Source organism: Haliotis rufescens, unplaced genomic scaffold (genome assembly GCF_023055435.1).
Source record: "Haliotis rufescens isolate VD_foot unplaced genomic scaffold, xgHalRufe1.0.p SCAF_12, whole genome shotgun sequence".
Lineage (NCBI taxonomy): Eukaryota > Metazoa > Mollusca > Gastropoda > Lepetellida > Haliotidae > Haliotis > Haliotis rufescens.
Window position 1 is genome coordinate 39,573,756 of NW_025963802.1, and position 66,311 is coordinate 39,640,066.

The window sequence follows — 66,311 nt, forward strand, 5'->3', positions numbered from 1 at the left end:
TAAATTCAAATTTATATCACGTACACTAATGCACATCACAGTTTCACAGCGTTATTTACTCTGTGTTTAGAAATCTAAACATCGGATATTTACTCAAAGAATTGAATTTCAAAAGCAGCATATTAGTGACCACAGGCATCTGTTTTTCATCGAATCACCAATGATAATTCTGAACGTCGCCCATAAGCCTAGAATCGTTTAGAATGTTTTGGAAAATTCCGCCATATTGGATAATGTTTTTTGAACCAAATGACAAATGGTCTTTGTCACCAATACAAATTACCTGGATGAAATCAAGTGATTTAGGTTGCACTGTGTAGCATTTTTTACTATTTTCTGAGATCCATTCGTTGCATTGGACCACGTGTTTGAGAATATTCATGGGAAGAGTATCGCAGCACGAGTTATGGAATTATGAATATATATATTATAATTACAATGATCAGGTTACTTCTACAGGGATCGTTACAGATTCCGTCCTGTGTGACGCTATGACTGAGGCAAATTCTGGCTAAAACGGCACCTCAGCAAAACGTCACCGATTTCCCTGGCGAAAACGTCACCTCTATTTTTAATAACGATGTATTTAGTCATATATGCTTTATTCACAGTTATTCTTTATCTAGCATTGTATTGTTTCTTTTCACAAATATCATTCATCGTGACAATTTGTCATCTTAATGTCTCATAGCATTTCAAAATTGCTGCGTGTGGCGTTAAACAACAAACAAACAATCATAGCATTTCACAACGCTGGTCCATAAAGAGTGAGTGAGTGAGTGAGTAATGTTTTACGCCGCTTTTAGCAATATTCCAGCAATATCACGGCCGGGGACACCAGAAATGGGCTTCCAGGTCCATAAAGAACAGAGCACTGTGTCAGGGAGAGGCCATTATCTCTTAAGTCTTTGTCACATGTACACGTCGTAAATCTCATCCTGTCGTGATGTGACTGACTTCCTCACATAGACCCTGAGTCGACCCTCTTGTATCAACCTTGTCTTGAGTGGCCACCTCCTCCTTGGTCTAATGGTAGAGCGTGCTCCCGGAGAGATGAAGGTCTGGGGTTCGATCCCCGGCCGCGTCATACCAAAAGACGTAAAAAGATGGTACTTGTTGTTACCCTGTCTGGCGCTCGGCATTAAGGGGCTAAAACAAGGACTGGTAGGCTCGGAGTCAGTATACTGTATCTGAGTGGGGTATTCATGTTAAACTATGGCATGGTATCTCAGTGTGCTAGCACTATAAATCGGCATCAGTCCGGACTAGTACAATCAGCCACAGCTATATAAGTGCAATAATCTTCGCCGCGACGTTAAACCCCATTTCACCTCACTTGTCTTGAGTGGAAGGAGAATGGCCTCTCGGAAAAGATCCAGGATGATCCTGAGTCGGGTCTGCTCACCCACCTTGTTGTTGCCTCGCCTGTACCAACCTGCAACGAAAGAAAACAAAGTTTGAAATCAATGTATAATAAATACATCAACATTATATTTTTTTTATTACGTGTATTTGTATTTGTTATATTTGTATTAATATTACCTTCGACCCGTGAAGATTCCGGGGTAGAATAGGTCTTCAGCAACCCATACTTGCTGTAAAAGGCGACTATGCTTGTCGTAAAAGGCGACTAACGGGATCGGGTGGTCAAGCTCGCTGACTTGGTTGATACATGTCATCGGTCCCAATTGCGTAGATCGATGCTCATTGCTGTCAATCACTGGATTGTCTGGTCCAAACTCGATTATTTTACAGACCGCCGTCATATAGCTGGAATATTGCTGAGTGCGGCGTTAAACAACAAACAAACAAACAGACAAATAATATTACCTTATGTTGTTGTTGGTCCTGAAGTAAACATTATTGTACATATTTGGTAATTTCTTTGAGGAGAAAATTATGAACTCTGCATCCAGCGGGTTCTTTGATCTTATCTAGTTTGTATGATTATCATCGCCTTGACAATCCCCAGGTGGTGGAAACGTTTTCTGTGTAGGGTCACGTTATTTATGAATAGTAAACAGTACGTAATAATGTGCCACTGCGATCATGAGAATAGACAAAGTGCTAAAAAGGTGCAATTTTAGGTGAGGTGAGGTGAAATGGGGTTTAACGTCGCGTCCAAGATTATTCCACTTATATAGCGACGTGCATGCACGTGCGTGTGTGTGGCTGCTTGTACTAGTCCGGACTGATGCTGATTTATAGTGCTAGCTCACTGAGATACCATGCTGCAGTTTAACATGAATACCCCACTCAGACACAGTATACTGACTCCGTGCCGACCAGTCCTTGTCTTAGCCCCTTAATGTCGAGCGCCAGACAGGGCAACAACAAGTACCATTGTTTAACGTCTTTTGGTATGACGCGGCCGGGGATCCAATCCCGGGCCTTCCGCTCTTCGCGCGGACGCTCTATTTGCGGTCTGCAAATTTAGGGTGTGTAAGAAACAGATAACTGCACTCGTGCCTGTCAGATACCATTTAACTCACAACTCGTTGCTTCAAAGCGTCTTGAAACAACTCGTTGTAAGTTAAATGGTATCTCTGTAAGGCGCCGTTTTACTAGTTATTCCTTAGTTTATGACATCAATAATTTATTGATACCAAAGAATGAATTTATATCACCAATTTGATTTTATCATATCATGAAATATTAATTGATATCGCTTTTTATACATATCAATAAATAGAGATTACTACACGAGTGTCTGTCAGATACCATTGATCTTACAACGAGTTGTTTCAAAACGTATCTAACGAGCGAAAGCGAGTTAGATACGATTTGTAACAACGAGTTGTAAGATCAATGGTATCTGACAGGCACGAGTGCAGTAATCTGTTTCTTACACACTCTAAAATCGCACCTTTTTAGCATCGAACCGATGAATTTTGTCTATTCTCATGATTGTAGTAGCGCATTAATACATAACACCACTGTCATAAGTGACGTCATCCTATGTACTGCTTACTACTCATAAATAATGTGACCCTACAAAAAAAGGTTTCCGTCTTATCTGTGGAATATCAAGGCGATGATGAAAATGCAAACTAGACAAAAACAAAGAACACGCTGGGTGCCAAGTTGAAAGTTGACACCTCAAAGAAATTTCCAAATATGTACAACAGTGTTTACTTCCGTATGACATCACTACCGGTGACCGACGTTCACAATATGACGTGTTCACTGACAACAGTACGTGGGATTTCCAGAGGAGGATTTTCGTTGATTGTGGGATCGTATACACATAAATGTTTCACGTAAGTAATCAGAAACATTCTGACAATCTGCGTACTGTTATTTGTTTACCATGTTTTCCAATGTAACAAGGAGAATTAGTCAGAAAATCAGATAACTACCGTCGTCGTTGTGCGTGATTTAGCGTCAGTCGTGGCGTCACACAGGACGGAAAAGTTTACGGCTCCTGTTGAATTTACCACAAGATTGTAATGTGTATATGTTTATTACCATAGTTAGTGCAACGATACTCTTCCCATGAATATTCTCAAACGCGTGATCGAGCCAATGTATGCACCAATTAGACGAAGGTACCTCTACAAATGCTACACAGTGTAAAATCTGAATTTTGCTTTGTTTACATTTACAAGTACAGTTTTCCGAGCACAGTTTTCGTTTCCATACCTAATTTATTTCGTATGATTTCATCTAGATAATTTGCATTGGTGACAAAGACCATCTATCCATTGTTTCGAAAATGTATGAGGAATTCAGGGATGCATGTATAGCAGCTGAGTTTGAAATATACCTGATCGAATAGGCGTCTTATAATTTTGTAAACACAATCCAATCCAATATGGCGGAACGTACACTTCGGCGTTCGTGTATGCGTATTTTCCAAAACATTCTAAACGATTCTGGGCTTATCAGCGACGTTTCAGAATTATCAGTAGTGATTTGATACCCGTGATCGCTAATATGCTAGTTTTCTACTTTAATTATTCGAGTAAATATCCGATATTTAGATTTCTAAACACACAATATATATTTATATAACGCCGTGAATTGTGATTTGGCGAGGTTTACAATGTATCTAATTTTCAGAAGTCACTTTCAGTAATTTTGAATTGCCTAAAATGACAGTAAATGATAAACAGAAGGGGGAATTCAAAACTGTGCATATGAAGTGTATTAGTCTGCGTGATGTATTTTGAATTTTATTCGATTTCGAAGTGAGGGTTGAAGAGGAGGGACATATGTGTCGCTGTGGTATCCAGGGGGGTTACACTCTGAAAAAAAAACGATAATGATGACATAACAACAGATAATGTAACTGATAATAATACCAAACAAACTCGCAGACGAGGACGAGTTTGTTTATTTTTATAATCAATTACACGGTCCTGTGGTTCAATACAGACGTAGGTGAACATTCGACTGAAGCACGAGCAACTTATGAATGACTTACACTCAGGAAAGTAGTCCGTCGTCATCTGACCTCAGGTCATCACCATGGAGTAGCCAATCATGGGCCTGGAATTCGATCTCACACATATGTTTGATACCAGTTATCTCAAATGGGTTTCTCACCCACAGGTGTGTAAGAAATGCATTTATTATATCAACTAATGTATTTTATTATATAAAAATGTCTACTTCTGGGCATGTGGAACATAAGCTTTAGTACGACAGATGTATCTTATCCTTTACCATCTTACTACATAATTTACCTTGGGCACGCCAGAAACCTATGATTGTGGGTTCGAATCCCGGTTCGTCCCAATTATGTTTCTAGGTTTGTCAGCACCATACCCGTGCTCGTGGGTTTCACCGAAGTGGTAAACGTCTTAGACCTGCATCACTTCGGGATTTCCTCCCACATTAAGCTGACACCCCGCGATATAGCTGGAATAATGTTAAACGCGGCGTTAAACCCAACTCACTCACTCACATAATTTACATGAGACGTTTTATATTTAAATGCCACCACAATTGTTGCTTGTAAACTCAACACACTTGACAAATATTCTAAAACACATGATAGTAAACTATTAATGTACGTTGAATTGTTTTTTTGTTAATGCCAAAATAATGTTTTAGGATCGAGTGGAAGATATATTAACAGTAGCGCTTGGAGTTTATTCAACAGACCCGCGAAGACATCACTACTTTATCCCTTTTTACTGACGCGGTCAAAGCTCAAGTTTTACTTCTCCTGGCGGCCATTATGCAATGGTCATCTTATACAGAACCCAGCGCTCACGTCTGCTGGTCGTTTCATGTGGTACGACAGTTAGTAGAACACCCTCCCTCAAATGTATCCTCCATAATATAACCTACTCTCATTAATTAAATGCTGCTCTTTTCCAGCGTCACGACTATGAAGCTGAGACAAAGAGATCCACTCCATCAAATCGTAATTAGCGTGCACTAAACACAATGCCAAGCCAAACTTCAAAAACATGATCACTGGAAGTCGCACTAAAGACGTTTAATGTCAAATCACACAAACTTGTACTCTCTTGACACCATCGCAAAACATCATGTAGAAGCCAATGGTCGTATAAATAAGATGGATCTGATTGATCACAACAGTACTCATATTTTCCTACAAAATTACATCTAAAAAGGAGCCATATCATAATGTGTTTTAACATTTTCGTCAGGACATCAAACACTGCTCTCCTTATTACAACCTCAAATTTCAGCTTAATATGGGTCCTCCTTGGTCAAAAGTTGGTTGCCTACGAAATGCGTGTGTCACGTACAGGTTGCACACAAGTGGCGAAGGGGGTGAACACCGGCGTTCAACTGACAGACTTTATGTTGACTCAGGCCATATTTGGCCTCTGGCCATGTACAAAAGATACATTGAATGTTTTCTGTAGTTGACATAATTATATTACGATACATTATTGTTTGTACAGAATAAAATTCAGAACTTTGTCGAGGATAATTAATAAATATTTAACTTAATTGTTTTAATTAATTCACAGACACAACCCATTTCGGTAAATACTATCAAATGCTTTTTGATAATCTATGAATGCACAAAATAATTTACCTTTATATTTAAATATGTGTTCTGTACAAAATTTCAAAATAAGAACGCGTTGCCCGCGGGTGTCACACACGTGGTGGACGGGTTCCACACGAGTGAGCAACAGGATGCACACGCAGCGCGTCACGCGTTGCCCATGCGTGTACGGGGAATGAAGTTCAAGGCAGCAGCGTAAATTTGTGTCACTTTCACCTCTTCATCCTGTCATTTGGGTTAGAATAGGTCCCCAGTAGCCTTTCCCTGTCGCAAGAGGCGATGACAGTGGATTGGTTGGTCAACTTCTCAAGCTCGGACTCGATTATTTACAAATAAAGCTTGAATGTTACTGAAAGTGGCGTACATTCAAAAAGTAATGCTGGAGAATGATTAATCCCCAGTAACAGTCGAAACATTCCACAGAGCGTGAAAGGCACAATAATGATGAAAACTGCACGATTGGATGACTGAAAATAAGTGATGGCGCCAGGCATTCGAGAAAGGCATTCGCGAAAGGGGTAAACAGCAGCCTCTGACTTAATGTTCATTGAGAAACTAAACACCGGTGAATTAGGAATTCATTCTGAGGCCCTTGACTGAATAATTCTGAACATCGTCAGAGTGGAATCTCATTGAAGTCCTAAAAACAATACGTGTGACTTGTCGAGGTAATTTTCAAATTTGACGTATCAGTGACAAACATGATGTTCCCGCTTTGTTTTCATTTGAACAGGGGAGGTCGGGTAGCCTAGTGGTTAAAGCGTTCGCACGTCACGCCGAAGACCCGGGTTCGATTCCCGACATGGGTACAATGTGTGAAGCCCATTTCTTGTGTCCCCCGCCGTGATATTGCTGGAATATTGCTAAAAGCGGCGTATAACTATATTCACTTACTCACTCCATTTGAACAAATGACTTGCCTTTGCATGTGTTTGTGACGGGTGCTCCGGTGGGGCAGTATACAATCACCGTCTTGCGAACAACTGGTATCATCACTATTTGATAGTGATTCATAAACACAAGATATAGTAGAAATCGTACACAGCTTTGAGTAGATGATTCTTATGATCATTGAAATGTTTTGTTGCTTCTATTTACATTGCTCATTCTCATAGTGATTGATAAGTTCATTTCTCATTAACGATACATCACATTTTGAGACTTGAAAATATGACCAGACAGAAGATGTTTTGGTGCCGCCTTTCAATCAGGCCTCGACAAGGAAGTTTGTGATATAGGTGATATTTGGGATTTGTTATAATTTGCTGTCATGATTTCATTATATTTAAATCTATTTCCAATTCGTTATTATACATTTCACCATCGATTCCTTAGTTGGAAGAAATCTCATTTAGTTACAAAGATCGATACAGTTTTATTGTCAATGTTTTAAGAATTCAATCTATGGTGTATGGCCACCATTTGAATCATGAAATCCTGATACTGCCCTCCTATGGAATCTACCGTGCATTCTGAGGGATCTTCTATTCCACTTAGTTCTCATGACCAACAAGTCGTATGATGTCGGAGGCTCAGAGTTATCAATTTCGTCCAACAGTTGGGTTCAGATTTGCGTGATCTGGATGGCCACTGAAGAACAGGAACATTGTTCTGTGCGAGGTAACAGTTGTGAATCAAACTGTAGTAGGGTATTGATATGTTGACAATCGACCCTATGAATGATGTGTAGCCAAATGGTGTCTGGTCCAGATTCGATTATGTACAGACCGCCGTCATATAGCTGGAATACTGCTGAGCGCAGCGTTAAACAACCAACCAACCGGGAAAATATATTGCTTATACTCTTGAAAACAACAACTGAAATGTCATCCGCAATTGGATCTCCTAACACAACTTGTAGGTTCTAGTGCACCAAAACAAGTGTGTCTAATTATTAGGGTCTTGTATCGCTCAGCTGCATTAAACCTATTGCATAACAACTCCACTGAAAAGAGTTTAAAAACACCTGAAGTACTTACAATAATTTGTTGTAGGTTCTTATATTATTTCCAGTAATTATAACTGTGTTTGAAAAAAACCACAGATCTAGACAGGCTTTCAAGCTCTTTGCAGTGACAAATATAGTCATTCAAATAAAGTAATTCAAACACCTGCAAGATAAAAGGCAACATGAGGGCTTTCATTTCATAGGCGTAGCTGGTGTGAAGACTGACAATGAGTTTATGAATGAGTTTCTCACATAATATAACCCTAAGCTATTTAGGCGCATTCAATCTTAAATTAGCATTTTAACGTATGCCATTCTCCATGATGAAAGAGCGCAACTCTAAAGTCTGTTTTAAAGTTACAAGCCGAAAACGTTTATTTTATTCATTTAATTAGATCTACAGGTCATGTCATGTCCGTGCATAAACTGGAATTAAAATTAGTATACATGTACACTGGGATTACTAATCGACATGGTACATGTAGTACTATTGGGTGTAAATGCAACAAGGAAAGTATGTGTGTCTATTAAAAACCGACTCTTCAATATCTAGTATCGTTTAACAAATACCAAACATGCTACAGAGCATTATCATCGTTGCTAACGTATAACAAAATCTGTAAATGCACAGTTAATATTTAAATACTTGATGCTTTCCTCTGTAATACTGCAATAGAAATCATGATGTTTTCGTCCAGCCAATTTGTTAAATTCCCTGGCTGGAAAACGTACTACCCTAATGTTTAATAATAACGCCTAATTTCCGCTTCCAGACAAAATTACACATCATATTTTTATATTAGTTTTGAAACATGTATAAACAGCGAAATATCCTCGGTTTTATGAGTCTATTTAAACATAAGTGACCTCTTTGTCTTAATTATACCAGGTGACAGAACAACCAATCACAACCACAAGGTGTCACGTTAACTATGCATACATGACAGCCATGACCTCGCACATCACTGGGAACTAACATGTTGTCTGCATACACTCACGTCTGGGTCATAAAAACACTGCTTCTTAAGACATTCACCACATGAGTTGTGTGAGGAAAATACTTTCAAAATGGCGAACGTCCAGAGACTTGGTACATCTGACTATGTTGTTCTTGGCTCCGTGCTGTCAATCTCGCTTGGAATTGGTGTATTTTTCGCTATCCGTGGTAACAACACTAAAGCTGGATATTTCCAGGGAAATAGACGAATGGGGATGTTTTCTGTGGCTGTTTCAATGTTTGTGACTCTGCAGTCGGCTATCAGCCTGCTAGGGGTGCCTGCCGATGTGTACACGTATGGGACAATGATACTTTACTTGTACATCGGTGTTGCCCTCACCTACGTATCTGGTCTGTTCACAAGCCTTCCACTACTGTACCCTCTCAGGATCACAAGTGTCTATGAGGTATGAAAATGGATGTGACCTTTTGTGTTCCATTTCCATGCTAATATGAACTTCACAGGATGAAAAGCGGGGCAGACAGTGGATTTGGTAGCTGGTGGTCCATAGCCCATATTAAATTGATATATAGGATAGGTTAGAAGGTCTTAGTATTGGGAATAGTTATTGTACTCTTAAATATATGCTGCTTTGCAAATAGTTTTACAGCATTTTACATTTAAGACATTTAATTTCGCTCGTTACTTTTTGGCTGAGATACCCGATGTGACGTTAAAGCTGCACCTTGTCATTGAGGGAGTGGCCTAGGCTGTGTGTGACTGTGGGGTCCCATAAAAAAATGGTAAGATGATAGATCACTGGGAGGAGCTTATGCACACTCGATGACCCCTGACGTCACAGGGCATTGTTTCGCCGGTGTGACTTGCAACAAAATATTACAAATTACGTCATAGGGTATTGTCACCTGTTTGAAAAGTTTGTGGTACTGTATTCTAGAGGTAGGCCAAAAAACAGGCTCTCGGACAGAGAAGCTGGGCTAAATTTAGAAAAACACATGGGACTGACAAAATATACTCTGCTTCTTCACTCACCCAGTGTGTAGCAAACTGACTGGGCAGAGTGATACAGACACACACAAACATACAGAAAGCACCCCCCATACACTAACTAGACATTGCCTCTTCATGTAAGGTAAATACACGTACCGGTACTAGGTAAGTGAGTAATTATTGCTTATAGCTAAAATGGATAGAATTATCATTAAACCGCCCGCACGTTATCAAAAATGAGCGGGCCACTGTAACTTGATAATGCCCTCATATTGCTTGACGACGGGCCATTATCAAGCCCGTTGTTAGGTGACGTCATAGGGTAGAGAAAATGACGTCACGTATTAAAGTGACGTCATCTGGTTTGTTCTATGACGTTTTCATATTTGTAAAATGTGGTCAGTGACATTCGTGTTGATTGCAGTAAGTGTTTCAAAACCGATGTTGTTGTTTCTTTTTATTTGATAACAAATTCCATCCATTTTAGCTATAATAACGGCAACGCTCTTTTTCAGGGCATTGTCATTTGCAGAAGCCCTCGGTCTTTTCAACTGCCCTCCTTCGTCGGGCATTTAATAGAAAACCTCGGGCTTCTGCAAATGATAATGCCCTGAAAAAGAGCGTTACCCTTCTATTAACGCCGCACCAGCAATTTTGCAACTATTCTCGGCTACCGGTACTTGGAGCATTAATGTTGCGTTAGGAAGTTTCACCTTTACAACACCAGCTTTAAAAATCTCTCAAATAAGAGCTGCATACAAACACCCGATGTACACAATCAAACCGTGTTTTCAAATCCATATATCCTAATGATATTATCAGTGATTATCTGCCAGGCTGGTATGACCATCATAGACGAAAACATTGTCAATGATGCGAAAAGATTATCTTGCAACAAACACATTTCTAAGCATTTGTAACTGAAATTGCCATGACATTTGTGAAGTCACATGATCTTGTGCGTTATTTATTGTGGTGCTGCAGCTTTAATAGTTTGACTCACTCACTCACTCACTCCATGATAATGTGTCATAATAATGTGGTGAGTGGTATTCTAAGCATGATACATGTTTAAGATAGTTACGTCAGATAAGATTTGGACAAGGCAATGCGTTCAATTAGTCCCGACTCCAAAATTACTATTAAACAAAATGTGCCACACATATATACTTACAGAATGGATGCATTTAATCTGCACTAAATACTTAGTTGATTATAGCATATTTCAAATGTGTTTATCTTCATTTTCTAAATTTGCAAGGGTTTAAAATATGAGTATTTCCGTTGACAGGAAGCATTTTTATTTTTTCATAATTTTCAATGTATACATGCCTTGTAAGTTATGTATTATTTCGAATATCAAGGATAAGTATCATCAGTTTTACAAAAAAAATGTTTCCCCAATGTGAAATGGGGAAAGGTCTGGGCTTATTGCTGGCTATGGTATTCTGTGAATGTTGTGCTGCTTGAGGCGAGCTTGAACACATGGTGAGCTCATGGTGAGCATGGGCATTGTCGTCCTGAAACCAAACGTCAACCCACACGCCTTGCATACGGGACAACAGAGTGTGTCAGTATGTTGTGCCAATATTACTGTCCAGTGCCATCCCAGTGCGACACCACACCGTAACCGAGCCACCCCCAAACATGTCATGAGGCTCAGGCTGACATTAGCTTGACCTCCGTCGCCAGACACGACCACGCATATAAAGGAAGTCCAAAGGTGAATCGGAGACGATTACCCCAGGCATTTTGGTATTTGGAAGGGGCTGCACAACACGTGGCTGTCGAGCATGGAGCTGCATGTAGACGAGTTCTAATCGTCTGACCCGTAACTCGTACAATAAATAGCTTTACAGCAACTTGATTCGCTGTTTGAGCTTAATTTCGTAGAGTCTGGTTTCGGATCAGTCGATCCTGTTCTTTAGTCGTTGACCTAGGACGCCATGAACGGAGTCGATCGTCAATATCTTGGGATTGTTTGTACCTGTTCCACTGCATGCTGATCAGACTAAAACATTGAACGTATTGGCCACTGTATCTTCCAGCATGCCAATAGCCCGAAGGCTCCGCGCCTTGTAGACGCCGCGTCGCTAGTTCATACACAAACGATGAATGAAGTCACGTAAATCACAACTGTATGATAAGCAGGATCAGTAGGATTGACAGAAATAATGGTCCACAGAGTTTAAACAACCTTCCTTGAAAGCGTGAAAGTCAGGTATGACTCGTTACGGACGTGTGTGGCATTACGGCGTGAAGCATGTGTGTTACGTCTCATAGACATAAACGTTCTTGCATGGGATGTTTGTCGCCAACAACTCTCATTCTAACATGATATTGATATCGATCACCCCCATATGAACTGTAAAACGAAATCTATATTTCCTCTAATACACGCTGGGTCCTAATACCAGCCATGTCTCTAATACACGCCGAGTCAAGGGCTCTTGCGAAATTAATAGACGGCATAGCGTCAAATAGAGGAAATACGGTAGTTTCATATCGGGTGTTTTGGGCCTTCTAGGCCGTAACCCTGAATGCTTCGGTGATGACATTAAAAGATTTAACGAAGGCATATCTTTGGCATACAAATGAAATGTTCATGAAACTGTTAGGGAAATGTTCTATGGTGATCAGAATCGGAACAATTTAAGCTATTTCCTCATTGAAACAACCGATAATGAAAGTAAAATATAACATTATACAAATTGTTTGAAACAACTTTATTCATGACAACATGTTGTTTACAAACCTTTTTATGATCGTTATTCGTTGCCATCTCCGTCAACCACCACCGTTAGAATTTGGCAAGAGGGGATTTAAAAGTCTATCAGAAAACACTCCCCTTTGAAAGTCCACGAAAACAATGTCCCAAATGAAGTGACAGCTTATCAAACTTGAAATTAATTTCAGAACACGCACAATTAAGAAAATCATACACGACCCACTATTTCTGGGCCACAAATGTCTAAGTTCTGTCACTGTCTGGCTTTTGATCCGTGAAATCTTGAAATTGACAGGTCACACCATGCAGATACTGAGATAGTCCCTACCACGTGTTAAAATGTCCGGCTCGTCTGCAGGCTAAAAAGCGGCTGTTCAGTCATACTCAGTTCCATTGGTAATCATATTGTACAAGCGGGCTCGATCATTCCCAGTCAATCTACAGGTTAATATTGAACCACATCATAGATCGGGGTTGTCATCTAGCTTCTTTTAACTAGCAACGGAGAATGTAAACACAAGAATGTCAGCCATTGGCAGCTGCGAGGTGTGAGTTACCGTGATGTAGGTCAAGTTCTGCCACATCAAAGTTCGGGGTGGAGAGGCATATATTTTGATGTTATTATTGTTTACTGGGGGTAATTGCTAACTAACTAATAACACTTACACATGTTAAATGTATAATAGAATGATAATTCAAAACGTTTGTTGTAGAAATATATTTGTTAAGCATTTTAAAACCTTTTTCTACAACCTGTCACCCCTTAAATAGGAATGATGACGTGTTCCATTTCCAAGAACTTACCTCTCTCGCAAAACTCCAAAAATTGACAGCCAGTCCACACTGTACAACAGGTTGGTAGAAATTAAAACATTTGTCTTTTGACTAAGTTTGGAGTGTTATTTATCAACTTCTTTTGAAAAACTATGTGTTTTGAACAATTATTTTGAACTACTCACGACTATGGTGTTTTTAATCTTGAACTTCAGTAATAATTGTTACAGATATAACTACCTGTGACCACTTTTCGGAATGTTCTAAGATTGCGGACCTGTGTGCCTGTGTTGTTACGCGTTTCAAGAGAGCACCGTTTTCTATGTGTTGTTGCCGTCATGGTAGAATAGAGATAAACCTACTGTGTTTTGAAAATTGATGTAGTCCCACTGTAGAGTACATTGTAGATACCTCTTTATTTTAAGTTTGAACCGAGTGCTTTAGCTCAAGGTTCCACATTATAATAAAGAGGTATCTACTCTACAGTGGGACTACATCAAATTTCAAAACACAGTAGGTGTATCCCCTAATAGTTCTAACACTTGGTAAAAGAAATATATATTTCATCACCCCTACTGTTTTCAGAGTATATATACTTAGCAACAAAAGTTCCTGTGACACCAATATTTTAGTGTAACTTTCAAACAAGTAAAGTTTGGTTTTCAGTATTGTAGTGCATGCATGGCATCAAGTCACAAAAACGCAACTGCTTCAGAAAAGTATGCATTCCATGCAACCGTTGACATTTATGCAAGCACCATGCATTTCACTACCCAAGAATGGGTATAAAAACATGTGCATTAACGGGATTCCATATGCATTGTTTAGCGTCGTGCTGACAACAACCACTCAGAAAAACAAAAAAATTACGCAATTTTTCAACATTACGAAATGCCACGCCTGTCCGAAAATGAGCGACTGCGAGCCATTGGTATGCTTGAAGCAGGATCGAGTCAACGTGATGTTGCAAGACAATTTAACGTCCACAGAAACACCATTTGGTGTTTATGGCAACATTGGCAACAGACGAATGCAGTCAGAGACCTTCCTCGGAGTGGCAGGCCACGCAAAACCAATAATCGACAAGACAACTGGATTCGAACAACACACCTACGAAATCGAGTCCAGCCAGCAACAGTGACTGCAAGACTGCATCCCTGGCCTTCGACGAATATCTTCACAAACCGTACGTCGCCGCCTCAGATGTGCAGGGATTGTCCCCAGAAGACCCGCCAGACGTCCCATTTTGACAGGAAACCACCGTCAAGCACGTCTACATTGGTGCAGACAGCGTCTACGCTGGACGGCAATGTAGTGGGGACAAGTTCTATTCAGTGACGAGTCTCGTTTTCACCTCAGCCACAGCGATGGACGGATTTGAGTGTACCGACGTCGAGGTGAACGTTACGTTAATCGTTGTGTCACGACATAGAAGAAGATCGGTTGGGGGGCGGAAGCGTTATGGTATGGGGTGGGATTACAGCAAGACAGAGGACCCGTTTGAAAGTGGTAGAGGGAAATCTCAATCGACAGCGCTACCGCGACGAGATCATCGGCCCTGTTGTTCTACCGTTTTTGCGTCCTCATGGCCCAGGCATTACCTTTCAACATGACAACGCCCGGCCTCATATTGCTCGACTTGTTCAGGATTCCCTTCAACAAAACAACGTGAATGTGATCCCTGGCCGGCTCGCTCCCCTTATCTCTCACCAATCGAGCACATGTGGGATGAGATGGATCGGCGACTTCGACGTCAAACATGTGTTCCAAAGACACTCCAGGAACTTCGAAACATGCTCCAGCAGATATGGACAGATATCCCACAGGACGCCTGGTGTGTTTCTTGCATCGCAACCAGAGGTGGACACACACGCTATTGATTTGTAAATTGACCTTTTGGCATGCTCATGGTTTTTTTTATGAAATCACGCATTTTCTGAAGTCAGTATGGCAAATTAAACCATTTGAACACTTACAGGAGTCTTTTACCTGTTGCAAACCGAAATTGTTTCAGATTTGGTAAAAAACATAACTTTGCATTAAATCTTATTCAATGTCCAAGGAACTTTTGTTGTTCAGTATATGTACGTGACAGAGAAAGGGGGTCGTCACTTAATGTCAGAAGTGGTGATCTTGAAAGGAGGACATTAAATACAAATAACGTTGACAATAATAGCTACTTGCGATGAATTTCACAAACATTTCTGTAACTAATCAAACATGAGAATAGGAAGGGACCATCCCTCAATGGCGAAAAAGTGGTGATCATAAGCGGCTGAAGGTGAAATACAACGAACCTTTTAAGAAACAATAATTTCTAATCCGATTGATGATCCCGTGTCAACCCTGAGTACTTCACTTCAATTCCTCCATATGATCATACATCATGGCCATTGGCTCGTTGGAGCTGAACGCGCTGGTAAAAAGAATGATTAATTACCACGCTAGAGTTAGTGTGCATGTATTGTGAACTAAAAAGCGTGATCATAGGTTTAGTTCACTCAATCACCCAAGCACTGGTGCATGAACCACATGTGTAGCCATGACATTCCACTGGATATAAAATGTCCCATTCTGCATTAGAGTATTGAAAACTAAATTGTCATCTTCAGAACTCTCGATGTATTAACTTCCAGGCCTCTTGTTTTACGGAGCCTTCTTTTAGCAACGACTTTCCACATGTGCAGAAAGATCCAAAATCAAACGACAAATGTTCGTGAGTGAATCACTACAGCTACCTAAAATCGGTGATAAACCACAAAGCTTTTATGAATATTCTTTTCAAGTTCATGTACGCCAGGAAAACATATCTTACGTTCCTTTCCTTTATAGGTTCATGTAAAGTTTGTTGGAAACATTATTTTTCTTTCGGTTCATAAGTTGGATAAAAACGTCTCTTGCTCTCTTCGATTTCCCTCTTCCCCGGGCTTACATTCTCAGACAGGTTTTACCCTTCACATAAAGAAAGTTGTGGATATGCAGGCATGCTGTGTTTCCGGCACATTTCTTTCATGAATAATGAACTGATATACAGGAAACTACGTTTATAACGAACTCGCTTATAACGAACTGACGGATATAACGAACTTACTTTTTGGTCCCGACTATTTTCTGTAGTTATGCTGTAGATATGCTTATAACGAACTACGGTTATAACGAACTAAAATTAGTGGTCCCTTTGAGTTCGTTATAACCGTAGTTTACTGTATAGTACATGAGCCAAAGTATATTTAGTTGACGTATTAATAGAACTAACAGTAGTGATAGTAGCTGTAACAACTATATGGTCACGACTTTGATTTACAGAAATACAATTATGATACATCAAATGCATTGACAAGTTTTCATTTCTTTTTTTGTGAAATGTAAAGGGCAGATTAAGTGCTTTTGAGATTTAGACTGTCAGAAGTGAACCCCAGAATGTACAAGAGCATGATATGTCCATGACTTGGACACTTATACATCTTTTTATCACGACATATTTCATAGTCTTAGGTTTTATGATATATGTTATTCTCTCTACCGCGTGGAGATATATTGGGTTGACAAAATGCAAAGAAGTACTTGTTCCCGATACCAGTCCTATCTGTTATTGCCCTCTACATAAATCATTTTGTTTTGTTAAATGCAACAGTATGCAAGACTTCTGGATTGTAGAGTTGTACTTATTTGAACGGGCATGTGTGATGTCCATTTCATGGCAAAATCCGAAAAAACATGAATCATGAATATACATGTAGATAGAATGTGGTTCTAAACACGTTTAGATTATGAACATATTTAGAATCTAACAACTTTGGATTCAAAAACTATTCTAAACAAGTTTAGGTTACAAACACACTTAGGAACCAAGATACGCTTAAACTATCGGCCAAGGGTTAAATAAAAGTGACAAAAGCAATGACCATAATAATAAGAAAAAAATGACTGTTAAAAGGAGAGTTTGTTGTACGATTCCGACTTCATCATTAGCATGGGTTTATGAATCACTACCAAACAGTGATGATACCAGCTGTTCCCGAAAAGGTGAGCACACCCTGCCTCACCGCTGGCAACCGTCACAAACACATGAAAAGCATTTACACATTTTACAGTGTAGAGAAAGTGTCCCCAACAAACATAAAGACAGGGATAGCTGAGATAATGAAGATAAAACAGAGCAAAATTAATACTTTTAGATTTATTCATTAGTTCTAGAAATGCGCGACATTGTTTCCTTTAAGTGTTCTGTATATACTAATTCTCACAATTTTCAGTCAACATTTCATCGTATTGAAAACTAACAATATTTGTTAGGACTGTATATATATATATATATATATATATATATATATATATATATATATATATATATATATATATGCAATGGCGGATAAAAGAACACTGTTTACTATACTGCCGGGCAAAGACAGTTGGCACCCATGTTTGTTTGATTGTGGCTAAAAATGAAACAAACAAGAAATGGTTATTCCATGGTGATATATTGGATACGGCCATCATGGTTTATATTCCATGCATCATATCAGTGAGTATCTCCCAACAGGCGACTATTTTCAGCCAACAACGTTTGTAATGTTTTGTTCCAATCCAGGTTTGAAGTGTATACATTCTTTTGTCTGACGTGATGAGCGAAGCGTAGACATGGCAATAAGCATTTGACATGGACATGGAATAAGAAAGAAAGAAAGAAATCTACGTGTCCCAGTGAAATAGACTAAAAGAATTCACAAAGATTCTTTCTAGCATACTCCCTTATTGTACAGAAATAAGTTTATATGTGAATCAGGACATTTATAAGTGACACACCTCTTTCCATAATCATGAAGTCAATTGTAGGATTCCGACCAAATCATAACAATATATTTGTGAATCACTATGAAATAATGACGACACCAGGTGTTCGAGAAAAGCAAAGATCATTGCATGGTGGTTATTTTGATCTGGAGGAATAACGTTATACAACGTTGGTGATATTCTCATGGAGAAGAACAGATTTCTAATTCGCTTGTGAAGACATGCTTCGTTTTAGAACCAATACAATCATGTACATGTCGTTCCACTGGATATTGCCTTACATATGTAGGTTTCAGGTTTACAAAGTAGAAACAATGTATGGATAAGAACTTCCTGAATATACGGTGTCACCCGTCAACTTCAAGGAAATGGAAAGGGGGAGAGCTGGGATTTTTGTTTGAGACAGAATACATTTCTGAGTCTGCGCTTCAAGACATACGAATTCGTTTGGAAGCACATTTACATGTAGAATCAGTTTCTTAAGGGCATACGAGGGTTACAATACATGTAAATAATGTGTATATACAAGATTGCGGATTTGGTAGACATTAGGTGCAATAGTTACAGAAATAATTTATATTTTTATATTTTTGATCGACAAACAAAGTAGAAATCATTTACAAACTAAGTGGAATTTTAATGGAAAGTAATCGCTCTCTTCTTGTTTGACTCTATCAAACATTTCAGTTGATGTTCAACAATATATTTGAAAGTAATTATTTTGTAAATCAGCGCCAGGCTTATTTACAGGGTATCTGGATGCAAACCAAATTATCATAATATGTAGCAATTGTTCTCTTGATATGAATAAAAAAGACAAAAACCAGTTCTATAATTTTATCAACAGCGACAAAACCCTTTCCATATTCATAGGACATCTCTGCCAAAAACAGTCCGGAATGTACGATTCCGACTATATCATGAGTATGTCCATTTTATTTTAAGTGTGTGTTCATGAATCACCATCAAATATGTGCGCTCCACATGTCTACCATAAAAAAAATTGTAACCCTGATCAAACATCTATTTAACAAGAAACGTGTGACGCTCTTTGAAAGCGATTGAGAAGGAGCATGGTCAAATATACCTCAAACGTTGGGAAATGTAGAGACTAGAGAGTGTTTTTGTCACTCTGAGGTTGTGTACAATAGATCTAAATACAACTGTGCTCATCGGAATGTTTACTTCTTGCCACAACTGTCTTATCCCCAATTGCACATACAAAAATTAAACAAAATCGTACCAATTTATAAGGTATGGTATTATTATAGTCATGTCTGTTGACCCATATCTTGTGTTACAGTATCTTGGAATGAGGTTCGATTCAAATGCTGTGCGACTTCTGGGCACTTGTATTGGGATGTTACAAACGGTAGGTACAGATAGACAAGGGGAGAGGGCATAGACACTATCTGATATAATTAATCATTTTCAAAATGATATAAAGTGCATCAGATTTGGGGAGATTCCCTATCACGGAGCAGTGGTGTAAAAGTGACAATACTACCTTGCATATTTCCAGTTAATCTACATGGCGATTGCTTTGCTTTCCCCTGGTCTGGCACTTCAGGCAGGTACGTACATCCGCTTTTGGTTTCCAGTTAAATCAAACTACATGTCACACCCCCTTGGGATGCCAGCATGGCTGAATCTAGATAGTTGTGCAAAAGGATAAATCGTCTTCTAACTGCAAGATTTGATGCATGTTATCACTTAAGGAAATATGTTCATAATCCATCCACATCAGTGGCACATACGATATCTTTATGGTTTATGTTTCGGTTATTTTTAGTTTTTTGTTTAATTTTCAGTGGCAGGGCTACCGCTGTGGTTATCCATTGTGATTGTGGGCATTGTTGGAACCATCTACACATCCATAGTGAGTACCATACATTTCTTATCCTTACTTTACCGTCTTCACGTTGTCAATTTGATCATGTTAATACACGATATGTGCATATGGATGGCATGCAAGTTCCTACCCATAGCCAAATCTGTCTTAATTGTGTGGAACTGATGTTGATCCTTTTGCAAGAAAATATGAATTTTGGATGCGTTGCCTTGTGCCAACTTGTGGGTAGTTGTTAGTACCAAGTAGCTGGTAATTAGTATCTATTCAATTGCCATACATGTGATTGAGGAGATACAAATACTGTGTTTTATTGGAGAGTTAGGTTACCTGCACATTTAACCATGCTAAAATGAATTTTATGAGTGAGTGTGTTAGGTTTAACGCCGCTTTTAACAGTATTTACAGTTATATCGCGGCGTGTCAGCTTTATGTGGGAGGAAAGCCCGAAGTGATGCAGGTCTCAGACGTTTACCACTTCGGTGAAACCCACGAGTACGGGTATGGTGCTGACAAACCTAGAAACATAATCGGGACGAACCGGGATTCGAACCCACAATCATAGGTTTCTGGCGCGCCCAAGGGACGCAACTCTGCACATCGAATCGCGGCGCCTTAGACGACTGGGCCACCAGTGCCCCCAAACTGAATTTGGAACCGAACGAATTTGGAATTTAGCGCGGTTAAATCTACAGGTAAGCTGGCTGAACATTGAAACACAGTATGTTTATTTCCATTCTACCATGACTAAATAAAATTCTAGCAAAATGATGTTAGCAATTATATTGAGTGAAGCGGCATGAGTCGAGTGTTACGAGTGGGTTGTAGATCAGAATTTACGGAATCAGCCTTTAAACAAATATGGCGCTCTATATGCTCAAACAGTTTGTTGTACATTTAATTATTATCGCCCTCCACGAAGTGGTGCGTGTAATATAGGAACGGAGTTCGTCCCGTCCGTCCGTTCGTCCGCTTCTCAATGCGAGTTAGAGAAATGAAATTTTACACACTAATGTTACTGGTCACGGTCTCAAATGAGTCCGAAAATTGACCCTTGTTCTGTGATTTTAATCTTAGTGCATACTGCGTGAAATTGGGACAGGTTTCCTCAGAATCTACTGACGTTACATGAATAAAACTTTGCAAGCTTATCTGAGAGATACATGAGTTCGAACATTGGTCCCATGAATTATGTTCTTACAGAGTTGCGACCCTTGATCCGTGTTATTTCACTTAGTGCAGTCTTCTCAGAACCAACTGAAGTTCCATGAATTAAAGTTTGCTTGCTTATCAAAGAGATACTTGTCAAGACTGATTTTGAAAGTTGGTCCCGTAAATTATTTGTTTATAAGTTACGCCCTCGGTCCATCTTAAGTAAGTTCATAGTGTGTGCAGTCGAGACAAGTTTTTTCAGAAACTTCTGTAGTTAGCTTATCTAAGAGATACTACACCGCGGCTGGGAAGGGGGATATGGCAGGTCAAACTTAACATCTGTTATATAGATTATTATTCCGAAGACATGATCAAATCAAACAACTGTTTTGCATGACATCATTGAGTTATTTTTCAAGAGAAGGGGCCTTTTATGTGTATTAATTTCTCATTGAATCATTTCTTCTAATGACTTAAAGCGGTCCAAGTGCATAGCTCTTCCTAAAGCTTATAGGACTCTTGTTTATAGTTTATATTCACTACAACTAAATCGTATGTTTCCAATAGGGATAGTGATAACTCTGTTTTCTTGTTTAAATATGCCAACCGACAATGACTGTAACTGAAGTAATATTAAAATAATATTAGCTTCAGCCAAATCGGCTGTTTCAATCAGAGGGGGCTTATTGCAATATGACTTCTGACTGACCAATCAAAATCGAGTATTTTCGAAACTCATCGTAGAATAAATGTTAAACTAAGTTCACATGAACCACACATAAAACATATCATGAAACGTTAACTGTTCTGTTACGATAGTTTATTGTCCAATGAGATGTATACAGTTTTAAATTTTATTGACTATTGACTTGATTGCCATAGCCATGTGTTTCAAGGATATACTGTGGTCAATAATCTGATTGTCTAACACTACAGGGAGGCATAAAGAGTGTGGTGTGGACAGACGTGTTCCAGTCCATGATCATGCTTGGAGGGATGCTGACTGCCATCGTTCTGGTACGTCCGTCTGGACGCAATAGATCCTCAGTACAGCATGCTTCTTGTACAAACTGATTGACGATGACATTGAGATGATCTGGTTCCAGCGCGAAATCTTGTTGGCTGATTTCCTGCATGTCATTTTATGCCAATGGTCTTGATATTTGCTCCTGCTGTCCAGCACTGGTGTAGGTCATTTTACAGGCCGTGACATGTCTTAAATATGGACTAAGCAATGAAAGAATACTCACAGTCTGATAGCCAACATCTATAACTTGTACAACCACCTGGAGGAATTTTTGTTTTTAAATAACACTGAATACGATCCTTTTACTTATGTTTAATGCCTTCAGAATCAATAGCAGGATAAATTAGGTGAAACTTTGCTGCTGTTCATCAATGCTAGGTTTGACTTTAGTCGTTAGGAGTAAATTATATGAGTGCCATTGCAGGTCACAATGGACAGTATCTTCAATGCTGTTTACAAGGCCAAAGACTTTGACGTTTGTCTTCGATCTGTATAAACATACATGAATATGAATGTATATGTTCATGTGACATACAGTTTTATACATTCCCAGTTACCATGCATACCGGTTCTTATGTTAAGCAAGATGATATACAGAATGCAATTACTATAATTGTAAGCCTTCTAAGCGTAGACGGAACATTCCGAAGAAATTGAAATTGTTTAGGAAGCGAGCACTTCCTAGTTACTGCATTAGTAAACGAACGCTTGGGTGCGGATGTGAACTACCGGACATAAAAAATGCCGCGATACGGGGTCCGAGTATTGAGTAAAGTTCATTTCTGCGTTTCAACGGGAATATTACTAAAAGCGTAAAACAAATCATACACGTTTTTCTCCCTCTAGACCTTAGGTCCAGGTTCGTTCCCCACAGGGGCATAATGTGTAAAGTCCATTTCTGTTTCTCCAGCCGTGGTATTGCTGGCATAATGCTAAAAACGACGTATTCTTTGACTCACTCACTCTTTTAGGGAATAATGAAGGCTGGAGGTGTGACGAAGGTAGCAAGAGTCGCACTGGACGAAGGGAGACTGCAATTTGATGAGTACGCACCAGCACAATAAGATAAAACAAACAAGGAATTCATTTTTCTTCCTTTAAGATTGCTATTCCCTTTGAAAGAATAGCCATTGAGACTTGAAGTGTGTGCCATCACTTACAGATACCTTTTCCCAATAGTATTTTATTATTGTTATATAATGTGTTCACAAGTGTATGTAATATTTAAAGTTTAACAGGATCAAGGATTGTAGATTACTATTTGCGTATTAAATGACCATCCGTGGACAACCACGGGGCAACCACCTGGCAACCCCTGGGCATAGTTGCAGCCCTTTCACAGTTACACATTGTATGCTTACCTACAACATTATGCTGACATATCGTGATATACCGTTCAAAGCTGCCCTTTCACAGTTACACATTTTATTTTTTCCTACCACATTATGCTGACATATCGTTATAAACTGTTCAAAGCTTCCCTTTTAAAGTTGAACATGTTATGCTTTCCTACCACATTATGCTGACATATCGTGATATACCGTTCAAAGCTGCCCTTTCACAGTTGCACATTGTACACTTTCCTACCACATTATGCTGACATGTCGTGATATACCGTTCAAAGCTGCCCTTTCACAGTTGCACATTGTACACTTTCCTACCACATTACGCTGACATGTCGTGATATACCGTTCAAAGCTGCCCTTTCACAGTTGCACATTGTACACTTTCCTACCACATTATGCTGACATGTCGTGATATACCGTTCAAAGCTGCCCTTTCACAGTTGCACATTGTACACTTTCCTACCACATTACGCTGACATGTCGTGATATACCGTTAAAAGCTGCCCTTTCACAGTTACACATTTTATACTTTCCTACCACATTACGCTGACATATCGTGATATACCGTTCAAAGCTGCCCTTTCACAGTTGCACATTGTACACTTTCCTACCACATTATGCTGACATGTCGTGATATCACTCATCAGCAATGCATATGATTTATGACTCATAAACATTAATTTACTAGAACAGATCCTGATCCGAGGGTACGGCATACAGTATGGGGACTTGTGGTTGGTGGTTTTTGTAACTGGTATGTCAGCCTCTTCAGTCAGTCAATGGTGCAAAGAATTTCTGCGATCGGAACACCGAAAGGAGCCAAAATGTAAGTGGGATTAAAAGCTTTAGTTTCGTTATCATAAATGACTGCCTACGGGCAATGAGTGGAGTAGAATGAACGTTCGCACTGTAGCTTTTTGTCATCTAATAATTACCTTGCTGTGTCCGAGGACCTAGAATTCCTTTGTTCAGAAATGCGTTCCTTTGGCCTACTAGAATCAGTTGACAGTAGGTATGAATCCAGATTGGCAGATATTATGATCATTGATCTGGCACCAGCATTCCCTTCCACATACACGTACGAACGCGTTATAAAATAACTCACCAACTCTAAGGTGTTAAAGGAATCAAGCATGGTGTGTATTTATTTATTTATTTATTTATTTATTTATTTATTTATTTATTTATTTATTTATTTATTTATTCTATTTCCGCATTATGTTCTTCTTCATAAGTTATGATATGGGATTTTGACTATCAGGAATATAGATAATTACCCACCGGTGCAGGTTTGTGTCATACGAATCCACTGAGGCAGTGTAATTAATTGCATCCAAATTCAAATCTGACACAATCGCCACTGTGAATTATGTACAAATTTGTGTCATGACAAATGCACATAACTACTTCCCTTTAAGACCACTGTGACGTGTGACGTGTCACTGGTTACCATGACGTCACAATCAAATGACATCACCAATGGCTCTGCTACTGAAGCTGTTAGCAGTACTTTTTACACACAGCTAATTACTGTCTACAAGTTGAAAAAGTTGGAAGAATGATATTGGATGATGTCTTTTGATATGAAATATATCAACACTCGTTGTTTAAAGTGCGAAAAATCCTCGGCAAGCCTCGAATTTTTTTCCACTTAAATCAACTCGTGTTGATATATATTGATATCTAAAGACACTCAGCCCTCAGGTGCGATTCTCTCCCTCTCTATGTATATATCACTGACGTGACCTTTGAGAATAAACCTCTCTCTCATGTTGTGATTATTTATATCTAGCAACTTTTTGTGTAACTGCCTTCACTTTAGAGCCTATCTCCTGAACATCCCGATGGTGATTGTGTATGGGTTGTTGCTTACCACGACAGGATTGGCTCTCTTTGGTTTCTTCCACGAACTTGGATGTGATCCCCACGAGGCGGGATACGTGTCTAATAGGAACCAGGTAATAATTTAGACACATATATGGTTATTGTGGCTGTTTGGCATCGTGCGGTCGTGTATCGATACAAAACCATATTTCAAACGGAGCACACGTGAAGTGGCATGAAAAAGAGTAATTTGTTATTCTCGTGATAATACATGATGTCTTAGGCAATAGTTGATCTGCTCTGTGAAACACGCATGTTCTCCAGAAAGCAATATGAATGGTCGAATGATAATGACTTGAGAGGCTAGGAAAATACAGAATTGTCTGGTGGGTCTTTGGCAATGGAACTAACATCGGAAGGTGTATTTTCTAACACTGACAATGTGGTTTTCTGGTAGTGTTCGCTTGAGAAAAACACAACGGATATATAATATCGTGATATGTGTATTCTACTTACAATAGAACTGTGGGCATCCGCGATTCGCTGTGCAGAGTTACGTCCCATGGGTACACCAGAAACCTATGACTGTGGGTTCGAATCCCGGTTCGCCCCGATTATGTTTCTAGGTTTGTCAGCGCCATACCCGTGCTCGTGGGTTTCACCAAAGTGGTAAAAACATGCATCACACTTCAGGCTTTCCTCCCACATCAAGCTGACACGCCGCCATATAACTGGAATACTTTTAAAAGCGGCGTTAAACCCAACTCACACACTGCTGTCTCAGATGCACGTTCTCTTTGTAGTTGATGCCTTACTTCATGATGAACCTGTTGTCATCATACCCAGGAGTGACTGGTCTTTACATGTCCACCCTGTTTAGTGGGGCGCTCAGGTATGTGTTGAAAGAAAGACGGTTGGCGATTAAAATAGGTACTAATTATTGATTATGTAACATAGACCCGTGAAGATCCCGGGTAGATTGCAACCCATGCTTGCTGTAAAAGGCGACTTTATGGCGCCCTTTGAAATCTTGAAAGAAAATGCTCGATTGTACCTCAAACGTTCTGAAATGTTGACACCAAGGGCTGGTGGAGCTGCAGGATTAGTATTTCTCGACATACAGGGAAAGTTGACTATTGGAAAGTTGAAGTCATCTCTCCTGTCATAAAGTCTTGTGAAGAGTGTTTTGTCAGTCCGAATCTTTATGCATAGATCTTAATATGAAACAGACGAGGCGGTCTCACTGGTCTTCTTTGTTACTGGTTCAGGTGGGTATATCAGTGGAAGGGAATTAGCTATTTGATGGTTATTGAGCGATATTAGATCACGAATATACCTGAATCTTAAGTTGAATTTCTTGGACAAATTACTTTGTTTTGGCTTCGCCAATCCGCGCAAGAATTTCGCTAACTAAGTGTATATACACTGGCTGGACTCACCTGTGATCCAACTTGTGACCACACCAACAATCAGCGACACCAGGAACCCAATCAAGCCGTACCACACGTACGACACATCATATAGGTAGAATGACACTGCAGACCACAGCATATGTTGATCCATATTTATGCATAGTCTACTCCTGAGTGCGGCGTTAAACAACAAACAAACAAAACATACCCCTGGAAATACAATATAAAGCACAGTAAACCAATGTCCTCTTCAATAAATTCAACGAGGCATATTGTTTTTTTGTTCTTGTTGTTTTCTCAGCACGCTGTCCTCCGGAATCAACGGTTTAGCTGCCAACACTGTTGAGGATATTCTTCGACCGTGCCTTCAAAGGAACAGAACTTCTGATCGCGTTGTGACAAAAATAGCCAAAGTGTTAGGTAAAGGAATTGGACCATCACACACACACACCGCGAACGTTATAGAAAAATCTGTGATCGTTGAAACATTTTCTCAATATTTACCAATGGACTATCAGTTATATTTGCAACGTGTAACCATTACCAGTGTAATGGAATCTAGCGCAAAATAAGGTACTTTTATTATTTTTGTCTTGTGTGTTAACACACCCGACACCAGGTACATGTAAATGCAGAATGGAATTTTGAAAATCAGTGTCTAATCTGCAGACTTGTTTTAAGCAGTAAAACGTCACCAGTCTTTCACCTTAACGCCAAACGTCAATACATTGACATCCACTTCTTTGATAGGTATTTAGAAGTTGGAGTACTAAGTAAAGATAAGATTTATGGATGAACAACTTCTTTATTACAAGTAAGAGCGACGTTTCGGTGTACACATGTAGGTTCTAACCTATCACTTGCTTGATAACGGTGTTAGAACCTACACCGAAACGTCGCTCGTAATTGTAAATTAAACAAAGAGGTTGTTCGTCCATAAATCTTATCTTTACTTACATGTACATTAACATCCAGTCTGAATTGTTTATATAGGTAAGGTAAAGTTAATTCCATGTATGACAGGAATATACAAGGTGGAGTACATGTGTTTTAAGTGTCGCATTGTGGAATACCACGGTTAGTTATCATGCAGAGAGAGCGACAAAATAGTATCTCTTGTCTCACACTGTTGGCTGAATGCCATAGACTTATCTTCCAGTGTTTGTGTATGGCTTACTGGCGATTGGCCTGGCTTATGCTGCCGACTCAATGAAAGGCCCTGTGTCACAGGTAGGATTAAAAAGTGGAAAGATTACAATACAATTGTATATCCTATTCATGTATTTCAGACATTCTTGACATTCTTGAGTGAACAAACTTATATAATAGGGAGAGTTTGGTTATTGCTGCTGCCACATATCATCTGAGTTTTTAATATAATAAGTTTATTCTGCATTGATCATGTGTGATTAATTATTTACGGATTTCACAATTTAGTACCGTACAGAACGATATCTTAGTTTAACCTTCGCGTTTCAACTTCAGAAGCAACGCATGTATATCTGCGTATATATGTGTATATCTGGGTGTATATGTGTATATCTCAATATATGCGTATATCGGGGTGTATATGTGTGTATCTGCGAAGGATATTAAATTATGTTCACTAAATATTATTTCAAAGTCTCAGAAACATTCTTGGTGGGTTCCACTTGGCAGGGCTTCCGGGAGAAGTCCCATTCGCTGTCTGGAATGAGCGTAGATGGGGTAAGGGGCCCTGAGCTGATGATAAACCTAACCAGCCCATGTGTCCCTCGTTCGGTTTTACATCACCCGCCGATGAAACGCATCAAACCCACGGTACCCGGAGTGATCCTGCTACAACTCATAATATACGCCTGTACACATATATACGCAGATGTACACATATATACGTATATATTCGCAGATAGGACAGAATATGTACCGATAGTTGCATAGTTGTAAGGTATTTTATAACATACAATGGCATAATGCTGTGAATGCCTTTACCATATTTATATTTCAGTCTTCCCTAGCAGCCTTTGGTGCTACCGGGGGTCCTCTTCTTGGAATGTTTCTCTTAGGAGCTTTGATTCCATGGACCAACAGAATGGTAACACAAATCCTACATTAGCGTTCTGAAGTATAAAGGGGGTGGCCCATTCGTCTAAGGCGCAGCGATTCGCTGTGCAGAGTTGCGTCCCTTGGGCACGCCTGAAAAGTATGATTGTGGGTTCGAATCCCGGTTCGCCCCGATTATGTCTCTAGGTTTGTCAGCACCATACCTGTACTCGTGGGTTTCACCAAAGTGGTAAACGTTCTGAAACCTGCATCACTTCGGGCTTTCCTCCCACATTAAGCTGACACGCCGTGATATAACTGGAATACTGTTAATAGCGACGTTAAACCCAACTCACTCAGTCACTCACTCTGAAGTATAAACGTGTAAAAATAATGCTATTGATCTCAGTCAATTAATATTGGAGCTACATGAGCCCTGTTAAATCGATTCTTGGCCTGTCAAAACAGTGAATTAAAGCATCAGCAAGGCACCATGTCATCGGGTTACAATGAGACATTATCAGTCTAGTCACAGAGATTGACCAGGCGATCAACTGAAGTCAACAGTTGAATTCTTCGGATTTCCCACTGATAGGGGTCACGGGTGTGGTGCACACACACACTACACCGGGGCAGGGAAGGGGGACAATGCTGATAAAACTTAACATATAAATACGCTTCAAAAAGAGAAACTATACATCAGGATTGCAACTCGCCATGGGTTTATTTTACCAGTTTAGATTTCATGAAATTTATAAATAGTCGAATGTGTAGCTAAATTATTGATGTGCAATATGCACTTAACAAAAGCAGGTGCAAAGACGTCCGGGGTAGCTGGAATGTCAGTAACGATTATGGCCTCCTCGAGCTGCTATCACCTCATTGCGGTGACTGCCCATAGACGAATGAGTCCGAATGAAAGCCCGGGGATGTTCTGCCACTCCTACTCTAGCGCCACCAACAGTTCCTGAAGTGTCTGTGGCGCTGGTTGACCTTCCAGCACATCCCACAGATGTTCAATAGGGGACAAGTCTGGCGAGCAGGCAGCCCAGGGTAGCGTAATCACGTTGTGCAAACTCTGTGCAAAAACGTGCGACGAGGGGTCTGGCGTTGTCTGGCTGAAAGATGCCGCCATTGACGTTGATAGAGGGGACAACGTTGCGCTGCAGCATCTCGTCTCGGTAGCGTAGACCATTCAGAGCACCATCCACTCTCACAAGGTGCTGTCCGGCCTCCGTGATGGATGCCTCCCCACACCATGACGCTTCCCCCTCCAACACGATGCAATTGCTGAACGCAGTGTTCAGCGTAACGTTCGTTAGGACGTCGGTACACACGGGCACGTCCATCAGCACGTCTCAGCAGAAAACGGGACTCGTCTGTGAACCGAACACGTCTCCGTCTTGCTTGAAACCATGTGACTCTCTGACGACACCACTGCAGAAGTTCACGGAGGTGATGCGGCGTCAGGATGTTCGCACTGGTCGCCTAGCTAGAATACCTGCTGCTTTCAGACGATTTCGAACAGTCTGATCCGATACGCAGTTCCGGTACATGTGAGGCTGTTGACGTCGCCATGATGAAACAGACCCGCAGGTCTCGTAGCCGGATGTAGCGATCTTGGCCAGGCGTTGTAACGCGAGGTCGTCCTGACCTTGTCCTGTCACGAACGTTGCCGGTGGTGTTGTAACGTCTCCACAAGTTAGAGATGGTCAATCTGGACACAACCATCACCTGCGCCACATGGTGTTGTGTTTCACCCGCTTGCAGTCGGCCGATGGCGTTGTTGCGTTGTGCTTCTGATAGACATTTTAACGGCTCGTTTTCTGATTTTCTGATGTGTATGTCAGCAGTCATTGTTTTGGTCTTTTAAACCTTGCTGACAGAGGATTTTGTCACGACAGTTCAGAAAATTGCATGCTGCACGTTTATGGCATTGCAGCTGCGTTTGGGCGAATTGCTCCGTCGCGACGTCACAACATTACGTTTCGGGCAATCTGCATGTTTACTCGAACATTTAATAAAAATTAACGATTACTTAAGAAATAACATTAAATTTCTACCATACAAAAACGATCGGGTCCGCTGTCATCAAATTTATGCATGTATAGAGTGTTTTTTTCAAGAGTATAGATTCTTGTCGAATAGAGATAATAAAATCAAACAACGTTTTTGCATGACATTATTTTCGAAATGTAACACAAATGTTTGACGATGTTTCAGGGAGCTTTGTGTGGTGGCGTTATTGCCCTGGTGCTCAATATGTGTCTCAGCGTTACTGCACAACTGTATGGACACCAAGCCCCTACACTACATCCGGCGCCATCTTACGCATGCGCAAATAACAGTGCAATGGATAACGGAACACTATTTCCCATGTACACTAATGGCAGCACCGACCATGAAGTAACTTCCATGGCACCTCCACAAAGGTAGGAAAATATATGTTGATATGTTCTACAAACTGTTAAGAAGCATGGGGTTTGCAGAATAGGAAATTGTGTCTATCTTGACCATACACCGAATTACTGGATTACAGCGTAACATGTTACTCACTCATTCTGGAATAACCATAATGAGCGCCTTTTGGGTAGAATGATTGTGTTTTAGGTGCAATTAATTTCTGTAAATTGTCATTGTAATGTTAAAATGGAAAATGTTTCACAAATGCTTTCAAACATAAAATATTTCTCCTGTGTTTACGAAAGAATCGTTGAATAAACAAATTGTATGAAGAATTTTACTGAAGTGTTCCGTTCCAAACATCGATCGAAGTGTTCATGATGCTGAAACCTCTTTGCGGTACAAGGCCCGACCTGGTAGGATACATTGTAGTTTTAGTTTCTCTCGCGTAGGAATTCCTGGTAGGAATATAGGTCCACGGCAGCCTTATCGCCTTGTAAGCGACTAAATGGGTTGGATGATTAGGCCGGGTGACTTGATGGAGTGCATGTCATCTCATCCCAATGTTCATGAGGTCAATCACTGGATTGTCTGGTCAAGACACGATTAATTACAGTCCGCCGCCACATAGCTGGAATATTGTTGAGTGCGGCGTTAAACAGCAACCTAACGACTACTATTCTTTTCTATCTGCAGTAAAACAGCCCCAACGTTTCACATCTACGATCTCTCCTACTGTTGGTACGGGGCCACAGGCATGGTGATTGCTGTCGTTGTTGGGGTTGGGGTTTCGTTAATAACAGGTTTGTAACAAGCGGATTTAGTTGAGTTTGAATTTTCTTTCACAAACGCGTGCAAAGGATCGGGTCCAAGTTATCACAACTTAGAATACCCCTCACAAAAACACAATTACAAATACTATAGTTCATCAATAATTATAAAAGTACAGAAGGGTTCATTAAATAAGAAGAATTATTTATAATAATAACTTAATAATTATTCTTCTTATATGTTTTCTCCTATTACTTTGATTAATATAGCTTCAGGTATATTGTTTGCAAATGTGGTCAACAAAATTTGATGCTAAAAGTGCATGTGTTAGTGACGGGTGCTACCGTCGGGCAGGATACGCTCACCTTTTAGCGAACACCTGGTATCATCACTATTTGATAGCGATTCATTAATACGCGCTTAAGATGTCGGAAAAGTTGAATTGACTGTTTTTGCAGAAATTCCCTTCAGAGGTTGCTCTTTAATTAATCTTTAGAGATTGCTTTTTACGCCAAATAAAATCTGTTTCGGCGAATTATAACAGGCTATTCCTGGTGTTGACGTTCTATATTATGATGATGACGGTTTTGTCGTTATTATTGTCTATTGATTCAGATCCAAACTGATTCATCGTACTTTCTGAGGCAACATGTTAAGCACAAGATTCCACACTACTAAGGTTCTGAAAGTGATATCCCGATGGGCGGATCTGTGTTTTCTCAGCTTCACTTAATAACCGTTGTCATCCCAGACATACATTCCAATGAAAGACACAGATATACTTTAATACAAAAAGGGAGATCAAATCTGTGATTTATACCTGTACTTTACCTGTCTCTTTAAACCCCAGGTCGCCGGGACCCTGAAACACTTGACCCACAGTTGGTATTTCCTTTCGTAAGAAAACTGTGTAACCTGAAGTCACGAAGTGCGACTGTTGACGCCGAGAATTATAAGGAAGTTTCGGTAAGTTCTATAAAAAGGCAGGGGTAACGCTTTGATAGCGGGAGGATTGGATGGGTGGTGCAGTGTGTGTGTGTGTGTGTGTGTGTGTGTGTGTGTGTGTGTGTGTGTGTGTCCATCTTTTAACGTCTTTTGGTATGGTGCGACCGGGGATCGAAAGCCGGACCTACCGCTCTCCAGTCAGACGCTCAACCGCTAATAACACGGAGGCGGTCTTGAGAGCAATGGCGTCAGGGTGTTCGGTACAGGTCTATCGTCCGCAACGCTTTGCACAGCCCTTGAGTAAACATCCATGTCTTTGTACAATGCTACATCCCAAGTGATGTCGTCAGCAGTGCAAAACGATCTTTGTCATAGATGAGATCAGATACACTGAATTCCTTAGTAGATAGTTGTAGAGCCAGTGAACTGGAACGAATATCATACAGGAGATTGTCTCTGACAGGGGGTAACTACGTCGACGATAAAGCCTTTTGATCCCACCTTGTACTTTTATCTCCTCGACACCTATGATATATGTCTTTCTGAAGGATAGTGGCCTCACTGTGTGTCACACACGCACCCACAGGATTCATAGGATATCAGTCAAAAGGTAATAATTAAATTTTCGTTGTGTTCATGGAAATTCCTGCATTCTGATTAGCTGAATTGGTCACATGTTATTGCATTCATTTCCCAATGAATGTAAAAAATTAAGCCACGCCCACCGCGGCGCACTACTTTTATTACTTCGGAATGTCGGGGAATCCAAATATTACAGTCGAGGGAATTCCCTTTCTGCTCACGTGTATCGTCATGCACAGGACATTTAACGACTTTCATGCATATTCATTGTCCAAACTACCCTTTGAAACCGAAGGCCGAGAATGAATGAAACAGCAAACGTGCAGGCTCGCTCGCCTGTTTTTTCCCGCTTCGGGTTTCATTTATAACTAGCATTTCTCCAACTGTGATTTACCGTAATGAGGGAAGTAATGTTTGAATCACGCAGTAAATGACCATGTTATTTGAAACTGCCGCCTTCTCTCGGACATATTTCTTCCGGTTCGTTACAGTCTGACTGTTGCAGTTCTTTTCGCCTCTTGCCTTATTTGACAGGTCAAATGAACATTGTTTTAATCTCACTCTCCGTTGATTGGCTACTGACTGTGTAGGCGTGTCAAGTTATGTGCATAAATTAAACGATCACCTGATTCATGTCACGCCACTGTATGTATTCCTACACCTGGAATGTTTATCAATGTCGTCATTTTTGTCTGTTTTGATATATGCAACTGTTTTGGGTTAAACTATTGTAGATAAAACATGCTTTACGTTGTCGAATTTAATTATAAGCATTGACTGTATATTTTTTTCGGTTCATTGAGGTATGAATCGAAAAGCCGATGTGCAAACTTTTGTAAGAATCCGCTACGCGGATTCATACAGTTTGCACATCGGCTTTTCGATTCATACCTCAATGAACCGAAAAAATACACAGTCAATCCTTAAATGACTCCTTTGGTGACTGTCAGTAAATCCAGATTTGAATCCAGCTGTAAAGCTCCAAAGACGCAAAATGTTCACCCAACTGAAAACAGTTGGAGATGATCGTACCGCAATTCTGCCTTAAACCATCAATGACCTGGTTAACTCAATGTTGCAGTTGTCGATGAGATGCCTTTGCAACTTCTGTGATTAAAAAGAGGGTTCGAGGGGGAGATGGTATAGACATCTGAATTAATTCTGAATGTCACCCTACCAGTGTTGGGTATTATTATGTACTTACGGAAATACTGATGGTATCATGTAAATACTAGTAGATGTTGTCACAGGCACATATATGGCTCACAAAAACTGGTACGGCAACCAGTTTTGTCAAACACCTGCATGCAGGCAGCAAATCTTCAGTATGTGAATAATCTCCTTCGAAAGTAATGGAAGGCGGTGTGTGTGTGTGTGGGGGGGGGGGGGGGGGGGTGAGCGCTGTGTGTATTTGTATTTCTTTGAACACCAAAGTTGTGAATTTGTGTGTGTGTTTGTGTGTGTGCTGTTGTTGTGTTTTATGTGTGGGGGACGGGGTTGGGGTAAATTGTTTTATTGTATTTCCTATTTATCACAGTGTTTCAATTATTACTAGCAAAATCTTGTCCCATAGATACTGTGTGTCTGTTGTCTGGAATATTTGAATTTCGATAACATGCCAGTACTGTGTAGATAATTTCTATAGAGAGCAAGACCAGGATCACATGACATGTAGCTTGTTGTGAAACTGGGTGCTTTATCTTCGTGATTTTGTTTCAGATGGAAGGCGCATCGTGTGAAGTGGAAAAGGATGATGCATGCAAGACTCGACAGCATGTCCCCTCCATCGAGACTCGCTTTTAAGTTACTTTTGTTTGTTGTTTAACTGCATACAATATTGTCGTAAGAGGCGACTGATGGGATCGGGTGGTCAGACTCGCTAACTTTGTTGATGCATGTCATCGTATCCCAATTGCGTGGATCGGTGCTTATGATGTCAATCACTGGATTGTCTGATCAAGACTCGATTATTTACAGACCGCCGTCATATAGCTGGAATATGACTGAGTGCAGCGTTAAACAACAAACAAACGAACAAACTGTTTACGTCATGTGTTGACAAGGCAATGTTCACGGATTTTATTGATAATGTGCACGAACAAATACAAGATTTCAAATATTTTCTAATCTCCACAAGTGATTACTGTTCGGTTAGTCAATGCATAGCACTGATACGTGTCCGGTTTTGGTTCAAGTATCTGTGGTAAATGTAAATTTCTATTCAATTCGGACCGTCTCCGTGGTCTAATGGTTGGGCGTCCGCCCGGAGAGCGGAAGATCCGGGGTTCGATCCCTTGCCGCGTCATACCAAAAGACGTTAAAAGATGGTACTTGTTGTAACCCTGTCTGGCGCTCGGCATTAAGGGGCTAAAACAAGGACTGGTGGGCTCGGAGTCAGTATAGTGTGTCAGAGTGGGGCATTCATTTTCAACTGAGGCATGTTATCCCAGTGAGCTAGCACTATAAATCGGCATCAGTCCGGACTAGTACAAGCAGCCACACAAACACACACACGCACGTGCATGCACTATGATTATATAAGTGCAATAATCTTGGACGCGACTTTAAAACCCATTTCACCTCACCTCTATTCAATTCGGGGGAGAACAAGTCAACGCATTGAAAACAGCAATTCCCTCTCTTCCTTTCATTGCCTCGATAGTCGTATGGTTATGGAAGATGTTTCACATTTTACGCCGGCCTTCTTAGATCAAGTTGCAAAAAACAACAGTAAGTGTTCACGCATATTGTGGACGCTTACAAGGACTAATCTATGTTAAAATTCGTATGTAGCGAGGTGTAATTCCACATATAAGAAGAGGTGGACCATTTCTTTTCAAATCACTGACGGGGGCTTTGGGTAGCTAGGTGGTTAAAGCATTTGCTCGTTACGCCGAAGACCCGGGTTCGATTCCCACGAGAGTACAATGTGTAAAGCCATTTCTGGTGTCCCCACTATGATACTGATGGAATACTGCTAAACGTGACGTTAAACCATACTCGCTCGCTCACTCAATCAAACAACGAACAACAGATGTGAATAAACGTTATAAACATCGCATTTACCAATTATGACACATACCTAACATAAGGACAGTGACATATTATTACATTAAATTCATTTAAATACCACATTTTACGAAAGTAACCCCACACGAAGGTGTTTACATTTCACTCAGTGTAGTTTACTATTTTATTTTTTTAGTGATCCACTCATATAATTCTGATAATCCATTCATATAATATTCACGGCTTTCTTGCCTTTTTAGCCCAATGGAATATGTTTCCGTCGATATTCGAGACTGGTTATGCGCAATGACTGCAACATGTTCTGCCTTTTAGAATGTACAGGGGGGCACGGGTGGCCCAGTCGTCTAAGGCGACGCGATTCGCTGTGCAGAGTTGCGTCCCTTGGGCACGCCAGAAACCTATGATTTTGGGTTCGAATCCCGGTTCGCCCCGATTATGTCTCTAGGTTTGTCAGCACCATACCCGTGCTCGTGGGTTTCACCAAAGTGGTAAACGTCTGAGACCTACATCACTTCGGGCTTTCCTCCCACATTAAGCTGACACGCCGTGATATAACTGGAATAATGTTAAAAGCGGCGTTAAACCCAACTCACTCACTCACTCACTCACTCACTCACTCACTTGAATGTACAGACCTACTCTCTCAATAACATTTACGACACTGATATTTCTTTTTAAGTGAAGTAGACAACGGGAATGAAACAATGACTATCCTCATAAATATAATTATACCATTTGTGAAACTTATGAAGGTGAAGATATACAAGTCAATTAGAATAGCAGTTGGCACCAAGACGTGTCATTTCAATTTTTGGAACCACTTGTCCAATGCAGTTAGACTTCAAAACAGAAAGTTGAATACCCGACGCCTTTGGGTTTATCAACTCGCAGAACCTGACTACACGATCCATTTTGTCGCTTCCAACCACACGCAATAGGGAGTTGAGACATTTCTCTCACACGGATCCCCACTGCGTCTGGCTGACTTCTGAAGGTGAAGTGGTTTCGAGATGGAACCAAGAATGATTGAGTGAGGGTGGTCGCTGTTTTTAAATAAATTCCAGCAAGATCACGGCGGCATTTGGGGCTACCGGTAGGGAACCAAGAATGAGTTAGTGGGGATGGTCGCTGTTTTTAACAATATTCCTGCAAGATCACGGCGGCAATTGGGCTACCGGTAGGGCAGGACATGCTTACCCTTTTCGCGAACGCCTGATCTCATTACTGATTTTCAGTAATTTCCACAGCTATTTGCCCTTTACAAGTGGAATCTGTTTCGGCAGAAAATCTAGGCTGGTTATTCTCTTACATAGACAATTCATATTCACATGTTGTATCCATCTGGGTAAGAGAACTCCTTCGGCGTAACAAGCCAATATTTAGTCACTCGAACAGCAAAAAAATGTAGGTTTCCGTTATGCGGAAACCTTCGGGAAACCTTCCGGATACCTCCTGGATACCTTCCCACTTTGGATCCGGCCCAGATACCTTCCGGAAACCTTAAAAATTAATGTCAAAATTTGTGGGTGCATTTTGTTCACTTAAGTGTGAAACAAATAAAATAATTATCTGAAAATTACCCAGAAATTTGAAGGTTGCTGAAGGTTTCCGGATTTGGTTTGGTTTGTTGTTTAACGCCACACTCAGCAATATTCCAGCTATATGACGGCGGTCTCTAAATAATCGAGTCTGGATCAGACAATCCAGCGATTCATATCGTGAGCATCGATTCACGCAATTGGGATCAATGACATGCATCAACCAAGTCAGCGAGCCTGACTTGTGGTAATTTCTTCACAATACTGTCTATGAGAGATGATATAATGTGAAGGGGTATGTTTTGTTTGTTTGTTTGTTGATAAATACCGCACTCAGCAATATTCCAGCTATATGACGGCGGTCTGTATAAATAATCGAGTCTGGATCAGACAATCCAGTGATTCATATCATGAGCATCGATCCACGCAATTGGGATCAATGACATGCATCAACCAAGTCAGCGAGCCTGACTTGTGGTAATTTCTTCACAATACTGTTTATGAGAGATGATATAATGTGAAGGGGTATGTTTTGTTTGTTTGTTTGTTGATAAATACCGCACTCAGCAATATTCCAGCTATATGACGGCGGTCTGTATAAATAATCGAGTCTGGACCAGACAATCCAATGATTGATATCATGAGCATCGATCTACGCAATTTGGATACGTTGACATACATCAACCAAGTCAGCGAGCCTGACCACCCGATCTCGTCAGTCGCCTCTTAGGGCTCACTGACACATCGTCCTTGATAGGACCATTCCCGATTAAAATTTGTCAAAAGTCTGATCAAGATCCTGTGATTCGTGGCGGGAAATTCGCAAATTTGTGAAAACATTTATTGAATCACGACCTCAATCACATATGGTTCAGGAAGCGTCCCGATTCAGCCGTTTCCAGCCGAATTCGTCCCGATTCTCCCGTTCTCAATCCGAATCTGATCCGATTAGTATCTTCCACATGGTAAAAAACTACCAAATCTGTGCCGACAGCGCCCCGATTCTCCCGAATGCGATCCGACAGAGATCAGACAGGGAAACGACAGTGAACCGACAAAGACGGTTCGCATTCGGCAAGATCTGGACTCAATCGACGAGCAACGGCTAATTTCTCCAAATCAGCGTCCCGACCCACAGGGCACCGTCCAGACAACACAGGACAGCAGAATCTGTCACGACATAGTCACGACATAGCCACGACATAGACACGATTGTAATCCGACTAGACAAAATCGTCTGAGTTTCCCGAATGTTTGGCTGCGTTCACAAAGTGGCGATTAGGGCTCCCGTTTGAGATCAGACAGCGCTACGACACGAAAAGTGAAAAAGTCGGATTACTATCTTCAATGATCTGGAATGTCTGAACGCAGTCGTATACCTTAGTATTACTCCCGACTGTTTGTTGCGTCCCGTAAGGGCTCAGTCACAAATTCAGGATTTTTACTGCCGTCCTTGATAAAACAATTCCTGATGAAAATTCCCGATCCGCAGGACTTTGTAACGAACGTATACGAAGGTATGTTAGTTTTGAAACATGCCGAAATGAGATTGCATGTAGAGCACGACTTTTCAATACTCATGATTATGCATGATCTAAAGACACTGTTGCATGATGTGTCTGGGAAAGGGTGGCAGTAATAATGGTGCTCTGAACAGAGGCCGACATTCAGTTCCAGCAAAAGGACAAATATCTTTTGGGACAGGACCACTGTCTGTATTTAATAAGCTGAATTGTATGTATGCATGGTCACACGACTCGTGACTTAGCATTTTGAAAAAAGCACAGACATAGGGAAGATACAAACATGTTTGTAGGTCACTTTCCAGTGAATGCAGATATCTTCACCTGAGAGGTTGGTGTTCTACATATCTATGGCGGCAGCAGAAACATTGGGAACCGTGGACTATGTCGTCCTTTGCATCATGCTGGGTATTTCCCTGGGAATTGGCATCTTCTTTGCTGTTCGTGAAAAGGACACAAAGGAAGGCTACTTGCTGGGAAACAGACAAATGGGTGCCTTCTCCGTGGCTGTGTCGATGTTTGTGACTCTGGCATCAGCCATTTCACTACTCGGTGTGCCTGCAGAAATATACACGTTTGGGTCAATGATGATGTATCAGTATGTATCTATGACGTCGGTGTATATTGTTGGCATGTATACGTGTCTCCCTCTGATGTATCCTCTCGGAATCACTAGTGTATATGAGGTACGTGTACCTGACGCTAATGAACACATCCATGTTTCCGATCCCACAAATATATGTAATGGAGAAAACATGTGAATTTGTTGTTTGCGGCGGTAACAATCAACGAGACTCAAAGGGTTGAGTTTATTGTACTTCCGGAATCAACATATTCGAGTAATTTCTCCGCCTTAAAACCATGTTATGGCTGATGGACTAATTTCTCTAGAATTATGCATTATGCATCAGTTTTACGTGTAAAGTGCACGTTTCGAATGGCCAGTGCATAATATAAATAATGGAGAAATCATGAGAATCTGTAGTTTGCGGCAGTAAACATCAACGAGACTCAAGGGTTGAGTAAATTTCACTTCCTGAATCAACAGATTCGAGTAATTTCTCCTACTTACAACCATGTCATGGTTGATCTTTTAATGACTCTAGCATTTTCCGGTACGACATATTGGTTGCGTCAGTTTTACATGTTAAAATGCACGTTTCGAATGGCCATGGTATTTCTGGCTCAGAATCAACTGTATCAACGATAGTGTGACGTCATTATAATGGTTTGAACACTAAGAACCCGATCGTCTCATGGCATCAAACAATTCAACACGAGTCAAGTAAATTAGCGAACGTAAAACTTTATGTGAATGTGTTCAATACTATATGCCTCAGGCCAAAATAAAAAGGGAAGAATACAATAACGTATTTTCCTTCTGAGTGCATATTATTCATAACATAATTTTGTTGGTTGATACAAGGTTAAGTATTTCGTATTACTAAGACGTTACATTTAATAAACTGAACATTTTCCGCCAATGTGATCCCCATAGCAGTCTCAGTTGTCGAGAACATGAGATGATTAGGGAAACATTCTCTTCTCACTTGGGAATATCGTTCACAGAAAAGTGGCTTTCCAATAAATCATCACTAAACAACGGAAATGTATTTCCAAGTAAATAGTAGTAAATTCAAACCTCAAGCTAACGCTAAAGTCAATCAATCAATGCTGATCAGAAAAGTAACATATCCTTCTGAAATCTTAATCTCACACAGTTTATATCTTCTACATAACACATTGGAATTGAATCCAATTACTAATATTTGTAACGCTGTTTCAACAGTAAAATGAGCACATTCATCTAACCAAAAATTTTATTCTTCGATATGATGTCTAAACTATTCATATCCATTGTTGATGTGTGGGGGGAACTGGTGACCTAGTTGTCTAAGGTGCCGCAATTCGCTGTACAGAGTTGCGTCACTTGGCACCCCAGAAACCTATGATTGTGGGTTCGAATCCCGGTTCGCCTCGATTATGTTTCTAGGTTTGTCAGCATTCACGAAAGTGGTAAACGTCTGGGACCTGCATCACTTCCGTCTCTCCTCTCACATTAACCTGACACGCCGTTTAACGACTAAAATACTGTTAAAGGAAGCGTTAACCCAACTTACTCACTCCCAGGTGTGTTATAGTGCCATGGAAGTTGTGAGGGACTCGATGTAGCTCTGCGTAAAGTATGAACATGAGAATGAGAACGTGTCTTAGCTTACACAGTTTATTCACATTAAAAAGTAGTGCCACAAGGCTCTGAAGCTCACCTGAATTATGATGAAATAATAACGGACAAGCTTAAACTTTGATAGGAATTCTCTGAAACCTTTTTAGAGCCAACACACCTTGGATAGGTTTTAACTCCATAGGCCTTGTAATTTCAGGAGAGATGTAAAGCATGCAATAACATTACAAATGGGGTTGCGTGAAGGTCAAAGGTCGTAGATTGATCAAATATCCCAGTATGATCCCCCAAAATGTTATAATTATGTTATGCCATGTTATACCATATTATGTGTTCATGTTTTAATGTCAGCATTGCTGGTATCATGTTTACAAAGTCAGATGGAAACGCACAACAGCGTAATCCAACTTTGGTACATAGGTAAACATAAACATAGTATTACACAGGTTGTGATTAATGTACCAAATCTTACTCTAGTTCAAGATAATTTACTTTTCTTCTTGACTAGTTCAAAATAATGATTACAAAATACATAGTTTTTAAAAATTAATTGATGAAATAACCCCCCATAGATGTATATGTATTTAAAAACGACTTCCTCTCCACCCCGAACTTCGACCTGACTGAACTAGACATTCTTCCGTTCCCCTTCACTGTCCATGGCTGCCACAATAGTTGTTCACTGTGATAGTGCTATTTACATGACCCCAGTGAAAACGTAATTATGTTCACATTAACGTTCTGATTTACTGGTTGCCAACGGAACCATCCTGAAGTATGGCTGAATACCGCTGTTTTTAGTTGCGGACGACACGTCTCATTTTTGTGATCCAGGATTGTGTGGCCCTGACTCAGTGCTTAGTGTGTGTTTTATTTAATTGTGTGTGTTCCGAAATAGAAGTTTGATGAGCTGTTATTGTGATATTGAAGTAGACAATTCTAATGGGTTCTCGACAGCCAATGTTATATGCATCGATGAGTAGGCTGTCAAGAGATGGATGTTTTCATACGCAAACGTTTTGTGTGAAAAGTCATGTTATTTTGAGGTACCGAATGGAATTAGATACCTGATTTTGACCAATCATAATCAAGCATTATTCAGTGTCACGGCATATTTCTCTTTTTTTGTGGAATGTGATTGTGTATCATTTTTCTTTATATACATGTAATTAAGTTCACTATTCATCGAGAAATGAATATGCTGTCCTTTTCCTGCTTTGTACACTGTAAATGTAATTATTCGCATATCTTTTGCATACAAATGATAACGTTTATGAAACTGTTAGGGACATGTTCGGTGGCGAACAGGTAATTTCCTCATTAAAACAAACAATAATGAAATTAAAGTATAACATTATAAAAAAAGTGTTTTAAAATTGGTTATTCGTGACAATATTTTTACAAATCTCTTTGTGATCTGTAATCACCGCCAACGTTAGGATTTTGGAGAAGGGGATTTCAAAAGTCCATCAGAAGACGCTCCTCCTTTCAAAAGGTGACAACAACTCATAAACAAATATCCGAACATCGCTGAAATCACAGAACAGACACTTGATCACAACAGCTTATCAAACTTGATGAAATTCATTTCAGAGCACGCACAATAAAGCAAAACATACACGAACCACTATTTGGTCAACAACGATCACATTTCTTTTACATGCTGGCTTCGAATGCTGTGAAATCTTGAAACTGACATGTTACAAACATGAATCTGCCGGCTAATCAGCAGCCTAAAAAACGTCTGTCATAATCAAGGGTGTTAGGCATTTACGTTATGCCAGCTTCAACTGACAATAGAGTAACCGCGATGTAGGTCAAGTTTTTCCACATCCCAGTTTTGGGTAGGAGAGGCATTTTTGGAATTTGCATTATTTACTGGGGGTAATTCTAACTGACTAATAAGATTCACACATTTAAAATAACTAGTAGAATGTTAATTAATTTGTTGTTAAAGGTTTGTTGGAGAAATATATTCGTTCGGCACATTTTGAACTATTTCTACAACCTGTCAAAAGATATGCGAATGATTACAGTTGGAGATCGCACATACGATTTCAAAGAAATGACTTGTCACGTCGATAACCAAGAAATGACTTGGTCAGTCACAGCAGTATACAACAGGTTGCGATGAAATTAAAACATACACTTTGGACTCGATTTGAAGGGTTATTTGTCAACTTCTTTTTGAAAAACTATGTGTTTTGAACACTTGAACACTTATTTTGAACTTGTCAAGAGTGTAGTTAATTCAATGTTGAACTTAGCAATATTTGTTAGTATTTGTATCTAGAGTAGATACCTCTTATTCAAACATTTGAAACATGGCACTAAAACTAAATTAATTCCAAATTAAAACAAGAGGCATTAACCGTACAGTGGGACAACATGATATTTCAAAACGTGATAGTATGATAATGTCGAGGTCATGAGTACACGCAATTCAAGTTGTCAGTTGGTTTTAGATCACAATAACATTGTTGTTTCAGTATCTTGGAATGCGGTTTGATTCGACTGCTGTTCGCCTTCTTGGTACCTGTATTGGCATGTTACAGACGGTAGGTACAGGTTATCAATGAGATCATCTTAACTTGAAGAGACAGATTCCTATGAAGATTCATTGTGCAAATAATACTACATACATTCCATTTTGTTTTCATTTCCTGTGTTCAGACGGTAGGTACAGGTAATCAATGAAATCATCTTAACTTGAAGAGGCAGATTCCTTCGAAGATTCATTGTGCAAATACTACATACATTCCATTTTGTTTTCATTTCCTGTGTTCAGACGGTAGGTACAGGTTATCAATGAAATCATCTTAACTTGAAGAGGCAGATTCCTATGAAGATTCATTGTGCAAATACTACATACATTCCATTTTGTTTTCATTTCCTGTGTTCAGAAACGCCTACATGGCACAATAAAACATTTCTATTGTTCTCTCCCTGTAGGCTTCATACATGGCCATCGCCCTACTTTCACCAGCGCTGGCACTCCAGACGGGTATGTTCCGGTATTGCTGTTATGTTTTAACCATTCACACACGATATTGAGAATGCAAGAAAACATACTTGAAATACAATTTGCTGACATTTATGGATTGATTTCAATATTATTTTTTTAGCCTTTATGGGGTAACAACGCAAGAATGTATTAAAGTCAGTTCTTATCAATAAAGGATAACAACACGAATAACGTTACAGACTGATATTTAATTTTTAACACAGCAATGTATACAACAACGCGAAATCAGTGACATCGTTCAGTGTAATAATACAACTAAAGCCGCGCCCACCCTATAATCGGCCGATCGGTAGTCCGTATAATGGCGTGGTCTAATATTTGTTAGTTTATGGAAGATAAACGTATAAAAGATTGCTTTGTTAGCCAAACAAAAGCCAAGTCATGGAATCACTTGGAATTTATATACATGTATTGAATAGTACTATTTGGTATGAGGGGCGGTCAGGTAGCCTAGTGGTTAAAGCGTTCGCTCGTCACGCCGAAGACCCGGGTTCGATTCCCGACATGGGTACAATGTGTGAAACCTATTTGATGTGTTCCCCGCCGTGATATTGCTGGAATATTGCTAAAAGCGGCGTAAACTCATACTCACTCACTCACTATTTTGTGTAATGGGGCATATTATTCAAGCTTAGGACTCAATTATTTTATACTTCTATGATAGCCTTTTGTTGCGTGAATGATATAAATGACAAGTGCTATTATGCATTGATATACACAAGTTGTATTGGCAATGGTTGGGAAATGTGTAACGTATGTACCAAACACATTGGACAGACTCACTTGTATCAATGAAATTTCACCACTTGATTGTGATTTATAGACACATGCTTATGTTATAGACGGAATCGAATAATGCGTTGGCTCTATGTTAAATATAGATTTGCTATTCATATGGAAATGGTTTTGTCACTTTTATTTAATGTTTGCCTCATTTTCTTATCCAGTTGCTGGTCTTCCATTATGGTGGTCTATAGTGATCGTTGGTCTCGTTGGCACGATCTACACTTCGATAGTGAGTTGTAAATATACTTCATGTATATACGTCGTATGTTCCTGTAAAGGTTTGTAAGGCTGTTAGATAACGCCACATCAGCTGCAGCTGTATGATTGCAACCCGTTGGTGATCGAGTCTTGACAAACTAGAACTGAGTGAACACTCCACGTCGTCGGAGTAAAATCACGCACAATCAATCAAGTCATGGAGCCGACCACCCGATCTATCTATTAGCCTTGTATCACAAGTTGGAATGCTTAGGAATTAACCTCGACTGTAATATGTACATGTACATGCATGCGCTCCGGGTTTTAGGCATGAAGCATAGGGATAGGAAAGTCACTTAACATCACGACTTCTCTGACAGAATTCAAACATACACTCCCGCTTTGAAACGTGTCTTTATTGTAGAATCCCATGGATATTATGAAATCATGATGACCTTCTTCTTAGGGTGGCATCAAGAGTGTGGTGTGGACAGATGTGTTCCAGTCATTTATCATGCTGGCGGGAATACTCACCTCAATAGTCCTTGTAAGTATATGTCCATTTTTTAAATGTGCTTTGGTCAGGAATGTGATTTGACATAAAAAACTGTGACAGAACAAAAAATATTTTGATATTTTGTAGACATCCACATAATACAAGAGAAACCTCGTATCAGGTGCCTTAATGTCTATCAAACCCAACAACATCAAGTAAAAATATTATGTTTATTGCTGGTTGATTTCTGTTCCATCACACCCGCTTCTTCGACAAATAGAATCATTACGGTTTTCTTTGATATGGTTCAGCTAGTGACTGGCACTAGTTATACTTGTCTACAGTCACATGATGAGATCTTTCGTATGTCTAGATTTGAGTTAACGTGCCCTCACATTGACGTGAAATATATAATGTGTTGCGCCATTATAAGCCCGGTGATCGTTGGTCTTAATTCGCAAGATATAATAAGGGGATATTAATCCTACAGTCACCTTGACACGTTCGGAAAAGTATTTTATTCGTTTGTTTCTTTGTTGCTTTACGCCGCCGCATATTCAAGTTATACGACGGCGATCTGTAAATAATCGAGTCGGCAACAGACAATCTGGTGATTAAAATTATGAGCATCTATCTACGCAATCGGGGTACGGTGACATGCAAGTAGCGAGCGTGACTACCCGATCCCTTTAGTCTCATCTAACGACAAGCATGAGTTGCTGAAGACCAATTCTACTCCGGATCTTCATTTTTCTTATTTAGGGAGTTATGAGATCTGGTGGAACACTGAACGTCCTCAAAACAGCACACCAGGAAGGAAGACTGGGTCTTGATGAGTAATTCCAGATCTGTATTTTGTAGTTAACTTAACTGTTAATTGTTTATGCTAGTTTTGTCAGTATATTAGACTTTACTGTATGGAATTATATACGTTCAGAGCATCATCTATATTTCGATGATGAGGAATATAGGGACTATCTCGGGTTTAGTTTACAATGTTAGACATGATATTAAATACATTCCATGGATTACATAATTATACTATAACTACAACTATTTATACTGTCATTACCACCGACTATATTTCTTCACAGAATTGAAAATTGAAAGGACTGATGTAAAATTTGATTTTCTCTATTTAACCATCACTCATCAGTGAGTGGGTAATGTGGTGTAAAAATAGATAAAAAATAGATGACCCATACCATGTTTGAAATTTATATTTGTGCCGAAAAAACAAACAAATTTATTGATTTTTAAAGATAAGATGTCCAAAATACCCTTTAGCGATTGTGTATGTATGTACATGTTGATGTATTCTTTCAATGCTGACTAAGCGACATTACAATTCATTTGTTTTGGAAATAATATCCCTATTTTAAGTTACAATTAAAAAACAAATATGATAAATCAACCGAGAGGTATCGTTTATCATTTTAATGGCAATAAAAGATGATGACAATTTTACTTAAAATCGCAAAACAAATAAGCATTAATTGTGAATTTGTTTTATGACCTATCTTTACAGAATAAATCCCGATCCACGAGTACGTCACACAGTATGGGGGCTTATTATCGGTGGTTTCTTCAATTGGTATGTCAATCTCTTCACGCAGTCAATGGGTCAAAGAACCTTTGCAATCAAATCATTGAAGGGCGCTAAAATGTAAGTAGCCAAAGTAGTATTTGACAACAACTCTTATGATAAGGCGAACTAAGGGACTTACCTATAGAATGCTGAGGTGTGTAATGTAATGTCAACTTGTTTTAGATTTCCAGGATGTAGTGCCAAGGAATCTGCCTCTGTTCAAATCTCACGAACGATGTCACCCAAGTGTGAACAATCCTCATCCAAAGTTCAGGGTGCACGGGTGGCCCAGTCGTCTAAGGCGCCGCGATTCACTGTGCACCTATGATTGTGGGTTCGAATCCCGGTTCGCCCCGATTATGTTTCTAGGTTTGTCAGCACCATACCTGTGCTCGTGAGTTTCACCGAAGTTGGAAACGTCTAAGACCTGCATCACTTCGGGCTTTCCTCACACATTAAGCTGACACGCCGTGATATAACTCAGGAACTGTAAAAAGCGGCGTTAAACCCAACTCACTCACTCACTCCAAAGTCAAATTTGGCCGTCGTGGCCGCCATATGTAAATCCCATTTTGGACTATTTCCCTTCCATTTATATTCTTAATTCAATGAATATAATATTTAATTTGGTGACAATGATTCAATCCCTTATGGACATGAATCTGATTAATCATTGGAGAAGTTGATATTTTGTCCTTTTGAATTTTTGTTTCTAACCTGTATCATTCATAATATTAGGACGCTATGCTATTTTGGTCAACCGCATATCTCATCAGAAATGTGTGACCATCTTCAATTAAAACGACATAAAACATGTTTGTTTTAGGTCCTACCTTCTGAATGCGGTATTCATGGTATTGTATGCCCTGTTACTATGGGCAACAGGATTAGCCTTGTTTGGGTTTTTCTATACCCAGGGATGCGATCCTTATGAAGCTGGAACTGTGACAAACCGGAACCAGGTACATATAAACATTTGATGAAACACAACAACACACAAACATGTTCTCCGAATGCATCATTCTCGACACAAAATGTATTTTGATGCTGATCAATAAATAATGTAGACAGTCGAATTTTGCTCGTACATGTGTTTGTGCCAATTGCCTCCAATGGAGCAAGATACACTCACATTGTCGAGAACATATGGTCTAAGCATTATTAACATAACTATTCTATGGTTAAACAACAACAAACCAAGGTTGTCCCTTCCAGCTGAAAACCCCCCAGAAAACACCAAGCATGAAATACTCATATCCCCCGCCAATATGACATGTCCGGTTGTTATTATTGGTGTTGTTTTGCCATCTGCAGTTTATGATAGAATATGAAACTGTATTTGTAATGAGTAAGGATGAGACAAATGGACGAACAACTTCTTTATTACAATTAGGAGTGATGGTTTCGGTGTAGGTTCCAACACCGTTATGAAGCAAGTGAAGTACAGGTATGGTTGACAAGAATATATACAGGATAGGAGGCAGTGTTTATACAGTTGAGTAGGTTTAAGATCAGTTACACTGTTTTATTTGTAATAAGTTGCGTTTCTGCATGAAGTTAGTCAGTGAATGCAACAACCGTGTCCATGACACTTTTGGAGGAACGTACATACAAGCAATGCAGAACTTACAACAAGAAAGGAAATGTTTTCAATACTGCGAGATGACATTATGTGCCAAGTTTGGTGAAGAAATATGGTACGGTTTTCAAGATCTGCTCCCGAAACGAAATGTGACGGACGGACGGACAAAGTATATTGCCATGCAATTTAAGGAATCCCTCTTAAAATTATAATATGTAATACGACCATTGTATCATGGCTTCAATTGAATCATCATTAGTCTCAGATAATATTGTCGATCGACAGTTATGCAATTCCTATTCCAGCTTATGCCGTACTTTGTGATGCAATTATTATCCGGCTTCCCTGGAGCCACTGGTCTTTACATGTCGACGTTGTTCAGTGGCGCTCTGAGGTACGTCTGCGTATACACCTATTGCGCATTCAGGTTTATGCCAAATAGTCGTATACTAACTTTCAATAAAAGATTGTTCTGCTCGTGTAATTGTCGGGTAAACTGTAAACGCAATCATCTTAATGACGTTTTTATTAGTGGTTTCTTCTTTTGTTGAACGCTTCTTCAGTACTGTATCATCTGGAATAAACGCTTTAGCTGCCAACACAGTAGAAGATATTCTGGGGCCATCTCTTCGAAGGGTGAGATCTGAGAGACTCGTCACTGTCATAGCCAAATTAGCAGGTAAATACATGTTGAAAATAATATTTCAAATATAACTCTCGTCACTGTCATAGCCAAATTAGCAGGTAAATACATGTTGAAAATAATGTTTCAAATATAACTCTCGTCACTGTCATAGCCAAATTAGCAGGTAAATACATGTTGAAAATAATGTTTCAAATATAACTCTCGTCACTGTCATAGCCAAATTAGCAGGTAAATACATGTTGAAAATAATGTTTCAAATATAACTCTCGTCACTGTCATAGCCAAATTAGCAGGCAAATACATGTTGAAAATAATGTTTCAAATATAACTCTCGTCACTGTCATAGCCAAATTAGCAGGTAAATACATGTTGAAAATAATGTTTCAAACATAACTTACATAATTAATATTCAATATTTACAGAATTACAGTAGCATTAAGGATCCGGGGATTCGCATTTCGCCCATGGTCAGGATCGAACCCAGTCCAAGACTGAATGCCATTATATTAATTAGAATCAGGTTACAGGTTATCGTATATTCTCGTGCGTCATCTTGTATCCCTTTCAATGGAATAGTTATAAAATACAATGTTAATGAAACCTGCAACTGAATGGTCTAATAAACAATGTCTTTGGTCTTTCATGTTATCTGAAAGTGTAATCTGATGTATTTCATTGAACTTTCTGTCCGTGATGTATAGTGTCTTTGTTACTATTTTCTAGTATGTTTCTATGGCCTTCTGGCTATCGGTCTGGCCTATGCTGCTAAATCACTTCAAGGCCCTGTAACACAGGTAAAGGCTCACAACAACATGCAGTAAACTACGGTTATAACGAATTCCTAGGGATAACTAATTTTAGTTCGTTAAAACCGTAGTTCGTAACAAGCATATGCACAACATGTTGACAGCATGTGACCGGGACCAAAAACTAAATTCGTTATATCCGTCACTTCGTTATAAGCGTGTTCGTTATAAACGCAGTTTACTGTATATGATATAACAAAATTATGATGTAAACATCATATGTATTCAATTCCGATTAATGGTCTCGTCAATTGCCAGCAAGAGTAATGTTTCTTATAGTATGAGGTTAAGCACCGGTATATCGGACAATATGCACATATTTTGATGTCTTCGTATTCAAACAACTCTAACTATCAGATGTAGCCACAAACATAATGCTGCACATGTTGAATTGTTATTTTTCAGATGGCTATGGCCGCATTTGGGGCTTGTGGAGGTCCTGTCCTGGGCATGTTTCTCCTCGGAGCTCTGATACCATGGAGCAACAAAATCGTGAGATTCTTTGTCCAAAGTGTAATATGTTAGTGAGATACATTTGTCATATCACTGTTTTTCACATCATGTCTACCTACAAATACATCCAATAACATGTGGAACAATCGGGCATGATCTTTCTTCGAAGATGTCAATGAGCGCCATATGACTCTTGATAAAAAATTGTTTGATCAAGGTTACAACATTCAAGGCCTCAGCAAAACTTTCAAACAGTTGAACACATCAGTGACAAAAATAATGTCCAAAGAAATTTCCTATTTTGACCATGTGTTCAGGTATTTCATCAGGTGAACAGTTGACTTTGCATGTGCACTGACGGGTGCCACCTTTGGGGTAGGATATGGTCACCTTTTCACTAACAACTGGTATCAGCACTATATGACAGTCATTCATATTCCAATGCTAATGATACAGTCGGAATCAAACAGTGTAAACCGCTTTCAATAGAGATTTCTTATGATTATGAAAATTAATTTTGTTTCATACTTTTTTGAAAAAAAATATCTTCCTCTGTCTGTTACTGCCTTTTTAATACACATACAGTAAACTACGGTAATAACGAACCCAAGGGACCACTAATTTTATTTCGTTATAACCGTAGTTCGTTATAAGCAAATGTACGGAATATATAGAGCAAATAGACAGGACCAAAAAAATAGTTCGTTATATCCGTCAGTTCGTTATAAGCGTGTTCGTTATAACCGTAGTTTACTGTACGTGCATTTCAAGAGAGTAAGACAGGTTACAACGTTATTACAATGTAAGTTAAAATCCAAGGTTTAATAATTGTATGGAACGATGAGTTGTGTTAAATGTTATTTCTACTGTAAAGGGTGCATTCTTTGGGGGCCTAATATCCTTGGCTCTCAATGTTTGGATGAGCATTTCCGGGCAAATCTACGGCCCGAGGCCAACAACTCTACCGCCGGCACCAATGTTCGCATGTGCAAAAGAAGATGTCCTGAATAGCACGACTATCTCCATGTATTCTAATGCAAGTTCCGTGTATGAAGCTACCACAATGACAATAGATGAAAGGTAAATTGCCTTGTTATTAACACTTGACTGGGTAACTGGGGCGTAATATATAGTATGTATATGTATGTATATGTTTCCAGTCTTTCTTCCAAAAGGAGTTTTCATATATGACAATGAGTATCAATATTAAATAAATGACCAGGTTTGTATTTACAATAATACTGGTAGAGGATTTTCTTTTCTTAACGTGGTCTGTTTATTTATGTTTCTTCAAGCATTGTGCTTTCTGCAAATTTCAGCATGGTCGCTGAGCCATTCAGCTTAACTGGGGTGTCCTACTGCTGGTATGGTTTGATGGGGACTTTGATTGCCATGATTATTGGATGTTTAATATCTTTGATAGCAGGTTAGTACATATATATCAAATATGCTATGCTTTGTTATTATGGATTTATAAAAATTATGATCTAGGAAGGCCGACTTTGAAATAAGAAAGAAGTGTTCTTTCTGTTTGTCTGTGTATTGTTTAACGCTTCACTGAGCACTATTCCAGCTATAAGAGGGCTGTCTGTTAAAAAATCGAGTCCGGGACAGGCAATCCGGTGATTGATATCATGAGCATCGATCTTAGCAACTGGAATATGATAACATGCATCAATCAAGTCAGCGAGTCTGACCACCCGATACCGTTAGTCGCATCTTACGATAAGCATGAGTAGCTGAAGACCTATTCTATCCCGGATCTTCACGGGTAGTTATTTTTTGTAATGTGGAGGTCGATTGTAGGATGCACGATCTTAACCCATGTTATGCACCGACTATTAATACGCTTACCATTCAATGATAAGCTTACTGTACTACACAGAAGAATGACTCCAGCAATTTGTCTTTTTCACATGCCTTAAGATGATCGTTAGGGATTGCTGGAATTTTCACGAATTGCTATGATAGCAAAGAAAGCGCACCCTAGTTGACAGTTTCTTATTTGCACCAGTTTCCTCATCTGAAAGAATGTCTGACAGTAAACTAGTTTAAGACATATTGCAGGTTGTTTGTAATTACTCGCAGTAACCTTTGTAAAACCATAACTGGCATGTTTGTTAAGCTGCGATTTGGCGACCCAATATATCCATTTTTGTGAAACGTTAATATTACATTTGGACACAGATTAATGTCAAAGAAATGCATTGATATTCCACTAGAAAACTTTCATGAAGTATTTTCTTTTTGTGGCACAGAACTTCTGTCACTGCATTTATAAGTTCCTTGTGTCATTGCAAAAATACGTTCCTTTTGAAGCTTGATATATGCAACTGCTATTGCATGTATCAAGTTGTTGTTGCTGTTGTCATATTTTGTTGTGGCAGAGATTTCTTGTGAGTATAGGATGGGATTTCTCGGAATTTTTCACGGGCACAATTTAAATGGAATAGACAGAATGAGCTTGAAGTATTGATGAAGGGATAATATGTACAGGTTTCAATCTGTATCCATGTTCAGGGCGCACGGACGTTAATACCCTCGACCCAGACCTAGTGTTTCCGTTTGTGAGAAAGCTGTGTAAACTGAGGGAGCCTTTGACAAAAGACGATGGCCTGGTCACCAGTGCAGAGTACAAAGCAATGACAGTAAGAAACAACAGCGATATGACTTTTTAATTCTTAATCACAGAAGTTGCAAAGGCATCTCATCGACAACTGCAACATTCAGTTAACCAGGTCATTGGTGTTTTAAGGCACCATGTCCCTCAGAATTGCGGTACGATCATCTCCAACTGTTTTCAGTTGGGTGAACATTTTGCGTCTTTGGAGCTTTACAGCTGGATTCAAATCTGGATTTACTGACAGTCACCAAAGGGGTCATTACCTTTTGACTGAGATCCTATGAATCCTGTGGGTGCGTGTGTGACACACAGTGTGGCCACTATCCTTCTGAAAGACATATATCACAGGTGTCGAGGAGATAAAAGTACAAGGTGGGATCAAAAGGCTTTATCGTAGACGTAGTAACCCCCTGTCAGAGACAATCTCCTGTATGATATTCGATCCAGTTCACTGGCTCTACAACTGTCTACTAAGGAATTCAGTGTATCTGATCTCATCTATGACAAAGATCGTTTTGCACTGCTGACGACATAACTTGGGATGTAGCATTTTACAAAGACATGGTTGTTAATTCAAGGACTGTGCAAGGTGTTGTGGACGATAGACCCGTACCGAACATCCTGATGCCATTTCTCTTAAGACACACACACACACACACACACACACACACACACACACACACACACACACACACAATCTGGGACCCTATGATAAACCCCATTTCTTCTACCAAAATCAAAAGATTGTCATTTTATTACCTCATATATTTTGTTTGCATATACTACATTCATAGTTTGTCATAACTAATCTTGCTATTATTTTTCAGAATTACAGATTCTCGTGGGACATGTACAAGATAAACGCGCCTCAAGAAAACAGCGAAACTACATTTACATAACAAATTCGGAGACTCGGACGTCCATCAGAGCCTGCAACGACATTAAACATCTTTATTGTTGAAAATACAGATTCAGAAAGGTGATCCAAATAAGGATATGGATAGTCGAATGTGCTGCATCGGAAGACAGCCTGAATGATTCTTGAAGAAATGGACAGAAAAACCCATCCAATGTATTTGTGGAACACCAAGCCTAGTGTTCATTATCCAAAGGAGCCTGAATGACGGCTATGTTATGATACATCGTATATACGGAGTCCAAGTTAACCTAGTAATCTTTTATTCAGTTGATTCAGCAAAATATACTTGACAAATTATTCACACAAAAATTGTCAAAATCATTAACTCTTTTTACATCTTCTAAAACTCTAAGATGATATTTTTGCATTTGGAATAGCATAGTATTAAATAAAAGGATGAGTCATTACCGATACAAAACTACGTTTATTGTTAGTAAACAATTCTTACATGGATATAACAATTTTGTTGATTTGTAATCCAAAATGTACTGTAAACATAAGTGATCACCATCAACAGAAAATAATAAAATACCACTAATTCCTCAAATATTTGATTTTGTTTAACCATTCATTTAGAGGCGCCACAGTCATCCTTTGCTGATGGATCTGTTCTATAATGTTATCACCTCACATGATATGTAACTGCTTGTTTGTTTATGTTTAACGCCGCACTTATTCCAGCGATATGAAAATGGTCTGTCAATTATTATACCTGACAATACATGTACGCACATTCAACACGCGCCTATCACAAGCACACATTACCAACAACGTGTTACTCCTCACATCGTTCTCAGAACCTATCATCACAGCGCTTTCAATCTTGATAATTGCGATAAATGTAATATTTAAAATGTAAATTACATTCCAAGTGGAGAATATATTCATTGTTTATGGATCCCTACTATATATCAAGTCTTATTGTGTTACTGAAATAACTGAAAGTCAGCATTCATTTGTTTATCATTAATGTATTCGTTTATTGTTAAATGTGACTAGTAATGTCTCACGTATCTCCCTTTTTCTCCTGTCGTGAATCTGTGATACCACTGCGATATGTGCTACGCGGTGATATTCATAAATTTGATAAATGTATTATAGGGAATTATTTTTCTACTTCTACTGCTATTTCTACTAAAAATCCCCCAGCAAGTCTCGTTTCTTTTTTAAATTCGGCGTTACAGCTGTAACACTAACAATATCATGTCGAGGGACACCAGAAATCGAGACCCGTGACGATCCGGGGTAGAATAGGTCTTCAACAACCCATTCCTGCCGTAAAAGGCAACTATGCTTGTCGCAAGAGGCGACTAACGGGATCGGGTGGTCAAGCTCGCTGACTTGGTTGAAGCATGTCATCGATCCCAATTGCGTGGATCGATGCTCATGGTAACAATCACTGGGTTGTCTGGTCCAGACTCGATTATTTACAGACCGCCGTCATATAGCTGGAATATTGCTGAGTGAGGCGTAAAACATCAAACCAACCAACTAGAAATGGGCTTCACACGTGCACGTTGTTCCCATGTGGGGACTCTAACATGGACTTTCGGCTAACGCTATAACCACTAGGCTATCCGACTGGTCCAAAAACGCATGAGGCAAAACACAAGATCATTTTTTCGGGTAGGAATAAATAAGAAGCCCTTTTGCAAATTTCAGTGAAATCACGAATGTCCAAAAACAAGACACAGTCGAATGTATTGAATGAGGCACGTGTTCTGGACTCGGATCACGGAAGTGTTGGAAGCTGGCTGCTGGTAGTCTTTATTTTCAGTCAGGTATCCCGTCCACACTTTGCGCTTATACAGGTTCATTCAGCCTTCTAGAAACTGTCACCTCTCAGAGCTTCTCGAATGGTGTAGCCTGTCCAAGTGTTTACACAACGAACGAAAGTAACTCTAACTTACAAAGGCCGATAACTCTGAGGTAATATGGCAGTCCCAGACCTCTACCAAATCTCGAAATTTTACGAGCGCCTTGTTTTGCTGTCATCAATTATTATCAGGTGAGCCGAGGTGAAATTGGGTTTAACGTCGTGTCAAAGATTATTGTACTTATATAGCGACGTGCATGCACGCGTGTGTGTGTGTGTGTGTGTGTGTGTGTGTGTGTGTGTGTGTGTGTGGCTGCTTGTTCTAGTCCGGACTGATGCCGATTTATAGTGCTAGCTCACTGAGATACACTACTGCCTATAAGTACATTCCCCTAACACGCGTTGAGAACGCGTGTAACACGCATGTGACACGGGTGCTCAACGGGTTGCACACGGGTGTGCAACGGGTGTGCGGCGCGTGTGCAACCCGTTGCACACGCGTGTAACACGGGACCGGGTTCCAGTTGAAGTTTACAAAATTATCAAATGAATAGTGAGATAAAACAAAACAGTGAGATGTGAAATTTGAGTTAATGAGCGGCCATTGAGCTGTGTTCACCAGACCGTAAATACAAGGTCGGCCCGTCTTAATTAGTGTTCGGTTGTTAGACTTTTATGGCATGAACCATTCCACTAGGGTCCCGTCTAGCCATTGTGGCTAGCCGACAGTAGAACAGCAGTGAATTTAGATGCGAGTTTATTGCTAGGGGAACCCCCGTGTTGACACGATTGTCGCGGGTTGGTAAATGTTCGCCATTAATAAAATGATTGTTTGTGGATTTGCGAACATATTCAGTTGCCCACACGAGTCATTCCATTTGATTGCAAATATAACGTTTTTCGTTCGCCAAATTTATGCTTTAGACAGTACAATTATGATATAGCCGTCACCACTACTAATGTCTCATTATTTCACGTAGGAATATGTCCCATTTCCCCACACCCCACTTTCTGTTTTGTATTTTGAAAGAATAAATAAAAGAAGGTTTTGTGTGGGACACTTTTATACTAATTATAAGAGGATGTTGTAAATGAATATGAACAGCCATGCTGTCTGTCTGTTGATAGAATTTGAGATCTTCACAATCACCGGGTGTGACCATGTAGACAGAATCTCGTTAGGGTTTGTGATTTTTACATTTGCCCAATGACCATAGTGAGTATTGCTGGGGATACCAAACGTAACAGTTTATTATTAGAGGTTGTGAGTACCTATACCACGTAGATAGGATATATTTAGGATTTTAATCCTTCTGTGAGAGGCATTTAGAAGTTCGAGTACTACGTTAGGATAAGATTTATGGGTGACTTTAATCCTTTCTTTCTCTGTGGGTAATCCTTTCACGTTGATTGGAGGAAGTCACTCAACTAGGTCATGACAGGTCGTGAGTTTACTCACTAACTACTGTGAGCGTTTTTGGCATAACATCTTTTCTTGTATAAACATAGAAACGATACTCACTGTTAATCTTCTGCAGTTTGCTGGCAAAGTGGGGATAAACCTCAGTGTCAAAGACGATCAAACTTAGTTCGAATCCTTGTTTATATGTGACATCTCCCAAATGGGGACATGTTCATAAACTTGGCAAGTGATGATGAATTTTAATATTAATATTATTATAGTTTATGAAATTGTTAATAAAACTTTAATAAAATTTTGCTTCACTCTCACGAAAAATATATTGTCTGTGAGTAAATTTATAAGTCACGTTTCATCGGCATTTTTCAGTGATATTGGGACTACATGAAACATGGCTGGTTTTACATTTCTGATACAGGTGCTTGACTGACTGAGTAGTTCATGATCAATTAGATATGTTTAAATCAGTCAAGTTTGCAACAATAGATGAATAATATGATACATTTGGACCGCAGTTACCGATTAACAACTTAAGACATAGAGACAGGGAGGAGATATATAACCAAACCTATGGTCCTGTTGAGACAGTTGACAGTTAGAACGTTGGATTAAATGACAGTAACTAATTTGAACGTTCCCCAGTAATATCATAAAATACATCATAACTCATAACAGTCCGAGAAACAGCTTCCAGCCATATACTAGTATTGAAGGGACAATCGCTTTTGACAGTTTAAAAATAAACTCACCTTAAGGTGCTTGGCAAGTCAAAACTGACCTCCCTGAATATGTTTTTTAGGTTTGACAGCAACTATGCTTGTGGATTTCAGAGATAGACATGATTTGTTAGCTAGATGTTATTACAATAAGCGAAAATGTCTTAAAAGTCCACAGTTTGTTTAATAGTACAAAAAGTGTGTTATAGATCTATCAACGTTTTCTTTTATTGAACATAATATTTGCACTATATTGCTGTTAGCTGTAAATAATCTAGCCTCCCCATGTACGTAACTTACATATATTTATGTATGACCAGAACAGCAAATAAAGTTCTGGTAGATAGGTACCTCGGAGATTTAACGTGCGCTTTCCGACTTAAGCCTATCTCGCTCACGGGGAAGCACATATTAGGATAAAAAAGCGTGATTAAATAAAGAAGTGCACCCCCCCCCCCCCCCCCCCAAAAAAAAAAAGTTTACAGCCTATTCTAATAAAGTTAAAGGGGTTGGGGTTTGGCTGGGTGGGAGTGGGTGATAAAAGAATATTCAATAATATGGAAAAGTTTGGGCCTTGGGGGTGGGGGGGGCAAGCGTGGGAAGGCACGGCGTCGGCTGGCGAGCATGTGTGGCTAGAAGTCTAGCGGCGGTATCCTTCTAGTAGTCTCTTGGTCAGCTTCTCATCCTGGGGGTTGGGATTCTGGTAGAGACTCTTGGCAAGGAGGGCGGCGGTATTGGCGACGAAGTGGTTTGAGGTCGGTACGCCACTACTCTGGAGGAAGTGGTACAAGTCTGTGTAGTTTGTGATGTCGTACTCGATGTCCTGTCCCCCCTTCTTATGCACCATGACGAAAGGGACTCCTTGTTTGGCGTAGAGATGTTCCTTTGGGGTGTTGATCTGGTCAACCTTGAGATCCGGCCGGGCCTGGTAGTGGTTACCACTAATTCCTCAAATATTTGATTTTGTTTAACCATTCATTTAGAGGCGCCACAGTCATCCTTTGCTGATGGATCTGTTCTATAATGTTATCACCTCACATGATATGTAACTGCTTGTTTGTTTATGTTTAACGCCGCACTTATTCCAGCGATATGAAAATGGTCTGTCAATTATTATACCTGACAATACATGTACGCACATTCAACACGCGCCTATCACAAGCACACATTACCAACAACGTGTTACTCCTCACATCGTTCTCAGAACCTATCATCACAGCGCTTTCAATCTTGATAATTGCGATAAATGTAATATTTAAAATGTAAATTACATTCCAAGTGGAGAATATATTCATTGTTTATGGATCCCTACTATATATCAAGTCTTATTGTGTTACTGAAATAACTGAAAGTCAGCATTCATTTGTTTATCATTAATGTATTCGTTTATTGTTAAATGTGACTAGTAATGTCTCACGTATCTCCCTTTTTCTCCTGTCGTGAATCTGTGATACCACTGCGATATGTGCTACGCGGTGATATTCATAAATTTGATAAATGTATTATAGGGAATTCTTTTTCTACTTCTACTGCTATTTCTACTAAAAATCCCCCAGCAAGTCTCGTTTCTTTTTTAAATTCGGCGTTACAGCTGTAACACTAACAATATCATGTCGAGGGACACCAGAAATCGAGACCCGTGACGATCCGGGGTAGAATAGGTCTTCAACAACCCATTCCTGCCGTAAAAGGCAACTATGCTTGTCGCAAGAGGCGACTAACGGGATCGGGTGGTCAAGCTCGCTGACTTGGTTGAAGCATGTCATCGATCCCAAGTGCGTGGATCGATGCTCATGGTAACAATCACTGGGTTGTCTGGTCCAGACTCGATTTTTTACAGACCGCCGTCATATAGCTGGAATATTGCTGAGTGAGGCGTAAAACATCAAACCAACCAACCAGAAATGGGCTTCACACGTTGTTCCCATGTGAGGACTCTAACATGGACTTTCGGCTAACGCTATAACCACTAGGCTATCCGACTGGTCCAAAAACGCATGAGGCAAAACACAAGATCATTTTTTCGGGTAGGAATAAATAAGAAGCCCTTTTGCAAATTTCAGTGAAATCACGAATGTCCAAAAACAAGACACAGTCGAATGTATTGAATGAGGCACGTGTTCTGGACTTGGATCACGGAAGTGTTGGAAGCTGGCTGCTGGTAGTCTTTATTTTCAGTCAGGTATCCCGTCCACACTTTGCGCTTATACAGGTTCATTCAGCCTTCTAGAAACTGTCACCTCTCAGAGCTTCTCGAATGGTGTAGCCTGTCCAAGTGTTTACACAACGAACGAAAGTAACTCTAACTTACAAAGGCCGATAACTCTGAGGTAATATGGAAGTCCCAGACCTCTACCAAATCTCGAAATTTTACGAGCGCCTTGTTTTGCTGCCATCAATTATTATCAGGTGAGCCGAGGTGAAATTGGGTTTTACGTCGTGTCAAAGATTATTGTACTTATATAGCGACGTGCATGCACGCGTGTGTGTGTGTGTGTGTGTGTGTGTGTGTGTGTGTGTGTGTGTGGCTGCTTGTTCTAGTCCGGACTGATGCCGATTTATAGTGCTAGTTCACTGAGATACCATGCCGCAGTTGAACATGAATACCCCACTCAGACACAGTATACTGACTGCGAGCCGACCAGTCCTTGTTTTAGCCCCTTAATACCAAGCGCCAGACAGGGTAACAACAAGTACCATCTTTTAACGTCTTTTGATATGACGCGGGCGGGGATCGAACCCCGAACCTTCCGCTCTTCGGGCGGACTCTCCATCACTAGACCACGGAGGCGGTCCTATTATCAGAAATAACCTACAATAATATACTGCCACATAACATGGTGATTTCATGAGACACCAAACACCAGGAGAGTTTATGAATGATTCGTGTGGTAATTATGCGATACCTCTCTTCTTTCATATTTTAATATTCATAACAATGCGATACATTATCTGTCCCGTGGATCGGGGTTGAGGTCTTTATTGCAGATGCCAAAGATCAAGGATCTAAGATATCAGACACCCTGAAACACATAATTACGTGATAAATAATAAGTAAAACAGTATCATTAATGCTAGATACATAGCATAGGCTTATTACAAGTAAGTATTACATATATCAGTCATCCATTAGACCACTAGATAGAATATACGCTAAACAATTATAACAGAACATATGCAGTAATATACATGCAACACAATACCGACATACAAGGGAGATGACTCCTTGACTTTCATTTGACTATAATATATACACAATAACGCTTACACATTCTGTATAAACATATACAATACTTTAAGACAGAAATGAATTATATTATAATATTACATTAAATGTGATCGTAACATTTAGATTACATATTAAGTATTAGACAAATATGGGTGAAATGGGGTTTAACGTCGCGTCCAAGATTATTGCACTTATATAGCGACGTGCATGTACGTGTGTGTGTTTGTGTGGCTGCTTGTTCTAGTCCGGACTGATGCCGATTTATAGTGCTAGCTCACTGAGATGCCATGCCGCAGTTGAACATGAATACCCCACTCAGACACAGTATACTGACTTCGAGCCGACCAGTCCTTGTTTTAGCCCCTTAATGCCGAGCGCCGGACAGGGTTACAACAAGAACCATCTTTTAACGTCTTTTGGTATGACGCCGTCGGGGATCGAACCCCGGACCTTCCACTCTTCGGGCGGACGCTCTACCACTAGACCACGGAGGCGGTCTATTAGACAAATATAAATAATACAACGCATACCCTGTGGATGATACAAGGGTGTGTATCCCAACTGCAACACGTATGGCAACACCATAGATGATCTGAATAAATAATACATAAGCTAAAACACTATTTAACATTAAGTAATACACACATTCTATTACAAAGATTCGCATATATCACAACTGAATCTGTACATTATATAGCTTTTTAAAACATTCTTGAAGTAAAACACTTTCACACATATCTAATTGAAGTGATAGATTATATTTTAGTGATAAAGTATGGTTGTTTAGTTTATCTCATACAGATTTAAATAATTAGACATAATCAACATTTATATTAGATTACATCCATCTAGTTTACATAATCTAACACTTTAGACATACTGTATTATTTCAATACAACACAAGATAGAAATTGTAACCATTTTACTCAACTGATTTAATATGATGTCTTTATGCTTTGCTGGTCTGAGCAGTTCTGTCAGTTCATGTGCTGAGAGAGTATGCAGTGTAATCAAAGCATGCAGTTTAACATCAGGTGTTAGCTTGGCCAATCAGCAAATGAAGCTTCTGGCCATGGGGCAGTTAGTAGGTAAAACTTTCTTGAAGCTGACTGAAACTGACAACTAGTTATATGTAATATATATACGTAAAAACCTAAAATGAAATTAAAACAAATATATACAAAAACACAACATCGGCCACATACTTCCCTCAATCGAGAAATGAAGTCCACGTCACTTTACCTTGCCAGTGACAAGATCCAAGATGGCATCAGAAAGTCTGTGTTGCCGCCCTCCGAACAATTCGTCAGCTTGAAGTGAGCTGAGATAGTTGGCTCGTGTACGCCAGTCCCGATCTGCAACTGCAGAGAGAGCAAACTCTCCGCTCTTCATCCATATTTGGCTGTGTCCGGGTCCGAGTAGACTGCCGTGGACGTGAAACAGGAGTGGTTATCTCTTGAGTTGGCTGTAGCTCTCTTTCCTCATCGTCATTGTCATCATCATGATCTGTCCCAGTAGCACCATCTTCTTGTTCGTCATGAATCTGCTCAACATGCTGAACAGCATCCTCAGCTGGCTCTTCCTCCCTCTCTGCAATAGGAGTTCCATCTCTGATGGTTCCCCTTCAGTTGGCCCATCCACTGGTATATCAGGAGACACTGCAGCTTGTGGAGGGTGGGCATACTCAACAACAGTATCCTCATCCGATGAATCATCGTCGTTGTTGCTTTCTGTTGTCCTAGCAACTTGTGCTGCTGGCAGTGTCCTCTGTCGTCTTGGTTTGGGTATTGGTACACCAAGTAAGGTATAGAACCAACTGGCAGCAGGAAGTTGCGATGCAAAATTCTCTTCCGTTGCAATCCGTTGAAATCCATGCAAACAAGTTCCAGAGGTTCTGTTGTCTCAATACTTATCAATGGGGCTCTGATGTTGGTTGGTTTTTTTCTCTTCAATCATCTCTCGCAATTATGCAGGTGAGTTTCAACATCACGAGACATTCCTGGTCGAGAACCTATCTCTTAATAGTGACATTGTCCTGTCTCTTCCAGGATGTCCAATGTTGTCGCATAAACTCCTCATAGCCGCAGTGCGACATCTTGATGGAAGAATCAACTGGTCGTGATCAGCTCAACTGACATTGGTGACTATGTATAAAACTCCTCCGCAGCTTTTAAGCAGAGTAGTCATCTCTTTGTCCCATAGAAACTGAGTTCTGTCTGGTCTTGTCCCATTCCGCAAGTGGTCTATGATCTCGACAAGTAATTGGTCTTTAGCTTGTGTGTGTCTCCAGTCCCTGGCATTCTGGTCACATCTGTCACCCGTCAAATCCAGATCTTCATGATCTACAGCATCTGCGGATAGGCACAAACTTTCCACTAAGTTGGTGACATGTACAGAGTTACAAATGGCTTCAACAGAATCTCTTGAAATCTGTTCCATTTCATCTGTGTTCTTCTCTGGTAGACGTGACAGAGCATCAGCATCAGTATTGGCTTTTCCAGGTCGATACTTGAGGCTATAGTTATAACTGGATAGAGACACTAGCCATCGATGTCCAGTTGCATCCAGTCGAGCACTTGTTAAGACATAGGTCAAAGGGTTGTTGTTGGTGACGACCAAAAAGTCATGTCCATACAAGTAGTCGTCGAACTTCTCCGAGATTGCCCACTTGAGGCACAAGAATTCAAGCTTGTGTGCTGAGTAGTTTCTCTCAGATCGGCTTAGTCCTCTACTTGCATAGGCAATGACCCGTGACTTCCCTTCCTGATGTTGATACTGCACTGCACACAATCCATGACCACTGGCGTCCGTGTGTAGTCCAAATGGCTTTGAGTAGTCAGAATATCCAAGTACTGGTGGGGTGGAGAGAAGATTGTTCAGCTCAGTGAAGGCATTCTCCTGATCTTCATCCAATATCCAGTTGACATCTGTGGGTGGTCGTCGTGGTTTCTTTGAAGCAGACATGGGCATCAGTTCTTATAAGGATTTCGATATCTTGGAAAAATCCTTAATAAACTTCCAGTAGTAGCCGGCAAACCCAAGAAATTCTGGTTTGGAGGGTCTAGGCCAATTCTTGACCTTGCCAAGTTTCTCTGGATCAGCTTCGATTCCGTGTTCTGAGAACTTTCCTCTTCAAGAACTTACACTTCTTTGCTGCAAGTTTTAATCCACATTCCTGGAGTCTCCGAAACACAACTTGTAGTCTCTCAACATGCTCCTCATAGGTTCTGGAAAATATTATCAGGTCATCAAAATATATGAGACATATATTAAGATGCAAACCTTCCAGGCACTGCTCCAGAAGGCCTTGATATGTCGCTGGCACATTTGAGAGTCCAAATGGCATCCGATTATATTTAAAAAATCCAAAAGGTCCTACAGTGAAAGCTGTCCGTTGTTTATGGTCTTCTTCCACTTCAACTTGATGATATCCGCTCTTCATGTCTAAGACGGAGAAGAATTTATTACCACCCAAACAGTCTAATAATTCCTCAATCTGCGGCAGAGCATATGAGTCCTTTATGGTCCGATTGTTAAGTTGGCGATAATCTATACAGATCCTTAACTGGCCATTGCCTTTGCGAACTAAGACTACATTAGATGCCCAAGCACGGTGAGACTTCCTGATGATTCCAGCTGACAAAAGAATTTGTAGATGTTTCTGGCTAAGTCTACAGATGAAATAAAAGAACTGTGATAAATTGACTTTGTGTTGCTATTTTTTTCTGTTAAATGGGCATAGAAACGTGACCGCCTCTTTGGTAAAATGATTAATAATAATTGGACTACATTGAAATCAGTGCTAGGTTTTGCGGCACTCCATGTCACGCATGTTGCCGTAGGGAAGCATAAGGAGAGGTTTTGCATGATGCGCTACGTGAATGACGTTTCTCAAAAACATTTTGTTTTGTTTAATAACTTTCATGTTACAATGTCGATAATTACGAAAATCTACGCCTGAACACTGAGGCTTACATACTGTGTTCTAATGAAATTTCCGTAACTCCATTCAGTATAACATCTTACAAAATGAAATGTTAATCTCCTAAATAAGACACTCGGTAAACAAATCTAGTTTGGGGGCATACAATGAGATGAAACGGGTATGTCGGAGAGGAACATGTTTGACAGCTCTCTATGCATGTTCATCCTCAGGCACATCAGCCCCTGACGAATCAGGCGATATGTGCTGATTTGGGGCCTGTCTTAGG

The 66,311-nt window shown here is 39.9% G+C and overlaps 2 protein-coding genes across 2 annotated transcripts; both read left to right on the plus strand.

Moving 5' to 3' along the window:
* Nucleotides 1-8,921: 8,921 nt before the first annotated feature.
* On the plus strand, nucleotides 8,922-35,443 carry LOC124150934 (sodium-dependent multivitamin transporter-like). Its single transcript, XM_046523136.2, has 16 exons — nucleotides 8,922-9,347; nucleotides 19,492-19,560; nucleotides 19,711-19,762; nucleotides 20,000-20,067; nucleotides 22,126-22,206; nucleotides 23,188-23,261; nucleotides 24,251-24,388; nucleotides 25,385-25,520; nucleotides 26,190-26,278; nucleotides 27,100-27,218; nucleotides 27,958-28,028; nucleotides 28,786-28,872; nucleotides 31,044-31,252; nucleotides 31,920-32,026; nucleotides 32,845-32,960; nucleotides 35,241-35,443. Exons 1-16 carry the CDS (start codon nucleotides 9,012-9,014, stop codon nucleotides 35,322-35,324), a joined length of 1,836 nt encoding a protein of 611 aa, XP_046379092.2. The 5' UTR covers nucleotides 8,922-9,011; the 3' UTR covers nucleotides 35,325-35,443.
* Nucleotides 35,444-39,902: 4,459 nt separating this feature from the next.
* On the plus strand, nucleotides 39,903-55,466 carry LOC124150931 (sodium-coupled monocarboxylate transporter 1-like). The gene is made up of 16 exons (XM_048393632.1): nucleotides 39,903-40,298; nucleotides 44,287-44,355; nucleotides 44,750-44,801; nucleotides 45,770-45,837; nucleotides 46,273-46,353; nucleotides 47,065-47,138; nucleotides 47,831-47,968; nucleotides 48,717-48,852; nucleotides 49,778-49,866; nucleotides 50,036-50,151; nucleotides 50,842-50,912; nucleotides 51,330-51,416; nucleotides 52,252-52,457; nucleotides 52,697-52,803; nucleotides 53,898-54,025; nucleotides 54,828-55,466. The coding sequence occupies exons 1-16, from the start codon at nucleotides 39,921-39,923 to the stop codon at nucleotides 54,897-54,899; spliced, it is 1,872 nt and encodes a 623-aa protein (XP_048249589.1). The 5' UTR covers nucleotides 39,903-39,920; the 3' UTR covers nucleotides 54,900-55,466.
* Nucleotides 55,467-66,311: the final 10,845 nt, after the last annotated feature.

Excerpts from the sequence above, each read along its gene's own strand:
- LOC124150931 (XM_048393632.1), top strand. The coding sequence starts at position 39,921 with ATGCAGATATCTTCACCTGAGAGGTTGGTGTTCTACATATCTATGGCG. Across the intron at positions 46,354-47,064 it reads TACTCACCTCAATAGTCCTT|GGAGTTATGAGATCTGGTGG; the intron begins GTAAGTATATGT and ends TTTCTTATTTAG. Across the intron at positions 50,152-50,841 it reads TGTCATAGCCAAATTAGCAG|TATGTTTCTATGGCCTTCTG; the intron begins GTAAATACATGT and ends ACTATTTTCTAG.
- LOC124150934 (XM_046523136.2), top strand. The coding sequence starts at position 9,012 with ATGGCGAACGTCCAGAGACTTGGTACATCTGACTATGTTGTTCTTGGC. Across the intron at positions 19,561-19,710 it reads GTATTGGGATGTTACAAACG|TTAATCTACATGGCGATTGC; the intron begins GTAGGTACAGAT and ends GCATATTTCCAG. Across the intron at positions 19,763-19,999 it reads TGGTCTGGCACTTCAGGCAG|TGGCAGGGCTACCGCTGTGG; the intron begins GTACGTACATCC and ends TTTAATTTTCAG.